We start from the raw sequence: 72,089 nt of genomic DNA, 5'->3' as shown, positions 1-72,089 counted from the left end.
GCTTTTGTTTCTTGTCCCGAGTGTTTCAGTAGAGAGATCCGGGTCGCCGAGATTCCTCCCAACTTCAGGTTGGCGACGGGCGTGAGCAAGTTCACTGGTGAGTCGAAGCCCGACACATGGCTCGAATATTACCAAGTGGAAGTGCAGATTGGTGGGGGCAACGATGATGTAGCCATGAAGCACCTCCCCCTGATGCTTGAGGGTTTGACCAGAGCTCCTGGAAGAATTTTCTGTTGGGAAGAGTTAGCCCGAGTGTTTATCAAAACATTCGAGGACACCTGCAAGCGACCCACTGGGCTGACTGAATTGCAGCATTGTGTTCAGAAGCCGAATGAGACTTTGAGAGATTTCATCCAAAGATGGACTACCCTTCATCATAAGGTAGAAAATGTGTCAAAGCATCAGGCAATTTGCGCCTTTAAAGAGGGCATTCGATATAGAGAGCTCAACCTAAAATTTGGTCAGTTCGGAGACATGTCTCTGGCCCGAATGATGGAAATAGCCACTTGGTATGCTAACGGCGAAGAGGAAGACCGACTCCGCAGTGGAAAAGGAAAAACCAATTGCCCAAGACACCGGAGGAGGATATTCTGGTCGGAAGCAGAAACGTAAAGCTGAAGTGGCAGGTCCTGCTGAAGCCGCGGTTCTAAATCAAGGGAAGTTCAAAGGAAAGCCTAAGGGGCCGTGGGTGCCCAAAAAGGTGAAAGATTAGTCCGGCAACGACGTACTGGATTTACCGTGTCACATACACACCAAGAAAGATGAGAAAGGTAACCTGATTTTACCCAAGCACACCACTCGGCAGTGTCGACTCCTAATTCAGCAGTTCTGAGAGGGCCCGCCCCCAGAGAAGGACTCTGATAAGGAGGAAGAGACAGAAGAAGATGATGGTTACCCCAATGTCAATGCTACTTTGGTGATTTTTGCTGACATCGAGAGCAAAAGTCGACTGAAGGTTATCAACAGAGAAGTGAATTTTGCTGAGATGATGCCGCAGGATGAGGATTGGATGACCATCAATGGCAATCCACACCCGGTTCCTGGGGTTCCTTTCCCTGAAATGCCACCATTTATCTTGCTCCCATATCCAACTTTGGGATGGAATGATGTCCCCCCTCCTCCTCCAGAGCCTGCTGTCAATGAAGTGGAGGATGACAATTGGGGTAACTGGAATGCGCCAATGGACCAGCCTACACCGCAAGATCAAGAGTCTATGGTGTTGGACGCTTCTGCGCAACCTAGTTCTGAAGCTATTCAGCAGGTACCCGTTGTCCCAGTTATTTCGCCTGATGAGGAATTTCCTGAGGCTCCAGATGAGATTGAGGCTCGCTGTATAAATGATGCCAACAATTGGGCAATTGTGGTTTATCAGCCTCCTTTGATAGTGCCTGATGTTGAGCTGCCAGTCGTCGTTCCTTTTGGGCTTCCTCTGCCGGCTGATGTGGTGTGGAGGAGATCTTTTGAAAATCTCCTGCAAGCTCCTATTGTCTTTAATGTTCCAAAGCCCATTGAATTGCAGCCTCTTGCTCTAGTGGTTTTATCAAAGAGGAGTTGTGATTTTGCTTTCAGAGACATGGATTTACCTTTGGTCACTTGGAAGGACCAGGAGCCATTTAGGCCGGTTGCTAGGGCTTTGTTCTCTGCACATGTTGAAGAATCTGTTCAGAAGTCACCCACACTTGCCGCTGCACTCCCTAAAGCTAGGAGGCATCGCAAGACGTTGGCGCCTACTCCCATTGTGGACACTTCTGTTTGAAGATGTACCAGGAGCTCGGCCCAACGTGATGGGTTCAAGCCCACTTTTCAGGAGCTAACTTTGCATCCCAAGAGGAAGAAGCCCAGAGCAAAGCCCTTCACGCAGAGATGCCAGATGATCCAGCTCAGGAGGAGATCCCACCTGCTACACCTGTCAGTCGCCTGCAAGCAATTGGGAGGGAGCTGGAAATTGATGCTACACTTCTGTTTGTGGATGCACTTATGGTGGACCCACCTAATGCTGCTGCCACTAATTCAAATGAATAGTGTAGCCATGTCTTATTGGGTCTGGCAAGCCCCTGAATTTGCTTTTTATCTTTCCTTTTGTTGGTTGCTCTGTCATGCAAACATCCATGTAATAATGCTGGGTCAGACTTTCATGTGCTCTTTTGAACATATGGCATTGTGTGCTGTGTGGTTTGTGGACCTTATTATCTTATGTTTTAATGAGTAGCCATTGTAGAAACTGGAATGTTATGTGTTGGAATGTCAGAGGTTTAAATTTTGCAGCTAGGCAAAGAGCTGTCAGGCAAAAAAATGATGAAAGTCAGTGTGCTATTGCCTGTTTGCAGGAAACCAAATGCCACTCCTTTGATTCCAGATCAATTAAGAGTTTTTGTCCTAAAAGATTTGATAGCTTTGCCTGCTCTCCTTCCATGGGAGCTTCTGGTGGCATTCCTGTGGTCTGGAACTCCTCTGTTTTTATTGGAACTTTAATTGAGATTCAGCAATTTGCTGTGGTTGTTGAGTTTGTGTCCAGACAGAACAATGATAAATGGACTTCGGTTGTAGTATATGGGCCTTATCCGGGTGAAGCCAGAGATAATTTTGTCACTTGGCTTTATAATCTGAGTATTCCTATTGAAGATAATTGGTTGCTCCTAGGGATTTTAACTTCATTAGGGCCATAGATAATAGGAATTTACCTGGTGGGGACCTAAATGACATGTTCATCTTTAATGAGATAATTGGGCACTTGGGCCTTCTTGAATTGACCATCAAGGGCAGAGCTTTTACATGGTCAAATATGCAAGACAACCCACCTCTTGAGCAATTAGACTGGGTTTACACCTCAGTGGACTGGATCTCTAACTATCCTTTGACTTAGGTGCTCCCCCTTGCAAGGACTACATCTGATCATGTCCCCTGTCTTGTCTCAATCAAGACAACCATTCCAAAATCAAATCTCTTTAGGTTTGAGAATTATTGGTTGGAGTTGGAGGGCTTTATGGACTGTGTTGATATGTCTTGGAAAAAACCTTCTGGGAAGGGGCACATCATTGCTAGGATAGTTGATAAATTTAAGTCTGTGAGAATGTGTCTCAAGAGATGGCAAATGAATGTCTCTAAGTTGAAGCTTCTGATTGATAAATGTAATCATGTTATTTTTCTTTTGGATGAATTAGAGGAGTGGAGGCCTCTGTTTAGACAAGAATTTAACTTCAGAAGAATTGTCAAGATGCACATGGAGAAACTGTTACATTTGCAATTCCTTTACTGGAAGAAAAGGTGCACTATCAGATACATTAAGGTGGGAGGAGAAAATACAAAGTTCTTCCATGCCATGGCCACTGAAAGGCACATGAGGAATTCCATTGCAAGTCTCAAATTACCTGATGGTACTGTGGTAAATGACCATTCCCAAATGGAAGGAATCATCTGGAATTGTTTTAAAAATAGGATGGGTACCTCAAGAGACATTGTGATGGGCATTGACCTCTCTTCTATCCTCACTCCCGTGGAGGGCCTTGACATTCTCACCAAGCCTTTTGAAAAGGATGAAATGGATAAAGTGGTTAAGCTCCTGCCTGTGGATAAAGCTCCAGGGCCTGATGGTTTTAATGGCCCATTCTTCAAAAAATGCTAGCATATAATCTCTCAGGATTTCTATGAGTTAGATCAGGCTTTGTTTGAGGGTTCTACTGTTTTAGAGAATATTAATGAATCATACATCACTCTAGTACCCAAAAAGCACACACCTGAGGAGGTGGGAGATTATAGGCCTATTTCTCTTACTAGCATGGGTCTAAAGTTTCTCTCTAAAATGGCAGCAAACAGGTTTCAAGAGGTGATTTTGTAGTGCATTCACAAGAACCAATATGGTTTTATTAAGAGGAGAACAATTCAGGATTGTATAGGTTGGACCTTTGAATACCTGCATCAGTGTCATCAATCAAAGAGGCCAATTGTAATTTTCAAGCTGGACTTTGAGAAGGCCATTGACTCTTTGGAACATGAAGCTTTTTTTTCAAATCCTAAGGCACAAAGGTTTTAATGAGAAATGGATTCTTTGGATGAAGCAACTTTTGGCCACTGGTACATCTTCAGTTCTTCTTAATGGTGTCCCTGGGAGGAGATTTGTTTGTAAAAAGGGAGTCAGACAGGGTGATCCTGTCTCCCCTCTTTTATTTGTTATAGCTGCTAACCTATTGCAATCAATTTTAATGATATGTTTAGAAGAGGAATTCTACACCTGCCTATCCCTTGTCATGATCAAGATTACCCGGTGGTCCAATATGCAGATGATACCTTAATCATCTTGCCTGTTGATAGGACACAACTCCTTGCTTTGAAAGATATGCTCCAAGTGTTTTCTCAGTCCACTGGCCTTGATGTGAACTATCATAAATCTTTCCTCATCCCTATAAATGTTGATCCTATAGTGATGAGTGATTTAGCTATTGCCTTTGGTTGCCAAACTGGGAAAATGCCCTTCACTTATCTTGGATTGCCAGTGGGAACCACAAGGCCCAAAATGGTGGACTTTATGCCACTTGTGGACTATATGGAAAGAAGAATGACTGCCAACTCTTCTTTCCTCAATCAAGAGGAAAGGCTGCAATTTTTGAACTCTGCTTTGTCTTCCATGCCCATCTTCTTTATGTGCAATCTGGCTGTTCCTGCTGGAATCCTTAAGCAGTTGGAAAGAATTCAGAGGCAGTGTCTTTGGAGAAAACATAGAGATGAGCCAGCCCCCTCTCTTGATTCTTGGGAGCTCATTTGCAGGACAAAAAACAGGGGAGGACTTGGTATTCTAAACCTGGGGGTGCCGAATGTTACCCTGCTCCTCCAGCATGCTAGTAATTTCCTCAATAGGAAGGATATTCCTTGGGTGTCTCTCATTTGGGACTCTTATTACCATGGCAAGGTGCCTCAAGGAACATTTGATTGTGGCTCTTTTTGGTGGAAGGACATTTGCAAGGTAATGCTCAATTTTAGAGAATGTTCTTGAGTTCAGATTAATGAGGGTGACACTGCACTCTTCTGGTCTGACAACAGGAATATTGGTGCTGAGGCTTCTCCTCTCCAGACAAAGATATCCTAGGTTATTTTCTTTTGTTAAAGACCCATGGATTTCAATCAAGGAGTTTTTCAGTTCTCAGGATATTCTATAGCTTTTCCATCTCCCTTTGTCTACCCAGGCTTTTGGGGAGTTGGGTATGATCCAATGTTTGATGGGTTCTCACAGCAGAACACCTGGCACTAAGGATGTGTGGTTTTGGAAGAACTCTTCTAAGCAGTATAGGCCCAGGATGTTTTACTCCCACACATTTCAGTATGAAACTTTTAATCCTCTCACTTGTTGGATATGGAAATCATCTTGTACTCTGAAGATTAAGGTGTTTGCTTGGATGCTCATTATGGACATACTGAATACAAAGGGTATGGTGGAAAGAAGGCACTGGCACATGGAGGATGGAGTCTAAGGGAGTCCTGGATTAGGGGGTGTTCGGATAGCCGGACTATACTTTCGGCCGGACTCCTGGACTATGAAGATACAAGATTGAACACTTCGTCCCGTGTCCGGAAGGGACTTTCCTTGGCGTGGAAGGCAAGCTTGGCGATATGGATATGCAGATCTCCTACCATTGTAACCGACTTTGTGTAACCCTAACCCTCTCCGGTGTCTATATAAACCGGAGGGTTTTAGTCCGTAGGACAACATACACAACAACAATCATACCATAGGCTAGCTTCTAGGGTTTAGCCTCTTCGATCTCATGGTAGATCTACTCTTGTACTACCCATATCATCAATATTAATCAAGAAGGACGTAGGGTTTTACCTCCATCGAGAGGGCCCGAACCTGGGTAAAACTTCGTGTCCCTTGCCTCCTGTTACCATCCGGCCTAGACGCACAGTTCGGGACCCCCTACCCGAGATCCGCCGGTTTTGACACTGACATTGGTGCTTTCATTGAGAGTTCCTCTGTGTCGTCGCCGTCAGGCTCGATGGCTCCTACGATCATCAATAGTGATGCAGTCCAGGGTGAGACATTCCTCCCCGGACAGATCTTCGTCTTCGGCGGCTTCGCACTACGGGCCAATTCACTTGGTCGTCTGGAGCAGATCGAAAGCTACGCCCTTGGCCGTCAGGTCAGATTTGGAAGTTTAAACTACATGGCTGACATCCGCGGGGACTTGATCTTCGATGGATTCGAGTCACTGCCGAGCGCGCCGCACTGTCCCGATGAGCATGATCTAGCTCTGCCGCCGAACAGTGCCCTGGAGGCCGCACCTGCATCAGCTTCGACCCTTAATTCGGAACCAACTGCGCCGATTGAGGATGGGCGGTTGGACGCCACCTCGGGGGCTGCGATTCCAACGGTGATTGAGCCGAACACCAGCCCCGTACTCTGCGAGACTCGTGACTCCAAGGAGCCGGACTCCTCTCCGGACTCCGAACCCTCCGCGCCCCTGCCGATCGAATCCGTTTGGGCGCCGATCATGGAGTTTACTGCCACGGACATCTTTCAGCACTCGCCTTTTGGCGATATCCTGAAGACACCGAAGTCTCTCTCTTTATCAGGAGAGCCCTGGCCGGACTACGGTCAGCAAGGTTGGGGTACAGACGATGAAGAAATTCAAAGCCCACCCACCACCCACTTTGTAGCCACTGTCGACGACTTAACCGACATGCTCGACTTGGACCCCGAAGACATCGACGGTATGGACGCCGATGAAGGAGATGATGAAGAACCAGTGCCTACTAGGCCCTGGAAAGCCACCTCATCATATGACATATACATGGTGGACACCCCAAAAGAAGGAGATGGCGATGGAACAGCGGAGGACGACCCCTCCAAGAAACAGCCTAAGCGCCGGCGTCAGCGGCGCCGCTCAAAATCCCGCCAAAACAAATACGGCGATTCCAGCACGGGAGATAATAATACTCCGGAAAGTGCCGAAGAAAATCCCCTCCAGCAAGATTTAGCACAGGAGGATGGAGAAACCAGCCCTCATGAGAGAGCGGCAGACAGAGAGGTCGAGGACGATAATTATATGCCTCCCTCTGAAGACGAGGCAAGCCTCGACGACGACAATTTCGTCGTGCCAGAGGATCCCGTCGAGCAAGACCGTTTTCAACGCAGGCTTATGGCCACGGCAAGAAGCCTCAAGAAAAAACAGCAACAACTTAGAGCTGATCAAGATTTGCTAGTCGATAGATGGACTGAAGTCCTTGCGGCCGAAGAGCATAAAATCGAACGCCCCTCCAAGAGCTACCCAAAGCGTAGGTTGCTACCCCGATTAGAGGAGGAAGCACCTGATGCGGCCGATCGGCCACCTCGTGGCCGCGACAGATAGGCCTTTAGGCCCTCCACTCAAGCCGCACCCCGTACCAAGGCACGGGAATATGCGCCGGACTTACGAGATATGTTGGAGGACAAGGCAAGGCAAACAAGATCGATCTACGGATCGCGGGGCGCCCCATGGATCGAGACGGTAACCGTCATGCCGGCCACAAATTCGGCAGGGCTGAACACAGTAGACAAAGCTCATTGGAGCTACGTCATGATATAGCCCAGTACAGAGGCGCCGCACACCCACTATGCTTCACAGACGAAATAATGGATCATCAAATCCCCGAGGGTTTCAAACCCGTAAACATCGAATCATATGATGGCACAACAGATCCTGCGGTATGGATCAAGGATTATCTTCTTCATATCCACATGGCCCGCGGCGATGATTTCCACGCCATCAAATACCTCCCACTCAAGTTTAAAGGACCAGCTCGGCATTGGCTTAACAGCTTGCCAACAGGATCAATCAGTTGTTGGGAGGACCTGGAAGCCGCATTCCTCGACAATTTCCAGGGCACTTATGTGCGACCCCCAGACGCCGATGACCTAAGTCACGTAATTCAGTAGCCAGAGGAATCGGCGAGGCAATTCTGGACACGGTTCCTAACAAGGAAAAATCAAATAGTCGACTGTCCGGACGCTGAGGCTCTAGCAGCCTTCAAGCACAATATCCGTGACGAGTGGCTGGCCCGGCACCTTGGACAGGAAAAGCCGAAATCTATGGCAGCACTCATGACACTCATGGCCCGCTTTTGTGCAGGAGAAGACAGCTGGCTTGCTCGTAGCAACAATATGACCAAGAACCCTGGTAATTCGGACACTAGGGACAGTAGTGGTAGGTCGCGTCGCAACAAGCAGAAGCGCCGCATTAACGGTGACAATGCTGAGGATACGGCAGTTAATGCCGGATTCAGAGGCTCTAAATCCAGTCAGCGGAAAAATCCATTCAAAAGGAATCCTAGGGGGCCATCCAGTTTGGACCGAATACTCGACCGCTTGTGCCAGATACATGGCACCCCCGAAAAGCCGGCCAATCACACCAACTAGGATTGTTGGGTGTTCAAGCAAGCAGGCAAGTTAAACGCCGAAAATGAAGACAAGGGGCTGCATAGCGATGACGACGAGGAGCCCCGGCCGCCGAACAACAGTGGACAGAAGGGTTTTCCCCCACATGTGCGGACGGTGAACATGATATACGCAACCCACGTCCCCAAAGGGGAGCGGAAGCGCGCGTTAAGGGACGTATACGCGGTAGAGCCAGTCGCCCTAAAATTCAACCCATGGTCCTCCTGCCCGATCACCTTTGATCGAAGGGACCATCCCACTAGCATCCGTCATGGCGGATTCGCCACATTGGTTCTAGTCCCAATTATTGACGGATTTCATCTCACTAGAGTCCTTATGGATGGCGGCAGCAGCCTGAACCTGCTTTAACAGGATACAGTGCGGAAGATGGGCATAGATCCCTCGAGGATTAAGCCCATCAAAACGACCTTTAAAGGCGTAATACCAGGTGTAGAGGCCAACTGTACAGGCTCAATCACACTTGAAGTGGTCTTCGGATCTCCGAATAATTTCCAAAGTGAGGAGTTAATCTTCGACATAGTCCCGTTCCGCAGTAGTTATCACGCACTGCTCGGGCGAACCGCATTCGCCAAGTTCAATGCGGTACCGCACTACGCATACCTTAAGCTCAAGATGCCAGGCCCTCGAGGAGTAATTACAGTCAATGGAAACACCGAACGCTCCCTCCGAACGGAGGAGCACACGGCGGCCCTTGCAGCAGAAGTACAAAGCAGCCTCTCCAGGCAGTTCTCCAGTTCGGCCACTAAACGACCGGACACCGTCAAGCGCGCCTGGAGTAACCTACAACAAGACCGCCTGGCACGATCCGAGCAGGCGTAGCAATGTGGCCCCAACCCCAACCCTCGCAAAAAGGCGACGCCATTACTTCACGTACATAACTACGCTCTAGAGATACCATGGGTACAGGGGGAGGGGCACCATCACGGCACGCCCGAAACATGGCTTAAACCGTACCAGGGGCTGCCGATTTTTTAATTTTCTCTTACTTTCAGGACTCCATCCTTCGGAAGGCCTGTTTGGAAGTTCAATTGCCGCACAAACGATGCAAGAACCAGGGAAACAGACAAGCCACGCCGCATTACGGAACTCCCAGGTGGTCTCTATCACGAGCAGTATACCTGTTCCGCACACTATTCCGCAGCTTGCCCCTGGAACAGACATGTTAACTAGTCCAACCTTTCACTTATCGCATTATTTGTATCGTTCTGCTTTGATCGCAGCCCCTTTTACTAAACAATGCATAGCTTTCGTCTATTTTTGCATTACCTTTTTTCTTTATATATGTTCCTTAACGACATGTTGCACCCGTACACGTTGGTACGGCCAAAATACGCCAGGGGCTTTAGTACCCCTCAATATGGTGTGAGAAGTCCGAACACTTTAACAAGTGCGGCACCCTGAACTTATAGCATTATATGCATCGGCTCCGAATCATGTCTTGGGTCAATAGTTGGGTTTGCCCGGCTCCTATGTTTTGGTGCCTTATGTTCCACTATATCGGCTAAGGTAGCACTAGGAGAACCACTGTGATTGTGCCCCGGTTGAGCTGGGTCGAGCACCTCAGTGGAGAAAGCTAAAACTGACTGTCATGATGAAGCGAGAGCTGGTGCTGTTCGAGAGGTTTTTCGAGTCCCTAAAGACTTATGCCGCTTAGGGCGAGGAGCCGGCTCTGTCCGGCCAAGGCGTGGATAGCGCCCCGAACTCGGTCTTCCGAATACCAGGGGCTTCACCGAAATTCAAAATTATAGAATTCTATGGCTAAGTGAGAGTGTTCACGCATTATAGTCCGATTGCCTTGTTCGTTGGGCTGAGCGCCTCCCTCGAAGGACCCAAACATGGGAAAAAGAGCGCTCAGGTTTATCCCCGAACACCCCAGCACTAGCGGCACGGGGGCGGAAGCCGACGACTCGCCATCTCTCAGAATTGATAAACAGCCGCACAAAAGGTAATATTTTAAATTCCAACAGCATTGCTTAGCGCATATGAACAAGTTTTCAGCGCACAGGACAAAACGAGCAGGTTTCACTCAAAAATTACATCCCTAGAACATTCATCCGCCACAAGGCAGGCACCCTTCAGAACATCCTTATAGTAATTCTCGGGCTTGCGATGCTTTTTCCCCGGCGGTGGCCCGTCCTTCACAAGCTTCTCAGCATCCAGCTTGCCCCAGTGCACCTTAGCACGGGCAAGGGCCCTACGGGCACCTTCAATGCAGACGGAGCGCTTGATGACTTCGAGCCTTGGACAGGCCTCCACCAGCCGCCGCACCAGCCCAAAATAGCTCCCAGGCAGAGCCCCTCTAGGCCACAGCCGAACAATGAGGCCCTTCATGGCCTGTTCAGCCGCCTTGTGGAGCTCGACCAGTTGCTTCAGTTGGTCGCTCAGGGACACGGGGTGTTCGGCCTCAGCATACTGAGACCAGAACACCTTCTCTGTCGAGCTGCCCTCCTCGGCTCGATAGAATACGGCGGCATCGGACACACTCCGGGGAAGATCTGCGAATGCTCCTGGAGAGCTCCGGATTCGGGTAAGTAACAAGTAACTCACGTTTATGTGTTTGCTTTGCATAAAGAATGCCTTACCCGCCGCTATCTTCTTCAGCTCATCCAATTCCTGGAGGGTCTTCTGGGATTCGGCCTTGGCAGACTTGGCATTTTCAATAGCCACCGCGAGCTCGGACGCTCGCGTCTTTGAGTCAAGCTCCAAACTCTCATGTTTTTCCATGAGAGCCTGGAGCTCTTGCCGTACCTTGCCACCCTCGGCCTCATACTTCTCCCGCTCGGTGCGCTCCGAGGTCGCCCTCTTCTCGGCCTTGACCAGCGCTTGCTTAAGGGTCGCCACCTCAGACGTGGCCCCTACAATAGCCATGATAATCCTGTCATTCTTTGCAATTGCACCTTTTTATATATATTTAAAAACAAGGTATTTCTTACCTTCATTGTCCTCGAGCTGCTTCTTGGCATGCCCGAGCTCTTGCTCGGACTGCTCGAGGTTCTGCTTTAGCGTGTCCACTTCCGCAGTCAGTGCGGCGGACGCAAGCAGAGAAGCCTGCATACGCATATTGACTCATTTTGTTAGACTCCTGCGAATTTTATTTGATCCTCTATTCGGCTTTTCTTCCCGAACGCCAAACAGAGCATCAGGGGCTACTGTCTATGTGGTAATATTATTTACACATTCTTTACTTACCTCAAAGCCTGTTAAAAGGCTAGTACAAGCTTTAGTCAGTCTGCTCTTGGCGGACTGAACCTTCTGGACCACCACACTCATAATAGTGCGGTGCTCCTCATCGATGGAGGCGCCTTGGAGCGCCTCCAACATATTGTCCGGCGCCTCCGGTTGGATGGGGGCCACCGGCACGGTGGGCTTGCTGCTCTTGGAAGGAGGTCCCCCGCCAGACTCTGGAACCTTTGAAGGTTCCAGAGCGGAGCCCTGGGGGGTTTCATCCCCTTTACTCCTGGAGTCTGGGAGGTCGCCTTGCGGCGCCTCCAGGACCACCTCCTCCCGGCTTGGAACCTGTTGGGACAACACTTCGGTGTCGTCCGTAGGGCGGGGGGAGGAAGCCGTCGGAAGCGAGTTCACATCTGACGAGTCTAGTGAGCCGCTCGATGACGCGTCGAGCCGGTCTTTGGGTGGGCTGCATAAACATATTCAACGTAAGGGAAAGCTGTGCAATAAACGAATACTATGAATTACTCTGGTATCCGGATACTTATGATTTTTCCATGGGCTTGGCCCTGGGCTGCCACTCCTCTCCACCGTCGTCGGCGTCGGTGGAGTAGTCCGGAGGAAGGGTTTTCCCCTTCTTGGACCCTCCGGCCTCCCCAGAGAGGGCGGCCTTCCTTTTCTTCTCTCCTCCCGCTGGAGGGGGAGAGGTCCCTTCTTCTTCCTCCTCGTCTTCACGGGAGGAATGCGCCTCGGAACCGTCGGATGATGGATCCGACACCTCCTGGCACCGGGCACTCTTTCGAGTCCCCGTGGCCTTTTTCGCGGCCTTCTTCTCCGGCACCACATAGGGTGCTGGAACCAGCAGCTTCGCCAAGCGAGCGTCCGCTGGGCCTTCGGGCAAAGGAGCCGGACAGTTGATCTGTCCGGATGTCACCTGCCAATCCTGTCAAAGGCAAGGGAGCTTAGATCCCGCATGGAGTCAAACTATGAACAACTGATACCCTATAAAAGGAAAAAATAGCTTATCGGATGAGCGTGACGCTGCGTACTGAATCCGCGATCCTCGGTAGCGGATGCGGGGGCCTTGGCGCCCTTGAAAAGCACCTTCCAGGCATCTTCGTACGTCGTGTCAAAGAGCCTGCTCAGAGTTTGGTGCCGCGCTGGGTCGAACTCCCACAGGTTGAAAGCCCGTTATTGACATGGGAGGATCAGGCGGATCAGCATAACCTGGACTATGTTGACAAGTTTGAGCTTCTTTTCCACCAGGGTTTGGATGCATGTTTGTAGTCCGGTCAGCTCTCCTTTCTTACCCCACGACAGGCCCATCTCCTTCCAGGAGGTGAGCCGCATAGGGGGTCCGGATCGAAACTCAAGGGGTGCGACCCATTCGGCGTCGCGCGGCTCGGTGATGTAAAACCACCCCGATTGCCACCCCTTCAGGGACTCCACAAAGGAGCCCTCGAGCCATAGGACGTTGGCCATCTTGCCCACCATGTCGCCTCCGCACTCCGCCTGGTTTCCGCGCACCACCTTCGGCTTGACATTGAAAGTCTTGAGCCATAGGCCGAAATGGGGGCGGATGCGGAGGAAAGCCTCGCACACGACGATAAATGCCGAGATGTTGAGGACAAAGTTCAGGGCCAGATCGTGGAAATCCAGGACGTAGTAAAACATGAGCCCCCGGAGAAATGGGTGGAGAGGGAAGCCCAGTCCGCGGAGGAAATGGGGGAGGAACACCACCCTCTCATGGGGCCTAGGGGTGGGGATGAGCTGCCCCTTTTTGGGAAGCCGGTACGTGATGTCGTTAGACAGGTATCCGGCCTTCCTCAGCTTTTTGACGTGTCCCTCCGTGACGGAGGAGACCATCCACTTGCCTCCCACTCCGGACATGGCTGGAGAAGGTTGAGGTGGGGAGTGCGGACTTGGGCGCTGGAGCTCGAGTGCGCAAGAATGGATAGGCGAAGGAGGAAGAAGGCGTAGGTGAAAAGGTGGATCCTTATCCCCTTATATGGGTGGACGCAACTACATGTCCCCACCAGCCTGGTAAAACTCGCTTATCTCCAAGCGCCGTAATCAATGGCGCGGTTGGGTTACCCACGCCCGTATTGATGAGAATCCCGGGATAAGGGGACACGATCTCTGCTTTAACAAGACGTGCCAAGGAAACCGCCTCGCATGATGCGCTGAGGTGGGATAATGAAACGACTCGGATAAAGGCTTGGCCGTGGTGTGTCACACTACGGAATACGTCAACAGATTAGATTTGTGTAAATATTATTCTCTCTATGGCAATATGTGGAAACTTATTTTGCAGAGCCAGACACTATCTTCGTATTCAAAATCTTCTATGAAATACTTGGAGGAGGAACCCGCCTTGCAATGCCGAAGACACTCTGCGCGCCGGACTCGTCGTCATTGAAGCCTGGTTCAGGGGCTACTGAGGGAGTCCTGGATTAGGGGGTGTTCGGATAGCCGGACTATACTTTCGGCCGGACTCCTGGACTATGAAGATACAAGATTGAAGACTTCGTCCCGTGTCCGAAAGGGACTTTCCTTGGCGTGGAAGGCAATCTTGGCGATACGGATATGCAGATCTCCTACCATTGTAACCGACTTTGTGTAACCCTAACCCTCTCCGGTGTCTATATAAACCGGAGGGTTTTAGTCCGTAGGACAACATACACAACAACAATCATACCATAGGCTAGCTTCTAGGGTTTAGCCTCTTCGATCTCGTGGTAGATCTACTCTTGTACTACCCATATCATCAATATTAATCAAGCAGGACGTAGGGTTTTACCTCCATCGAGAGGGCCCGAACCCGGGTAAAACTTCGTGTCCCTTGCCTCCTGTTACCATCCGGCCTAGACGCACAGTTTGGAACCCCTACCCGAGATCCGCCGGTTTTGACACCGACAGAGTCCATTGTAGACTCTGCCCTTATAGGCTCGAGAGACCAGAGATCATATCTTCTTCAACTGCAACTTTAGTGTATGAGTATGGAATTATCTGCAGATTGATTGGGCTTCTGGGGACTCAATGTCTGATTTGGTTATTCAGTCTAGGAAACATTTTGATAAACCCTTTTTCTCTGAAGTGGTGTTCACTGCATGCTAATATTTGGATCATCAGGAATGCCAAAGTTTTCAGAAATGAGAGGGCCAGCTTTAACAAATGGAGAGGAGCTTTTAGCCATGATATTTCTTTGTTGCAATATAGGATCAAATCTGCCTACAAGGATGATCTTCTCAAGTGGATTTCCTTTCTTCCCCCTTAAGGCTTAGTGTAGTAAGGCATTTCTGCCCCTTTCTTAGTTTATTTTCTTTTCTAGATTACCCCTTGTAATCAGCTTGTTGTATCTGTTTCTTTGATTAATAAAGTTTTACCATGCTGTGGGGGTGTTGCCCCACAGTTCACAATAAAAAAAACCTAGAGAAGTGAATATGGTTGCTCTAGCAACTACGACGTATTTGAAGTGGTCGAAAAGTACCATTACATTCGACTAGTACGATCACCCAGCGCACGTTGCAACCCCCGGGCGGCAAGCGTTGGTGGTCGACCCAGTCGTTGGGGGCACTCGACTGACCAAGGTTCTCATGGATGGTGGCAGTGGATTGAACATTCTGCATGCTGAGACCCTCCCAGGGATGGGCATTCCGATGTCCAAGCTCAATGAGAGCAACATGCGATTCCACGGTGTCATCCTAGGAAAGAAAGCAGATTCACTTGGTCAGATCACCCTTGATGTGGTTTTTGGTGATTCAAAAAATTACCGCAAGAAAAAGTTGACATTTGAAGTAGTGGATTTCATAGTGCCTATCATGCTATTCTGGGCAGACCCGCATATGCTCGTTTCATGGCCCGCCCATGTTACGTGTATCTTAAGTTGAAGATGCCTAGACCTAGAGGTGTGATCACAGTCATAGGGAATCGACAAAGGGTGGAGGAATGCCTCCAGAAGGGCTCCAAGATTGCTGATGAACATATGGCAGTAGTGGAGTTGGAAGAATACCAGAAAAACGCCGATCCGAGTGATTTGTTGCGAGCCAAGAAGCCCACTTCAGAGTCAGCATTCCAGTCGGCCGGAGAAACAAAGCCAATACAAATTCACCCAGAGGACCCCTTTGCTACTCTGACTCACATTTCAACAACACTCGACAACAAATAGGAAGATGCGCTCATCCAGTTCCTCTGTGAGAATTGGGACATCTTTGCATGGAAACCATCTGACATGCCAGGTGTACCCAGGGGACTAGCTGAGCACCGTTTGCGTGTCGGCCCAAAAACAAAACTCGTTAAGGAACATATCTGTCGATCCGCTATGGAGAAAAGAAAGGCAATTGGCGAGGAAGTGGCTCAGCTCCTGTCCGTTAAGTTCATTCGCGATATATACCACTCCGAGTGGCTCGCCAATGTTGTCATGGTCCCCAAGAAAGACGATTCACTTTGCATGTGCATTGACTTCAAGCATATCAATCGGGCTTGCCCAAAAGATCATTTCCCTCTGCCCCGCATTGATCAGATTGTCGACTCGACTGCGGGGTGTGAGTGTCTATCCTTTTTGGATGCCTATCCCGGCTACCATTAGATCCGTCTGTATGGGCCCGATGAAATAAAAACTGCTTTCATCACCCCTTTTGGGTGTTTTTGTTATATCGCCATGCCATTTGGTCTCAAGAATGCTGGTGCCACATTCATGCGCATTATTCAAAAGTGCCAGCTCACTCAAATCAGTCAGAACATGGAAGCTTACATGGACGACATCGTGGTCAAGTCACGCAAGAGTTCCGACCTGCTGACTGACCTCGCTGAAACCTTGGCAAACCTAAGAAGATATGACATCAAGCTCAATCCATCCAAGTGTACATTCGGAGTCCCAGGAGGAAAGTTACTCGGTTTTCTCATTTCCGAACGAGGGATCAATGCAAACCCAGAAAAGATTGGAGCAATTCTCCGAATGGAACGCGCTATGTGTGTGCATGATGTTCAGAAGCTTACATGTTGTTTGGCTGCATTGAGTCGATTCATCTCTCGTCTCGGTGAAAAGGCATTGCCTCTTTACCGGCTGATGAAAAAGTCTGATACATTCGAGTGGACTCCTGAAGCTGAAGCAGCGTTTGTAGAGCTCAAAGCCCTGCTTTCCACCCAGTAGGTGCTCGCGGCCCCAGTCAGCAAAGAGCCTGTATTGTTGTATATCGCTGCCACTTGACAAGTTGTCAGCACAGTGCTCACAGTCGAGCGGGAAGAAGAAGGCAAAGCCTACAAAGTGCAACACCTAGTGTATTACATTTCTGAAGTCTAGACTCCGTCCAAGCAAAGGTACCCACATTACCAAAAGCTTGTCTATGGAATCTACTTGAATACGAAAAAGTGGCACACTACTTCCAAGACCACTCAATTTTAGTCGTCAGCGACGCTCCATTGTCTGAAATTTTGAACAATCGACATGCAACTGGTCGAGTGGAGAAGTGGGCAATTGAACTTCTCCCTCTTGATATCAAGTTTGAAGCAAAAAAGGCAATTAAGTCTCAGGCAATTGCAGATTTCTTAGCCTAGTGGATTGAGCAACAACAACCGACTCAAGTTCACTCAGAACATTGGACTATGTTCTTTGATGGGTCTAAGATGTTGAATGGTTCTGGTGCTGGAGTGGTCCTGGTATCCCCAAGAGGTGACAAGCTCAGTTATGTCCTCCAGATTCACTTTGATTCCTCCAACAATGAAGTTGACTACGAAGCACTTCTATATGGGTTGGGTATGGCCATCTCACTCGGTGTCTGATGTCGCTTGAAGCTACGTTGGTATTTCCCCAAAGAGGAAGGGATGATGTAGCACAGCGGCGGTAGGTATTTCCCTTAGATGTGAAACCAAGGTTATCGAACAAGTAGGAGAACCAAGCAACACAACATAAACAGCACCTGCACACAAATAAAAACTACTCACAACCCGACGTGTAAAGGGGTTGTCAATCCCTTTTGGGTAACGGTGCCACAAATTGGCAAACAGACGTGAGATAAAATTGTAGATATTGATAGATCGAACCCCAAATAAAATAAATTGCAGCAAGGTATTTGTTTTATTTTTTGGTTTAGTATATCTGAAAATAAAAGGCAAATAAAATAGATTGCGAAGGCAAATAATATGAGAAAGAGACCCGAGGGCCGTAGGTTTCACTAGTGGCTTCTCTCGAGAAAAATAGCAAATGGTGGGTAAACAAATTACTGTTGGTCAATTGATAGAACTTCAAATACCCATGACGATATCCAGACAATGATCATTATATAGGCATCACGTCCAAGATTAGTAGACCGACTCCTACCTGCATCTACTACTATTACTCCACACATCAACCGCTATCCAGCATGCATCTAGTGTATTAAGTTCAGGGAGAAACGGAGTAATGCAATAAGAACGATGATATGATGTAGACAAGATCTATCTACGTAGAGATAGACCCCATCGTTTTATCCTTAGTAGCAATGATACATATGTGTCGGTTCCCCTTCTGTCACTAGGATCAAGCACCTTAAGATCGAACCCACTACAAAGCACCTCTTCCCATTGCAAGATAAATAGATCAAGTTGGCCAAACAAAACCCAAATATCAGAGAAGAAATACGAGGATATAAGCAATCATGCATATAGGAGATCAAAGAAACTCAAATTACATTCATGGATATAAAAAGATAGATCTGATCATAAACTCAAAGTTCATCGGATCCCAACAAACACACCGCAAAAGAGTTACATCATATGGATCTCCAAGAGACCATTGTATTGAGAATCAAACGAGAGAGAGGAAGCCATCTAGCTACTAACTACGGACCCGAAGGTCTACAAAGAACTACTCACGCATCATCGAAGAGGCACCAATGGAAGTGGTGAACCCCTCCGTGATGGTGTCTAGTTGGATCTGGTGGTTCTGGACTCTGCGGGGGCTGGATGAATATTTCATTGACTCCCCTAGGGTTTTGGGAACATTGGGGTATTTATAGAGAAAGGATGCGGTCCGGGGGGCACCCGAGGTTGGCAAAGAGGCACTCGAGGACGTATCAGCATCCCCAAGCTTAACTCCTACTCGTCCTCGAGTGCCTCTTTGCTATATAAATACTCCGGGTTCCCGCCGGATCGCCTCTTTGCTCTAGAAATACCCCAATATTCCGAAAACCCTAGGGGAGTCAACAAAATATTCATCCAGCCGCTGTTGAGTCCAGAACCACCAGATCCAATCTAGACACCATCTCGGATGGGGTTCACCACCTCCATTGGTGCCTCTCCGATGATGCGTGAGTAGTTCTTTGTAGACCTTCGGGTCCGTAGTTAGTAGCTAGATGGCTTCCTCTCCATCTCTTGATTCTCAATACAATAGTCTCTTGGAGATCCATATGATGTACCTCTTTTGCGGTGTGTTTGTTGGGATCCGATGAACTTTGAGTTTATGATCAGATATGTCTTTTTATATCCATGAAAGTATTTGAGTTTCTTTGATCTCTTTTATGCATGATTGCTTATAGCCTCGTATTTCTTCTCTGATATTTGGGTTTTGTTTGACCAATTTGATCTATTTTATCTTGCAATGGGAAGAGGTCCTTTGTAGTGGGTTCGATCTTACGGTGCTTGATCCCAGTGACAGAAGGGGAACCGACACGTATGTCTCGTTGCTACTAAGGATAAAATGATGGGGTCTATCTCTACATAGATAGATCTTGTCTACAACATGTCAACGTTCTTATTGCATTACTCTGTTTCTCCATGAACTTAATACACTAGATGCATGCTGGATAGCGGCCGATGTGTGGAGTAATAGTAGTAGATGCAGGCAGGAGTGAGTCTACTAATCTTGGACGTGATGCCTATGTAATGATCATTGCCTGGATATCTTCATGAGTATTTGAAGTTCTATCAATTGCCCAACAGTAATTCGTTCACCCACTGTTTGCTATTTTTCTTGTGAGAAGCCACTAGTGAAACCTATGGCTCCCGGGTCTCTTTCTCATATTATTTGCCTTTGCAATCTATTTTCTTTTGCATTTATTTTTAGATCTATTAAACCAAAAACCCAAAAATACCAGGCTGCAATTTATTCTTATTCATTTTATTTGGTGTTCGATCTATCAATCTACTACAAATTTACCTCACACCCATTTGCCTATCTTCAGGCGTCGTACCTCGGAAGGTATTGACAACCCCTTTAACACGTCGGGTTGCGAGAAGTTGTTATTTGTGTCCAGGTGTTGTTTATGTTGTGTTGCTTGGTTCTCCTACTGGTTCGATAACCTTGTTTTCATATCTGAGGGAAATACCTACCGCCGCTGTGCTGCATCATCCCTTCCTCTTTGGGGAAATACCGACATAGCTTCAAGCGACATCAAAGGGAATTTCTAGCACCGTTGCCGGGGAGGGGCTTCAACATATACCAGGTTCCTAATCATAAATCTCATCTCCTCACAATTTACATTATTTGCCATTTTCCTCTCGTTTTCCTCTCCCCCACTTCACAAAAATTGCCGTTTTATTCGCCCCTCCTTTTCTTTCGCAGTTTTCTTGCCAGATCTGTTTCTAGTGCAATCTTGTTGGGTAGTCATCATGACTCAAGAGAACACCAAATTGTGTGATTTCTCAAATACCAACAACAATGATTTTATTAGCACTCCGCTTGCTCCTCTCATCACTAGCGCGGAGTCTTGTGATATTAATACTGCTTTGCTGAATCTCGTTATGAAAGATCATTTTCCGGTACTCCTAATGAGGATGCCGCATACCATCTTAATACCTTCGTGGAATTATGCAATATGCAAAAGAAAAAAGATGTGGACAATTATGTTGTGAAGATGAAATTATTTCCATTTTCTTTGCGTGATTCTGCAAAAAAATGGTTCTCTTCTTTGCCTCACAATAGTATCGATTCTTGGAATCAATGCAAAGATACTTTTATAACTAAGTATTTTCCGCTCGCAAAAAATATTTCCCTTAGAACCCAGATCATGAATTTCAAGAAACTTGAACATGAACATGTTGCACAATCTTGGGAAAGGATTAAAATGATGCTAAGGAATTTCCCAACTCATGGGTTAAATCTTTGGATGAACGTATAATTTTTTTATGCGGGGTTGAATTTTGTTTCTCGTATTCTTTTAGATTCCGCCGCGAGTGGTACTTTTATGGAAATTACTTTGGGTGAAGCCATCAAATTTCTTGATAATATTATGGCAAATTATTCGCAAAGGCATACCGAAAGAGCTCCTACTAGTAAAAAGGTTAATTTGGTTGAAGAAATTTCTTCTTTGAATGGAAAAGTTGATGCTCTTGTGAAATTGGTTGCTAGTAGAAGTGATCCTATTGATTTCAATGATATGCCTTTCTCTACTTTGATTGAACAAAATAGTGATGCCATAGATGTGAATTTTATCTCTCGAAGTAATTTCAACAATAGTGCTTATAGAGGTGATTTCAATCGTAGGCCTTTTCCTAGTAATTCCTCTAATAATTATGGTAATTCCCATGGAAATCAATCTTATAATAATAATAGAAACACCTCTGATCTTGAGAACAACATTAAAGAATTTATCAATATGCAAAAAGTTTTCAACACTTCCATAGAAGAAAAGTTGAGTAAGATTGATGATTTGTCTAGAAGTGTTGATAGAATTTGTAACATCCCAAATTTTCAATTTGGAATGTTATACACTAGATCATCATGCATATCATATTTTATTGCATTTTGCCCGATCCTAGAAATTTCACGCAACTCAAGGACCTTCGGAGAGAGTTGGAGATTTCGTTATTTCCATATTTGAGAGTTTTCTCAAATTTGAAAAGAGGATCATTTGATTTATTTATTTCATCTTCAATTATTTTTCCAATATCAAAAACATAAGAGAGGGAATAATATGACTTTCCCAAATTTAGGAAAAATGAAGATTTAATAAATAGATCAAGTTTTGGTTTTTCCGGAGTTTATTTGCATTTTATTTGGATAGGGAAAAATTGCGCGTTTTCGAAAATTGCATTTTAGGTCCGGAGTAAAGTTCATTTTGTTCGGCTCATTTTTAGGAGTCGGGGAAAATTTACTTTAGAATTTTTGGAGTTCATTTAGTTTTCTTTTTCTTTGTTTTTCTGCGCGCGAAACTATTTTTTTTTAAAAAAAGAAGCAGCGCCCCGCCTGGGCCAAAGGCCCAGCCGGCCGGCCACCCCAGCCCCGCGCGCACGCCAGCTCCAGGCGCCAGCCAGGCCGCCGCCTCGCTCTAAGCCGAGTCCGGCTTGGACGCTTATTGTAATGTTGTTGGGTTAAATTGTTCACTTAATTGGGATCGGAATGCTGTCAACCATTCTCGATGTTTCACAACCACCATGATAGTTAAATAAATTTATTCCTTTGCAGTAGAGAAAAACTGGCTTTACGCAAAAGCTGTAACCATAGAGCTTTCCACCAGCCATATATGCATATAGTATAGCTGTTTCATTCCATTACTCTCTATGTGTTACATTGCCAGCATATTCCATGTGCTGACCCGTTTTCGGGCTGCAACTTCTCATGTTGCAGACTTTTCAGACGACGAGTAAGGTGTTTTTAGGTCGTGGTTCTATACTCAGTGATGCCGTTGGAGTTGATGGACCCATTTATCTTCCGAGTCTTCCGCTGTTATCATTATTAGATGGCCTTAAGCCATATTTATTGTAATAAGTTCTCTTTGAGACAACGATGTAATAAGTGTGTGATTGCCACTCTGCTATAAATCCTTCGATGTACTGTGTGGTGTCAGCATTACTGATCCAGGGATGACACCTGAGCACAGAGCACTTGATCCATTCGGGTCGGGTCGCTACAGAGAATGGTATCAGAGCACACGCTGACTGTAGGACACGACCACTAAGTTAAAGCCATAGATCACCATTCTCTTCTCATTTTCTAACTCCTCATCTTTTCTACTCTTTTAGGATGACGAACGTGAAGATTAAGTACGCTCAACCGGATGAAGGCACACCATTTGGATTTCACCTGAAGGAAGTCACCAAGTACCTGAACATTGGATTACCAAGCTTCACGGGAACCTTCAACGCCACTCTGCCTGAAGAGGAGCGCTGGAAGATTCAAGCTCACGTTCCGGGAAGAACATTCGCGCCAATCACGAAACCCATAGATAGTGTTTTCAATGCACCAACCTGGAGTCTGGGAAAGAGCATGGCAGCTCATATCACCATAGGACGCATTGGAGAAGTTTATCAAGAAGACCTCAAGGACACTATCTACCAGATTTGCGGACGCCGAGATGAACAATGGGAGTTAGTCCGCACCAAGAAGGATAGATCCATTGCATCTTTCATCCAGGAGTTAAACCAGCACATTCGACGCCACGAGAACCAGATGTGCAATGATATGATAGAGTTGAAGAATGCGAAGGCAAGGATCATCGAGCTAGAAGGAGAACTGAAGTCTACACGCAAGGACTACATGGATGAGATCGTAGCTCTAGCAAGACACAATGGCGATCTTAAGCAGGAGATTGAAGAACTCAAGAGGAAGTTAGCATCCAAAGAGGAAGACGAGTACGTCGCATGTCCGGACAACTACATCATCATCGACGACACCGATTCGGATCCAAGTGAACCCGACTTTGAAGACGAAGCTGGAGCAGATATCATGGAGTCTTCCACCGGTTCAAATTTCTAGATGACCACCAAATAGTAGTAGTATTTTCCCCATGTAAACATTAGTTCGAGCACTCTTGCGATAGTTATAGACCGATTGTAAGCCCTTGTTTGATTGAATGAAGTGATTTTGTGTGCATTTGCTCATGTGCATATGGGTAGTGTTTTCTCTTTAGACCTCACTCTATTCTTATATCTCGTCTTTTCTAAACCCTCAGATGCCTCCGAGACGTGACAATGGATTTCCACCGGAGCTCACTCAGTTGATCCAGCAGCAGAATCAATTGATGCAGATGTTAGTCCAGAACCAGCAGAACAACAACAACAACCCACCACCACCACCACCACCTGTTGACCACTTAGCCCGTTTCCTTAGGTTGAATCCACCGGTGTTTTCTAGTAGCACCGATCCGATAGTAGCAGACGATTGGATCCGCAAGATAGGAAGGGAGTTGACCACTGCAGGATGCACGGATGGTGAGAAAGTGAAGTTTGCCGCACATCAGCTTGACGGACCCGCGGCAGCATGGTGGGAGAATTTCACAGCCACTTACCCAGTTGACACTGTCACATGGGATCAGTTTCAGCAAGCTTTCCGCACTGCCCATGTTTCAGCAGGAGCTATGGCCATAAAGAAGCGTGAGTTTTGCAACTTACGCTAAGGAGGAAGGACAGTTGGCCAGTACGTTGACGACTTCAGCAAGTTAGCACGTTATGCCCCAGATGACGTTGCTACGGATGCAGCTAAGCAGGAGAAGTTTCTGGAAGGACTGAATGATGAACTAAGCATGCAGTTGATGGTAGCAAGTTTCAACAACTACCAGGAGTTGGTAGATCGTGCCATCATGATTGAAGGGAAGCAACAGCAGATTGAGAACCGCAAGAGGAAATATGGACAGGGGAAGTATAACTCTGGAGCCCAGCAGAAGCCCCGTTTTGCCCCTAAACCGGGATTTCATTTTCAGCACACCCATGGAGGAGGTAGCTCGCACAACCATAATGGCCACAAGAATGGTAATGGGAATGGAGGAAGCAACGGCCAGAACCGGACCACCCCATCGACCCCAACCAAGAGAGACCTGAGTCAAGTCACCTGTTTCAAGTGTTCCAAGACCGGACATTATGCCAATGAATGTCGCGAAGGCCAGAATGGAAATGGCAATGGAAGCTCTGGGAAGAAGCCGAACCCTTTCAATAGGGGACAGGTGAACCACGTTAATGTGGAGGAGGTTGAAGATCAGCCCGACGCAGTAATAGGTAAGTTTTTGGTTAAGTCATTTACTGCACTCGTTCTTTTTGGTACTGGTGCATCGCATTCATACATATCAAGGGGATTTGTGGAAAAGTATAGCCTGCCCACTAGGATTCTTAAAACACCTATGCTAGTAAGCTCACCAGGAGCAGAGTACATGGCCAGACAAGGATGTTTTCAAGTGCCATTAAGTATAGGAAGGCATGTTTTCCCAACGGATTTAATTATTCTGGAATCCCAAGGTCTGGATGTGATTCTTGGTATGGATTGGCTGTCGATGTATGGAGGAAACATCGATTGTGCTAGTAAGACAATTTTTCTTACCACACCAGAAGGAAGAAGGATCAAGTATGTATCCCGGCATGTGCCAAACAGGACACAAGTAAATTCCTTATCAGGAGTTGTGCAGGAGGAAGTACCAGTGGTAAAGGATTTTCCTGAAGTATTTCCTGAGGAATTGCCAGGCATGCCACCGGATAGAGACATTGAGTTTTTGATTGAGTTATTGCCAGGTACAGGCCCAATATCGAAGCGACCGTACCGGATGCCAGCAAAGGATTTGTGAAATTAAGAATCAGATTAAGGAGTTATTGGATAAAGGTTACATTCGCCCAAGTTCTTCACCTTGGGGATCACCCGTACTTCTAGTGGAAAAGAAGGATGGATCATTAAGGATGGTTGTAGATTATCGAGGATTGAATGAAGTAACCATCAAGAATAAGTACCCACTGCCAATGATTAACGATCTATTTGATCGGTTGCAAGGAGCTAAAGTGTTTTCCAAGATTGATTTGCGATCAGGGTACCATCAATTGAAGATTCGGGAGCAGGACATACCTAAGACAGCATTCACCACAAGATATGGACTGTATGAGTATACCGTTATGTCATTTGGATTGACTAACGCACCTGCCTATTTTATGAACCTGATGAACAAAGTGTTTATGGAGTTTTTGGATAAGTTCGTCGTAGTGTTCATTGATGACATCCTGGTTTATTCAAAGAATGAAGAGGAGCATAAGGAACATTTGCGTTTGGTTTTGGAGAAACTAAGGGAACATCAGTTATACGCCAAATTCAGCAAATGTGTTTTTGGTTGAAGGAAGTTGGATTCCTCGGACACATTATATCCGGAGAAGTTATAGCAGTTGACCCCACAAAGGTTGAGACCGTAACCGAATGGGAAGCACCAACAACAGTTGGAGAGATCCGGAGTTTTCTTGGACTCACAGGATACTACCGGAGATTCATTGAGAATTTCTCAAAGATTGCAAAGCCTATGACGGAGTTGTTGAAGAAGGATATTGCAGCATATGTAGCAGTTTGTGACGTATGTCAGAGAGTAAAGGCAGAGCATCAGAAGCCAGCAGGATTGTTACAACCATTGCCGATACCCGAATGGAAGTGGGATAAGATAGGCATGGATTTTATCACAGGACTACCCAGGACGAAATCAGGCTATGACTCGATATGGGTAGTAGTTGATTGTTTGACGAAGGTAGCACATTTTATTCCAGTTAAGATCACTTACACCAGTGCTAAGTTGGCGAAGATATACATGACTAGGATCATTTGTTTGCATGGAGTTCTGAGGAGTATCGTATCAGATAGAGGAACCCAGTTTACCTCAAAGTTTTGGAATCAGTTGCATGAAACTTTAGGAACCAGACTGGAGTTCAACACAGCTTTTCACCCGCAGACAGATGGACAGACCGAGAGAGTCAATCAGATTTTGGAAGATATGCTGAGAGCTTGTGCACTAGATTATGGATCTAGTTGGGACGATAACTTGCCGTATGCGGAGTTTTCCTACAACAATAGTTATCAAACCAGTTTGAAGATGGCACTTTTTGAAGCTTTATACGGAAGGAGGTGCAGGACACCGTTGTCATGGGACGAAGTTGGAGACCGTCAATTCTTTGGACCAGATTTGATTAAGGAGTCTGAACGAAAAGTTAAGTTGATTCGAGATAGGCTCAAGGTAGCCCAGTCCAGGCAGAAGAGCTACGCAGATTCTAAACGCAAGGAGACAGTTTACGAAACCGGAGACAGAGTTTATCTTCGAGTATCCCCACTTCGAGGAGTTAAGCGCTTTGGAGTTAAGGGAAATTTAGCACCGCATTTCGTTGGACCGTATAAGATCTTGCAACGTATGGGAGAAGTCGCTTATAAGTTGGAATTACCAGAGGGACTGTCAGGAGTTCATGATGTATTCCATGTTTCTCAGCTGAAGAAATGTCACGCCGAAATGGCAGAGGTACCGCTAAGAGATACAGTGCCACTTGAAGCAATTCAGTTGAAGGACGACTTAACATATGAGGAGAAGCCAGTCAAGATTCTCGATTATGTCAGCAGAGTTACTCGCAGCAAGGTTATCAAGTTTTGCAAAGTTCAGTGGAACCACCACTCAGAGGATGAAGCCACCTGGGAGAGAGAAGAACATTTGCTCAAAGACCACCCTCGCCTATTTTCTAGCCAACCCGAATCTCGAGGGCGAGATTCATCTTAAGGGGGGTAGGTTTGTAACATCCCAAATTTTCAATTTGGAATGTTATACACTAGATCATCATGCATATCATATTTTCTTGCATTTTTCCCGATCCTAGAAATTTCACGCAACTCAAGGACCTTCGGAGAGAGTTGGAGATTTCGTTATTTCCATATTTGAGAGTTTTCTCAAATTTCAAAAGAGGATCATTTGATTTATTTATTTCATCTTCAATTATTTTTCCAATATCAAAAATATAAGACAGGGAATAATATGACTTTCCCAAATTTAGGAAAAATGAAGATTTAATAAATAGATCAAGTTTTGGTTTTTCCGGAGTTTATTTGCATTTTATTTGGATAGGGAAAAATTGCGAGTTTTCGAAAATTGCATTTTAGGTCCGGAGTAAAGTTCATTTTGTTCGGCTCATTTTTAGGAGTCGGGGAAAATTTACTTTAGAATTTTTGGAGTTCGTTTAGTTTTCTTTTTCTTTGTTTTTCTACGCGCGAAACTATTTTTTTTTAAAAGAAGCAGCGCCCCGCCTGGGCCAAAGGCCCAGCCGGCCGGCCACCCCAGCCCCGCGCGCGCGCCAACGCCAGGCGCCAGCCAGGCCGCCGCCTCGCTCTAAGCCGAGTCCGGCTTGGACTCTAGGCTAGCCCCCCCTTTCCTTTGTTTCGTTTTCCTTTTCCTACTCTTTTTCTTGTTCCCTACCCCAAGTCTCCTCTCCCCTCACCTATATAAATACCCCAACACCCCCCTCTAAACCCATCAAACCAAACCCCAAGCCCTCCACCGCACCCCACCCCACGCCCTACACCGCCGCCGCGCCACCCCACACCCACGCCGCCGCCCTTGTGCCCTAGACCCGCCGCCGCCCTTAGCCCGCGCCGCCGCCGCCTTACATCATTGCCGCCGCCACCCTAGCACGTCGCCGCCGGAGCCCCGCTCGCCGGAACCTCGCCGAGGTTGCCCCGCGTCTCTTTTCCTTGGATCGTTTTCTTCTAATCGTTCCGATTCTTTTCTTCTCTTCTGATTCGTTTTCTAGATCGGTTTTTTGTTTTGGTTTTCTTCTCCGAAACCCTAGATCGGATTCGCTTTCTTTTCCGATTTAGTTGCCTTTGGACCGTTCGCCGGACCGTTCGTCCTAACGAACGTGATCACCAGATTCTTCTAGGTTAACGAACGTCCGTTCGTTTAACCGTTCTTCTTTTTCTTCTCGTCGGATTTATTCCGCGATCGCGATCTCAGATCCGATCTTCGTTCTAGTTTATCTTCTCGCTCGTTTATCGGAATCAGGTGATTCAAGCGCCTGGAGTTTCGTTTCGAAACCGCCGTTCCGTCTAATCAACTTAAACAAGTTTTGCCCCGGTAAAATTTGACCTAGTTTCAACTTGCTAGATCCGAGTTGTTTTCTTCCGCCGTTTGTTTTCCGTTTCTTTGTTCGGTTTGTTCTTTCTTTGCAACCGGAGTTCTTAAGTTGAACTTTCTGGTTCGATCTTTTGTTCGAGTTTTACCTATGCATTAGATGAGTACTTATTGTATGCTTGTTGTTTGTCTGCGATAGATCACCCGGATTGCGCCGCTTGTTACTTCGAAACCCTAGGACTAGCGGATCATCAGCAAGGCAAGTAACACTTTGATCATACCTTTTCTACAACCCATGTTTTATTGCATTAGTTCAATCCTCTCACATTGCATGATTAGTATCTAATTAAATTGTGGGATGGGAAGTAGATGAGGTAGTACCTATCACCTGTATTATTATGAAACCTTTGGGAGTTACTTCTACGTTTGCTTATTATGCCATGCTATGCTAGTAGACGTGGATTGGGTGAGTGATATCCATGACAGATGTGAGTTGATAATTTTAATGGTTTATCTAAGGTGGCAACTTAAACACACATCTGGGTGGATTGAGGCACCTGATGTCTATCAGGACTTGCCTGTTTTTATTTTGGACCGCCACCTAGGCTCAAAGGGATCATAAGATCTTTCATCCTAGAAACTTCCATGTGCAGCCACAAGCCATTATGGGCTCTGGCATAGTTGACTAAGTTGTGCGAACTCTTACAGTGGTAGACTAGCAGATGTAGGGGATGTAGGTGTACCGGTCTACCCGATTGTAAGGTGCTAGCGCTTCTGAAAGGCTATGTCTCGGTCATCCGTTTCTCAAACACCATGTAGTGCGAGAAATCCAACGGAGGCGATCGAGTCTTGTGGGGAAAAGTGCACAAACCTCTGCAGAGTGTACAAACTAATCATGATTAGCCGTGTCCCCGGTTATGGACAACTTGAGTATCTAGTACTTGAATATCATGTGAATCTCATCATGTTACTTCTAATTAATGTTGTTGGGTTAAATTGTTCACTTAATTGGGATCGGAATGCTGTCAACCATTCTCGATGTTTCACAACGACCATGATAGTTAAATAAATTTATTCCTTTGCAGTAGGGAAAAATTGGCTTTAAGCAAAAACTGTAACCATAGAGCTTTCCACCAGCCATATATGCATATAGTATAGCTGTTTCATTCCATTACTCTCTATGTGTTACATTGCCAGCATATTCCATGTGCTGACCCGTTTTCGGGCTGCAACTTCTCATGTTGCAGACTTTTCAGACGACGAGTAAGGTGTTTTTAGGTCGTGGTTCTATACTCAGTGATGCCGTTGGAGTTGATGGACCCATTTATCTTCCGAGTCTTCCGCTGTTATCATTATTAGATGGCCTTAAGCCATATTTATTGTAATAAGTTCTCTTTGAGACAACGATGTAATAAGTGTGTGATTGCCACTCTGCTATAAATCCTTCGATGTACTGTGTGGTGTCAGCATTACTGATCCAGGGATGACACCTGAGCACAGAGCACTTGATCCATTCGGGTCGGGTCGCTACAGAATTGCTCATGATGTGGGAAATATCAAGATAAAATTTTTTGTGCCTAAGGTTGATGAATCAATTAAATCTCTTTATGTTTCTATGGATGAAAGTAAGAAAAGAACCGCTATGCTTAGAGCTAAAAGAGAATTTTTAGAAAAGCGTTTTCTAGTGATTTCTTTCACAAAAGTGATGAAGATCTTAAAATGTTTGGTGTTTCTTCTATTGATTCCTTATTTAGTAAAGTTAAGATTGATGAAAAAGGGACTGGAGAACAGTCAACTTTGGCTAGAAGGCGTCCCAATATTTCGGAGGGTGAAAATCTTGTTGAGAAAATTGATAAAAGTGGGTTTGAAGAGGTCAAAACTTTAGCTAGTGATGTGCCCACTCCTTTGGATTACAAAGACTTTAATTATGATAGTTGCTCTTTGATTGATTGTATTTCTTTGTTTTAATCCATGATAAATTCACCCCATGCTCATGAACACAATAAAGCTTTTATTAAACATATTGTTGATGCTATGATGAAAGCTTTTGAAGAAAAGTTGGAATTATAAGTTTCAATTACTAGAAAATTGCATGATGAATGGGAACCTACTATCAAAGTCAAGATTAAAATTATGAGTGTTTTGCTTTGTGTGATTTGGGTGCTAGTGTTTCTACTATTCTGAAATCTTTATGTGATGTGCTTGGTCTTACCGATCTTGAAGAATGTTCTTTAAATTTGCACTTGGCGGATTCCACTATTAAAAAGCATATGGAAACAATTAATGATGTTCTTATTCTTGAAAACAGTAATTATGTGCCCATAGATTTTATTGTTCTTGATATTGATTGTAGCCCGTCGTGTCCAATTAATCTTGGTAGACCGTTTTTACGCACTATTGGTGCCGTGATTGATATGAAAGAAGGCAGTATTAAACTCCAGTTTACTTTGAGAAAGGGTATGGAACACTTTCTTAGAACATAATTAGGCCACCATATGAATCAATCATGAGGGCATCTTATGGATCTCGAACCAAAGATGACAAAACATAGATCCTTGCTTTATGCCTAGCTAAGGGCGTAAGACTATAGCGCTTCTTGGGAGGCAACCATTGAATACAATTTTTTTGCTTTTTGCTTCCTGTTTTTAAGTGTTAGAACAATTATGCTACTGTTATGATTGTGTTTTTTATGTTTTAATTAGTCTTTGTGCCAAGTAAAGCCTTTAGGATCTTCTTGGGTGATGTTTGATCTTGCTGAAAAACATAAACTTTTGCGCTCATGAAAATAATTCTATTTTTTACCAGAGAGCGATAAATACCCATTCCAATTGCAATAGATCAATATACAAATTGCTCAGGTCATCCTAATTTTTCAGAATTTTTGGAGTTACAGATGTTTTCGAAATAGTCAGATTGCTACAGACTGTTCTGTTTTGACAGATTCTGTTTTCTTTCCATTGTGTGCTTATTTTGATGGCTCTATGGTTTTCTTTGATGAGTTTTTGCCATAGAAAAGTTGGAATATAGTAGATATAATGCAATAACAAAATATGAATTGGTTTGATACACCCCTTATTGTAACGATTTATTATTTTCTTATACTAACGGATCTCACGAAGGTTTTGTTGAGTTTTGTGTGATTGAAGTTTTCAAGTTTTGGGTTATCTTACGATGGATGAAGGAATAAGGAGTAGAAGAGCCTAAGCTTGGGAATGCCCCGGCATCCCAAGCTATTATCCAAAAAATGAGCAACCTTCTAAGCTTGGGGATGCCCCCGAGTGGCATCCCCTCTTTCTTCTAACGACAATTGGTATTTTACTCGAAGCTATTTTTTTATTCGTCACATACTATGTGTTTTGCTTGGAGCGTCTTGTAAGATATGAGTCTTTGCTTGTTTTATTTTGTGTTTTAAGTCTTGATCCCCTGCTGGACACACCTATTTGGGAGAGCCAAAATTATGTCATGACTTGTTAGAATTGCTCTCTTTGCTTCACTTAAATCTTTCATGAGCTATGGACTTGCTCTAGTGCTTCACTTATATATTTTTGAGCACGGTGTGCTTTAGTATTTTTGAAGAAATGCTCTCTTGCTTCATTTAGTTTTATTTGAGAGTTAGTAAAATTTTCAAGAAATTCTCTCTTGCTTCACTTAAATTAATTTGAGAGAAAGAAATATTATGCTCATGATCTTCACTTATATTTGTTTGAGCTTATGAAAAGCAACACATGAAAATTAGTCCCGAAGTGATAGATATCCAAGAAGGATATAATAAAAACTTCCATGAAGATCATTGGACAAAATAAACTTGATTCCTAGTAATAGTTTTGAGATATGATGATGTGATATGTGAGTCATCTTGATGGGTAATTATACTTTTGTAAGAATATTGGTGTTAAGGTTTGTGATTCTCTATGCAAGCACGAAAGTCAATAGTCATGCAATGAAATTATATCCTACTTGTGGTGCATTATTCGGTGTTAGTTATGCTTAATGCTTGCTTATGAGATTATCTGTTTCTTGGTTGGTCACCTCTCAGTCTTTTGCTAGCCTTCATTTTGCACTAAGTATGATCTCTACTTGTGGATCCAAAATCCTTTAACCCAGTTTTGCCACATGAGTCCACTATATCTACCTATATGCGGTATTCTTTTGCCGTTCTAAGAAAATTTGCATGTGCCATCTCTAATTTTCAAAATAAACTTCTCTTTTGTGTGTTCGTTTCGCTTGCGGAGCGGTGAGGGGTGGCTAATATTTTCCATGCTAGATGTGTTATTCTCAAGATGAGTGTTTATTCACTTGTCATTGCTGAAGGAAATATGCCCTAGAGGCAATAATAAAGTTGTTATTTTTATTTCCTTATATCATGATAAATGTTTATTATTCATGGTAGAATTGTATTAACCGGAAACTTAGTACATGTGCGAATACATAGACAAAACAGAGTGTCCCTAGTATGCCTCTACTTGACTAGCTCGTTAATCAAAGATGGTTAAGTTTCCTAACCATAGACATGTGTTGTCATTTGATGAACGGGATCACATCATTAGAGAATGATGTGATGGACAAGACCCATTCTTTAGCTTAGCACTATGATCATTTAGTTTATTGCTATTGCTTTCTTCATGACTTATACATGTTCCTATGACTATGAGATTATGCAACTCCCGAATACCAGAGGAACACTTAGTGTGCTATCAAACATCACAACGTAACTGGGTGACTATAAAGATGCTCTACAGGTGTCTCCAATGGTGTTTGTTGAGTTGGCATAGATCGAGATTAGGATTTGTCACTCCCTGTATCGGAGAGGTATCTCTGGGCCCTTCTCGGTAATGCACATCACTATAAGCCTTGAAAGCAATGTGACTAATGAGTTAGTTCCGTGATGTTGCATTATGGAACGAGTAAAGAGACTTGCCGGTAACGAGATTGAACTCGGTATTGAGATACCGACGATCGAATCTCGGGCAAGTAACATACCGATGACAAAGGGAACAACGTATGTTGTTATGCGGTTTGACTGATAAAGATCTTCATATAATATGTAGGAACCAATATGAGCATCTAGCTTCCGCTATTGGTTATTGACCGGAAGTGAGTCTCGGTCATGTCTACATAGTTCTCGAACCCGTAGGGTCCGCACGATTAACGTTCGAGGATGATCGGTATTATGAGTTTTTGTGTTTTGATGTACCGAAGGTGGTTCGAAGTCCCGGATGTGATCACGGACATGACAAGGAGTCTCGAAATGGTTGAGACATAAATATTGATATATTGGAAGGCTATGTTTGGACACCGGAATGGTTTCAGATAAGTTCGGGCAATTACTGGAGTACCGGGGGGTTACCGGAACCCCCCGGGGAGTCAATGGGCCTCAATGGGCCATGATGGGAGAGAGAAGGAGGCGGCCAATTGGGGGGCATGCCCCCCAAGCCCAATCCGAATTGGAGAGGGGGCCGTCCCCCTTTCCTTCTCTCCTTCTCCCTCTTCCTTCTCCTACTCCAACTAGGGAAGGGGGGGGGGGGGGAAACCTACTCCTACTAGGAGTAGGAATCCCCCTTGGGGCGCGCCATAGAGAGGGCCGGCCCTCCCCTCCTCCACTCCTTTATATATGAGGGAGGAGGGCACCCCATAGACACACAAGTTGACAGTTGTCTTAGCCGTGTGCGGTGCCCCCTCCACAGATTTCCACCTCAGTCATATCATTGTAGTGCTTAGGCGAAGCCCTACGTCAGTAACTTCATCATCACCGTCATCATGTCGTCATGCTGACGAAACTCTCCCTCGGCCTCAACTGGATCAAGAGTACGAGGGACGTCACCGAGCTGAACATGTGCAGATCACGGAGGTGCCGTGCGTTCGGTACTTGATCGGTTGGATCACGAAGACGTTTGACTACATCAACCGCGTTACTTAACGCTTCCACTTTCGGTCTACGAGGGTACGTGAACACACTCTCCCCTCTCATTGCTATGCATCTCCTAGATAGATCTTGCGCGATCATAGGATTTTTTTTTGAAATACTGCGTTCCCCAATAGTGGCATCTGAGCCAGGTCTATGCGTAGATGTTATATGCACGAGTAGAACACAAAGAAGTTGTGGGCGTGGGTATATACATATTGCTTGCCGTCACTAGTTGATTCTTGATTCAGCGGTATTGTTGGATGAAGCGGTTCAGACCGACATTACGCGTACGCTTACGCGAGACTGGTTCTACCGATGTGCTTCGCACACAGGTGGCTAGTGGGTGTCTGTTTCTCCAACTTTAGTTGAATCGGTTTCAATGAACATGGTTCTTTCTGAAGATAAAAAAGAAATCACTATACTACATTGTGGTTTTGATGTGTAGGTAAGAACGGTTCTTGCTAGAAGCCCGTAGCAGCCACGTAAAACTTGCAACAACAAAGTAGAGGACGTCTAACTTGTTTTTGCAGGGCATGTTGTGATGTGATATGGTCAAGACGTGATTATATAAATTGTTGTATGAGATGATCATGTTTTGTAACACGGTTATCGGCAACTGGCAGGAGCCATATGGTTGTCGCTTTATTGTATGAAATGCAATCGCCATGTAATTGCTTTACTTTATCACTAAGTGGTAGCGATAGTCGTGGGAGTAATAGTTGGCGAGACGACAACGATGCTACGATGGAGATCAAGGTGTCAAGCTGGTGACGATGGTGATCATGACGGTGCTTTGGAGATGGAGATCAAAGGCACAAGATGATGATGGCCATATCATATCACTTATATTGATTGCATGTGATGTTTATCTTTTATGCATCCTATTTTGCTTAGTACGATGGTAGCATTATGAGACGACCCCTTACTAAAATTTCAAGGTATAAGTGTTCTCCCTGAGTATGCACTGTTGTGACAGTTCGTCGTGCCGAGACACCAGGTGATGATCGGGTGTGATAAGCTCTATGTTCACATACGAGGGGTGCAAGCCAGTTTTGCACACGCAGAATACTCGGGTTAAACTTGATGAGCCTAGCATATGCAGATATGGCCTCGAAACACTGAGACCGAAAGGTCGAGTGTGAATCATATAGTAGATATGATCAACATAGTTATGTTCACCATTGAAAACTACTCCATCTCACGTGATGATCGGACATGGTTTAGTTGATATGGATCACGTGATCACTTAGATGATTAGAAGGATGTCTATCTAAGTGGGAGTTCTTAAGTAATATAATTAAATTGAACTTTAATTTATCATGAACTTAGTACATGATAGTATTTTGCATGTCTATGTTGTTGTAGATAAATGGCCCGTGCTGTTGTTCCATTGAATTTTAATGTGTTCCTAGAGAAAGCTAAGTGGAAAGATGATGGTAGCAATTACACGGAATGGGTCTGTAACTTGAGGATTATCCTCATTGCTGCATAGAAGAATTACGTCCTGGATGCACCGCTAGGTGATAGACCTATTGCAGGAGCAGAGGCCGACATTATGAACGTTTGGCAAGCTCGGTATGATGACTACTTGATAGTTTAGTGCGCCATGCTTTACGGCTTAGAACCAGGACTTCAAAAACATTTTGAACGCCATGGAGCATATAAGATGTTCCAAGAGTTGAAATTAGTATTTCAGACTCATGCCAGTGTCGAGAGGTATGATACCTCTGACAGTACTTTGCCTACAAGATGGAGGATAATAGCTCAACCAGTGAGCATGTGCTCAGATTGTCTGGGTACTACAATTGCTTGAATCAAGTGGGAGTTAATCGTCCAGATAAGATAGTGATTGAAAAAGTTCTCTAGTCACTATGCCCAAGTTATTGGAACTTAGTGATGAACTATAATATGCAAGGGATGACGTAAAACGATTCCCGAGCTCTTCGCGATGCTGAAATCGGCAAAGGTAGAAATCAAGAAAAGCATCAAGTGTTGACGGTTGACAAGACCACTAGTTTCAAGTAAAAGGGCAAGGGAAAGAAAGGGAACTTCAAGAAGAATGGCAAGCAAGTTGCCACTCCCATGAAGAAGCCCAAAGCTAGACCCAAGCCTGAAACTGAGTGCTTCTACTGCAAAAGAAATGGTCACTGGAAACAGAACTGCCCTAAATACTTGGCGGATAAGAAGGATGGCGAAGTGAACCAAAGTATATATGATATACATGTTATTGATGTGTACTTTACTAGTGTTCATAGTAGCACCTGGGTATTTGATACTGATTCAGTTGCTATGATTAGTAACTTGAAACAGGAGTTACAAAATGAACAGAGACTAGTTGAGGGCGAGGTGACGATGTGTGTTGGAAATAATTCCAAGGTTGATAAGATCACCATCGCACACTCCCTTTACCTTCGGGATTAGTGTTGAACCTAAAATAAATGTTATTTGGTGTTTGCGTTGAGCATAATATGATTGTATCATGTTTATTGCAATATGGTTATTCATGTAAGTCAAAGAATAATTGTTATTCTATTTACATGAATAAAACCTTCTGTGGTCATACACCCAAGGTGAATGGTTTACTGAATCTCATTCATAATGATACACATATTATTAATATTGATGCCAAAAGATGCAACATTGATAATGATAGTGCAACATACTTGTGGCACTGCCGTTTAGGTCATATTGGTGTAAAGCGCATGAAGAAACTCCATGCGGATGGACTTTTGGAATCACTTGATTATGAATCATTTGATGCTTGCGAACCATGCCTCATGGGTAAGATGACTAATACTCCGTTCTCCGGAACAATGGAGCGAGCCACTGGCTTATTGGAAATAATACATACCGATGTATGCAGTCCGATGAGTGTTAAGGCTCGCGGCGGGTATCGTTATTTTCTCACCTTCATAGATGATTTGAGCAGATATGCGTATATCTACTTAATGAAACACAAGTCTAAAACGTTTGAAAAATTCAAAGAATTTCAGAGTGGAGTGGAGAATTATCGTAACAAGAAAATAAAGTTTCTACGATCTGATCACGGAGACGAAATATTTGAGTTACGAGTTTGTCCTTCAGTTGAAACAATGTCAAATAGTTTCGCAACTCACGCCACCTAGAACACCACAACGTAATGGTGTGTCCGAACGTCATAACCATACTTTATTAGATATGGTGCGATCTATGATGTCTCTTACCGATTTACCACTATCGTTTTGGGGTTATGCATTAGAGACAACTGCATTCACATTAAATAGGGCACTGTCTAAAAAATCCGTTGAGATGGCACCGTATGAACTGTGGTTTAGCAAGAAACCTAAGCTGTCGTTTCTTAAAGTTAGGGGTTGCGATGCTCATGTGAAAAAGTTTCTTCCTGATAAGCTCAAACCCGAATCGGAGAAGTGCGTCTTCATAGGATACCCAAAAGAAACTGTTGAGTATACCTTCTATCACAGATCCGAAGGCAAGAACTTTGTTGCTAAGAGTGGATCCTTTCTAGAGAAGTAGTTTCTCTCGAAAGAAGTGAGTGGGAGGAAATTAGAACTTGATGAGGTAATTGTACCTACTCCCTTATTGGAAAGTAGTCCATCACAGCAATCAGTTCCTGTGATTCCTACACCAATTAGTGAGGATGCTAATGATGATGATCATGAAACTTTTGATCAAGTTACTACCGAACCTCGTAGGTCAACCAGAGTAAGATCCGCACCAGAGTGGTATGGTAATCCTGTTATGGAAGTCATGTTACTTGACCATGATGAACCTACAAACTATGAGGAAGCGATGATGAGGCCAGATTCCGCAAAATGGCTTGAGGCCATGAAATCTGAGATGGGATCCATGTATGAGAACAAAGTATGGACTTTGGTTGACTTGCCCGATGATCGGCAAGCCATAGAGAATAAATGGATCTTTAAGATGAAGACGGACGCTGATAGTAGTGTTACTATCTACAAAGCTCGAATTGTCACAAAAGGTTTTCGACAAGTTCAAGGTGTTGACTACGATGAGATTTTCTCACTCGTATCGATGCTTAAAAGTCTGTCCGAATCATGTTAGCAGTTGCCGCATTTTATGAAATCTGGAAAATGGATATCAAAACTACATTCCTTAATGGATTTATTAAAGAAGAATTGCATATGATGCAACCAGAAGGTTTTGTCAATCCTAAAGGTGCTAACAAAGTGTGCAAGCTCCAGCGATCAATCTATGTACTGGTGCAAGCATCTCGGAGTTGGAATATACGCTTTGATGAGTTGATCAAAGCATATAGTTTTATATAGAGTTTTGGAGAAGCCTGTATTTACAAGAAAGTGAGTGGGAGCTCTGTAGCATTTCTGATATTATATGTGGATGACTTATTGTTGATCAGAAATGATACTGAATTTCTAGATAGCATAAAAGGATACTTGAATAAGAATTTTTCATTGAAAGACCTCGGAGAAGCTGCTTACATATTGGGCATTAAGATCTATAGAGATAGATCATAATGCTTGATAAATTTTTCAATATGTACATACCTTGAAAAGTTTTTGAAGTAGTTCAAAATGGAACAGTCAAAGAAGGAGTTCTTGCCTGTGTTGCAAGGTGTGAAGTTGAGTAAAGACTCAAAACCCGACCACAACAGAAAATAGAAAGAGAATGAAAAGTCATTCCCTTTGCCTTAGTCATAGGTTCTATAAAGAATGCTATGTTGTGTACCAGACCTATTGTATACCTTAGAATGATTTTGGCAAGGAAGTACAATAGTGATCTAGGAGTAGATCACTGGACAACGGTCAAAATTATCCTTAGAGGACTAAGGAAACATTTCTCGGTTATGGAGGTGATAAAAGAGTTCATCGTAAAGTGTTATGTTGATGCAAGCTTTTGACAGCGATCTAGATGACTCTAAGTCCCGATCTAGATAAATATTGAAAGTGGGAGCAATTAGCTAGAGTAGCTCCGTGCAGAGTATTGTAGACATATAAATTTGCAAAATACATACGGATCTGAATGTAGCAGACCTGTAGACTAAACTTCTCTCACAAGCAAAACATGATCACCCTTTGGGTCTTAATCACATAACGACGTGAACTAGATTATTCACTCTAGTAAACCCTTTGGGTATTAGTCACATGAAGATGTGAACTAATCACATAAAGATGTGAACTGTTCACATGACGATGTGAACTAGATTATTGACTCTAGTACAAGTGGGAGACTAAAGGAAATATTCCCTAGAGGCAATAATAAAGTTGTTATTTATATTTCCTTATATCATGATAAATGTTTATTATTCGTGCTAGAATTGTATTAACTAGAAACTTAGTACATGTGTGAATACATAGACAAAACAGAGTGTCCACAGTATGCCTCTACTTGACTAGCTCGTTAATCAAAGATGACTAAGTTTCCTAACCATAGACATGTGTTGTCATTTGACGAACGGGATCACATCATTAGAGAATGATGTGATGGACAAGACCCATTCGTTAGCTTAGCACTATGATCGTTTAGTTTATTGCTATTGCTTTCTTCATGACTTATACACGTTCCTATGACTATGAGATTATGCAACTCCCAAATACCGGAGGAACACATAGTGTTCTATCAAACGTCACAACGTAACTGGGTGACTATAAAGATGCTCTACAGGTGTCTCCAATGGTGTTTGTTGAGTTGGCATAGATCGAGATTAGGATTTGTCACTCCTTGTATCGGAGAGGTATCTCTGGGCCCTTCTCAGCAATGCACATCACTATAAGCCTTGCAATCAATGTGAATAATGAGTTAGTTACGGGATGTTGCATGACGGAATGAGTAAAGAGACTTGCCGGTAACGAGATTAAACTAGGTATTGAGATACCGATGATCGAATCTCGGGCAAGTAACATACTTATGACAAAGGGAACAACGTATGTTGTTATGCGGTTTGACCGATAAAGATCTTTGTAGAATATGTAGGAACCAATATGAGCATCCAGGTTCCACTATTGGTTATTGACCGGAAGTGAGTCTCGGTCATGTCTACATAGTTCTCGAATCCGTAGGGTCCGCATGCTTAACGTTCGACGACGATCGATATTATGAGTTTATGTGTTTTGATGTATCGAAGGTAGTTCAGAGTCCCGGATGTGATCACGGACATGACTAGCAGTCTCGAAATGGTCGAGACATAAATATTGATATACTAGAAGGCTATGTTTGGACACCGAAATGGTTTCAGATAAGTTCGGGCAATTACCGGAGTACTGGGGGGTTACCGGAACCCCCCGGGGAGTCAATGGGCCTTAATGGGCCATGATGTGAGAGAGAAGGAGGCGGCCAAGTGGGGGGCGCACCCCCAAGCCCAATCCGAATTGGGGAGGGGGCCGCCCCCCTTTCCTTCTCTCCTTCTCCCTCTTCCTTCTTCTCCTACTCCAACTAGGGAAAGGGGGGAAACCTACTCTTACTAGGAGTAGGAATCCCCCTTGGGGTGCGCCATAGAGAGGGCCGGCCCTCCCCTCCTCCAGTCCTTTATATATAGGGGAGGGGGGCACCCCATAGACACACAAGTTGACAGTTGTCTTAGCCGTGTGTGGTGCCCCCTCCATAGATTTCCACCTCGGTCATATCGTTGTAGTGCTTAGGCGAAGCCCTGCGTCGGTAAGTTCATCATCATCGTCATCATGCCATCGTGCTAACGAAACTCTCCCTCGGCCTCAACTGGATCAAGAGTACGAGGGACGTCACTGAGCTGAACGTGTGCAGATCGCGGAGGCGCTGTGTGTTCGGTACTTGATCGGTTGGATCGCGAAGACGTTCGACTACATCAACAACGTTACTTAATGCTTCCGCTTTCGGTCTACGAGGGTACGTGGACACACTATCCCCTCTCGTTGCTATGCATCTCCTAGATAGATCTTGCGTGATCGTAGGAATTTTTTGAAATACTGCGTTCCCCAACAATTGCACAAGAGTAAGGCAAAGGTATTAGGGATGCCTAGTCCCGAAATGAAAAATGAATTTACTTTATGTTGTCAAATAATAAATTCCTTGGAAAGTGTTGGTATGGAGGGCAACCATGGATACGGCTAGCCATGGAAAGTGGAAGTATGGTGGAAAAAGGAATAAACTTTATTTTCTATTTGGGAACCGCCTATGATATATCTAAGCATGGAAAGTATTGGGAACTCTAAGTCGTTTTTGTTGGTGGGTTGGATACACCTCCCAAAATTTTTTATCTCTAAGTTTTTCGCTTTGAGCTCTGGCACCTCTACAAATCCCTATTTCCCTCTACGAAGGGCCTTTATTTTACTTTATGCAATTTTTATTTTTGAATTTGAGTCTCCGTATTCTCTTATAAAAGCACCAACTAGGAGGCAATATGATCGTACTTGAGTATCGGGTGTAGCTAATATGCGAGTGTGTTTCATGAATGGATCAATGGTTGATCAAGATGGGCTAAGGATAACTTATTTCAGCGCTGATATTTTGAAAGACATGGTTGCTTGTTGATATGCTTGAGTATTTAAATTATCATGTCAAAACTAGACTATTGCTTTGAATGATATAAAAGTCCAAATGTCCATGCAATGAAGAAAATAAATATGATATGCCATGTTAGGCAGCGTTCCACATAAAAAATTATGTTTTTATCACTTCCCTACTCGAGGAAGAGTAGGAGTTAAGCTTGGGTATGCTGATATGTCTCCAATGTATCTATAATTTTAAATTGTTCCGTCCTGTTATATTATCTATCTTGGATGTTTTATAATCATTTTATATCATTTTTGGTACTAACCTATTGACATAGTGCCAAGTGCCAGTTGCTGTTTTTCCCATGTTTTTTACATCGCAGAAAATCAATATCAAACGAAGTCCAAATGCCATGCAACTTTATAGAATTTTTTATGGACCAGAAGGAACATAATGGGTCCTGGCTACGCCTGGGGGGTGCTCCGAGGGGAGCACAACCCACCACAACGCGCCAGGAGGCCCAGGTGCACCCTGGTGGGCTGTGCCCACGTTGGGTGCCCCCGGACCGCCTCTTTGCTCTATAAATACCCCAATATTCCCCAAACTCTAGGGGAGTCGACGAAATATTGATCCAGCCGCCGCAGAGTCCAGAACCACCAGATCCAATCTAGAAACCATCTCGGATGGGGTTCACCACCTCCATTGGTGCCTCTACGGTGATGCGTGAGTAATTCTTTGTAGACCTTCAGGTCCATAGTTAGTAGCTAGATGGCTTCCTCTCTCTCTCTCTTGATTCTCAATACAATGGTCTCTTGGAGATCCATATGTGTAACTCTTTTGCGGTGTGTTTGTGGGATCCAATGAACTTTGAGTCTATGATCAGATCTATCTTTTTATATCCACGAAAGTATTTGAGTTTCTTTAATCTCTTTTATGCATGATTTCTTATAGCCTCATATTTCTTCTCCGATATTTGGTTTTTGTTTGGCCAACTTGATCAATTTTTCTTCCAATGGGAAGAGGTGCTTTGTAGTGGGTTCGATCTTATGGTGCTTGATCCTAGTGACAGAAGGGGAACCGACACGTATGTATCATTGCTACTAAGGATAAAACGATGGGGTCTATCTCTATATAGATAGATCTTGTCTACATCATGTCATCATTCCTATTGCATTACTCCGTTTCTCCATGAACTTAATACACTAGATGCATGTTGGATAGCGGTCGATGTGTGGAGTAATAGTAGTAGATGCAGGCAGGAGTCGGTCTACTAATCTTGGACGTGATGCCTATGCAATGATCATTGCCTGGATATCGTCATGAGTATTTGAAGCTCTATCAATTTCCCAACAGTAATTTGTTCACCCACTGTTTGCTATTTTTCTCGAGAGTAGCCACTAGTGAAACCTACGCCCGGTTCTCTTTCTCATATTATTTGCCTTTGCGATATATTTTCTTTTGCATTTATTTTCACATCTATTAAACCCAAAACCGAAAAATACCTTCCTGCAAATTATTCTTATTTTTTCTTTGGCGTTCGATCTATCAATCTACTACAAATTTACCACATGTTCGTTTGCGTATCTTGAGGCGCCGTACCCCGGAAGGGATTGACAACCCCTTTAACACGTCGGGTTGCGATAAATTGTTATTTGTGTGCAGGTGCTGTTTATGTTGTGTTGCTTGGTTCTCCTACTAGTTCGATAACCTTGGTTTCATATCTGAGGGAAATACCTACCGCCGGTGTGCTGCATCATCCCTTCCTCTTTGGGGAAATACCAATGTAGCTTCAAGCGACATCAGGCATCCCTAATACATTTGCCTTACCCTCGTGCAATGACAAGTGAATAAACACACATCGTGAGAATAACACATCTATCATGGAAAATATTAGCCACCCCTCACTGCTCCACGAGCGGAACAAACACACAAAAGAGAAGTTTATTTTCAAAATTAGAGATGGCAGATACAAATTTTCTTAGAAGGGCAAAATAATACCGCATATAGGTAGATATAGTGGACTCATGTGGCAAAACTAGTTTAAAGGTTTTTGGATGCACAAGTAGTGATCATACTTAGTGCAAAATGAGTGCTAGCAAAAGATTGAGAAGCGACCAACCAAGAAATGAGTAATCTCATAAGCGAGCATTAAGCACAACTAACACCGAATAATGCACCACAAGTAGGATATAATTTCATTGCATAACTATTGACTTTCGTGCTTGCATTGTTAATCACAAACCTTAACACCAATATTCTTACTAGAGCATAATTACTCATCAACATAACTCACATATCACATCATCATATCTCAAAACTATTACTAAGAATCAAGTTTATTTTGTCCAATGATCTTCATGAAAGTTTTTAATATATCCTTCTTGGATATCTATCACTTCGGGACTAATTTTCATGTGTTGCTTTTGATAAGCTCAAACAAATATAAGTGAAGATCATGAACATAATATTTCTTTCTCTCAAATTAATTTAAGTGAAGCAAGAGAGAATTTCTTAAAAAATTTACTAACTCTCAAATAAATCTAAGTGAAGCAAGAGAGCATTTCTTCAAAAATACTAAAGCACACTGTGCTCAAGAAGATATAAGTGAAGCACTAGAGCAAGTCCATAGCTCATAAAAATTTAAGTGAGGCATAGAGAGCAATTCTAATAAGTCATGACATAATTTTGGCTCTCTCAAATAGGTGTGTCCAGCAAGGAATCAAGATAAAATAAAACAAGAAAATACGCATATCATACAAGACACTCCAAGAAAAACACATAGTATGTGACGAATAAAAATATAGCTTCGAGTAAAATACCGTTGGTCGTTAGAAGAAAGAGGGGATGCCACTCGGGGGCATCCCCAAGATTAGTTTCTTGCTCTCTTTTGTATATTAGCTTGGGATTCCGGGGAATCCCCAAGCTTAGGCTCTTCTTACTCCTTATTCCTTCATCCATCGTAAGATAACCCAAAACTTGAAAACTTCAATCACACAAAACTGAACAAAAGCCTTCGTGAGATCCGTTGGTATAAGGAAACAAATCACTACTATAAGTGTTGTAGTAAACCAATTCATATTTTGTTCTTGCATTATATATACTTTATTACAACTTTTATATGGCAAAAAGTCATCAAAGAAAATCGTAGAGCCATCAAAACAAGCACACAACGCAAAGAAAACAGAATCTGTCAAAACAGAACAGTCTGTAGCAATCTGGGTATTTCGAATACTTCTATAACTCCAAAAACTCTGAAAAATTAGGACGACCTGAGAAATTTGTATATTGATCTACTGCAAAAAGAATGGGTATTTTATCGCTCTCTAGTTAAAAATCTGAATTATTTTCGCGAGAGCAAAAGTTTCTCTTTTTTCCAGCAAGATCAAACAACTATCACCCAAGAAGATCGTAAAGGCTTTACTTGGCACAAAGACTAATTAAAACATAAAGTACACAGTCAGAACAGTAGCATAATTTTGCTAACACTCAAAATAGGAAGCAAAAAGCCAAATAAATTTTATTCATTGGGTTGCCTCCCAACATGCGCTATAGTTTCACGCCCTTAGCTAGGCATAAAGCAATGATCTAAGTTTTTTCATCTTTGTTTGGAGATCCATAAGATGCCCTCATGATTCATTCATATGGTGGCCTAATTCTTGTTCTAGGGAAGTGTCCCATACCCTTCCTCAAAGGAAATTGGAACTGAGTATTGCCTTCTTTCATATCAATCGCGGCACCAATAGTGCGTAAAAGCGGTCTACCAAGTACAATTGGACAAGACAGATTGCAATCAATATGAAGAATAATAAAATCTATGGGCACATGATTCCTATTTGCAAGAATAAGAACATCATTAATATAATTCTTCCCATTGGCTTTTTAATAGTAGTATCCGCCAAGTGAAAATTCAAAGAACACGATTCAATATCGGTAAGACCAAGCACATCACACAAAGATTTCGGAATTGTAGAAACACTAGCACCCAAGTCACACAAAGCAAAACACTAATAATTTTTAATCTTGACTTTGATAGTAGGTTCCCATTCATCATGCAATTTTCTAGGAACTGAAACTTCTAATTCCAACTTTTCTTCTAAAGCTTTCATCATAGCATCAACAATATGTTTAGTAAACGCTTTATTTTGTTCATAAGCATGGGGTGAATTTATCATGGATTGCAACAAATAAATAGAATCAATAAAAGAGCAACTATCATAATTAAAGTCTTTATAATCCAAAAGAGTGGGCACATCACTAGCTAAAGTTTTGACCTCTTCAAACCCACTTTAATCAATTTTCTCAACAAGATTTTCACCCTCCAAAATATTGGGATGCCTTCTAACTAAAGTTGACTCTTCTCCAGTCCCCTTTTCATCAATCTTAACTTTACTAAACAAGGAATCAATATAAGAAACACGAATCATTTTAAGATCTTCATCACTTTTGCCAAAGTAATCACTAGAAAACACTTTGTCTAAAAATTCTCTCTTAGCTCTAAGCATAGCGGTTCTTTTATTACTTTCATCCATAGAAACATAGAGAGCTTTAATTGATTCATATACTTTAGGCACAAAAATTTTAATCTTGAGATTTTCCATATCATGAGAAATTCTATCAACACTTCTAGACAAATCATCAATATTATTCAACTTTTCTTCTATGGTAGTGTTGAAAACTTTTCGTGTGTTGATAAATTCTTTAATATTATTCTCAAGATCAGAGCTGTTCCTATTATTAGTATAAGACGGATTTCCATAGGAATTACCATAATTATTAGAGGAATTACTAGGAAAAGGCCTAGGATTAAAATTACCTCTATAAGCATTGTCGTTGAAATTATTTCGAGAGATAAAATTCACATCTACAGCATCACTAGTTTGCTCAATCAAAGTCGACAAAGGCATATCATTAAAATAAATAGGAGCACTTTTACTAGCAACCATTTTCATAAGAGCATCAACTTTTTCACTCAAAGAGGAAATTTCTTCAACCGAATTAACTTTTTTACTAGTAGGAGCTCTTTGGGTATGCCATTGTGAATAATTTTCCATAATATTATCAAGAAATTTGGTGGCTTCACCCAAAGTAATTTCCATAAAAGTACCACCGACGGTGGAATCTAAAAGATTACGAGAAACAAAATTTAATCCCACATAATTTTTTTTCATGATCATCCAAAGATTTAACCCATGAGTTGGGCAATTCCTTAGCATCATTTTTATCCTTTCCCAAGATTGTGCAACATGCTCATGTTCAAGTTGCTTGAAATTCATGATCTGGGTTCTAAGGGAAATAATTTTTGCGGGCGGAAAATACTTCGTGATAAAAGCATCTTTGCATTTATTCCAAGAATCGATACTATTGCGAGGCAAAGAAGAGAACCAAAATTTTGCAGAATCACGCAAAGAAAACGGAAATAATTTCATCTTCACCACATCATTATCCATATCTTTTTTCTTTTGCATATCGCATAATTCCACGAAGGTATTAAGATGGGACGTGACATCCTCATTATGAGTACCAGAAAATTGACCTTTCATAACAAGATTCAACAAAGTAGTATTAATATCACAAGACTCCGCACTAGTGGTGGGAGGAGCAAGCGGAGTGCCAATAAAATCATTGTTGTTGGTATTTGAGAAATCACACAACTTATTCTCTTGAGTCATGATGACTATGCAACAAGATTGCCGTCAAAAACAGATCCGACAAGAAAACGGCGAACGAAAAAGAGGGGCGAATAAAACACCATTTTTTTGTGAAGCGCGGGAGAGGAAAACGAGATGCAAATGAAAATAATTCAAATTGCGAGGAGACAAGATTTGTGATTAGGAACCTCGTATATGTTGAATATCCTCCCCGGCAACGACGCCGAAAATTCCTTTTGATGTCACTTGAAGCTACGTCGGTATTTCCCCAAAGAGGAAGGCATGATGCAGCACAGCGGCGGTAGGTATTTCCCTCAGATGTGAAACCAAGGTTATTGAACCAGTAGGAGAACCAAGAAACACAACGTAAACAACACCTGCACACAAATAACAACTACTTGCAACCCGACGTGTAAAAGGGGTTGTCAATCCCTTTCGGGTAACGGTGCCACAAATTGGCAAACATACGTGAGATAAAATTGTAGATATTGATAGATCGAACGCCAAATAAAATAAATTGCAACAAGGTATTTTTGTATTTTTTTGGTTTAGTAGATCTGAAAAATAAAATAGATCGCGAAGGCAAATAATACGGGGAAGAGACTCGGGGGCTGTAGGTTTCACTAGTGGCTTCTCTCGAGAAAAATAGCAAACGATGGGTAAAAAAATTACTATTGGGAAATTGATCAAACTTCAAATACTCATGACGATATCTAGGCAATGATCATTATATAGGCATCATGTCCAAGATTAGTAGACCGTCTCCTTCCTGCATCTACTACTATTACTCCACACATCGACCGCTATCCTGCATGCATCTAGTGTATTAATTTCATGGAGAAACAGAGTAATGCAATAAGAACCATGCCATGCTGTAGACAAGATCTAGCTATGTAGAGATAGACCCCATCGTTTTATCCTTAGTAGCAACGATACATACGTGTCGGTTCCCCTTCTGTCACTGGAATCAGGCACCCTAAGATTGAACCCACTACAAAGCACCTCTACCCATTGCAAGATAAATGGATCAAGTTGGCTAAACAAAACCCAAATATCAGAGAAGAAATACGAGGCTATAAGCAATCATGCATATAAGAGACCAAAGAAACTCAAATAACTTTCATGGATATAAAAAGACATATCTGATCATAAACTCAAAGTTCATCGAATCCCAACAAACACACCGCAAAAAGAGTTACATCATATGGATCTCCAAGAGACCATTGTATGTAGAATCAAACGAGAGAGAGAGGAAGCCATCTAGCTACTAACTATGAACCCAAAGCTCTACAAAGAACTACGCACACATAATCGGAGAGGCACCAATGGAAGTGGTGAACCCCTCCGTCATGGTGTCTAGATTGGATCTAGTGGTTTTGGACTCTCTGGCGGCTGGAATTGATTTTCATCGACTCCCCTAGGGTTTCTGGAATATTGGGGTATTTATAGAGCAAAGAGGCGGTCTGAGGGGCACCCCAGGTGGGCACAACCCACCAGGCCGTGCCTGGGCCTCCTTGCGCGCCCTGGTGGGTTGTGTTCTCCTCGGAGCACCCCCCAGACGCAGCCTTGGCCCATTAGGTGTCTTATGGTCCACAAAAAATCTCTATAAAGTTTTGTTGTATTTGGACCTCATTTGGTATTGATTTTCTGCGATGTAAAAGACATGCAAAAAATAGCAACTGGCATTTGGCACTATGTCATAGGTTAGTACCCAAAAATGATGTAAAATGACTATAAAATGATTATAGAACACCCAAGATTGATAATATAACAGCATGGAACAATAAAAAAAATTATAGATACATTGGAGACGTATCAGCATCCGCCGCCTGATGGTTTACGACGACTCAGATTTAGTCGTCAATCAGGTAATGAAGGAATGGGATATTAGGTGCCCTGCTATCGGTGTCAAAACCGGCCAATCTCGGGTAGGGGGTCTCAAACAATGCGTCTGAGGCTCGAAGGTAACAGGAGGCAGGGGACACAATGTTTACCCAGGTTCGAGCCCTCTTGATGGAGGTAATACCCTACTTCCTGCTTGATTGACTTTGATGAGTATAGGGGTTGCAAGAGTTGATATACCTCGAGATCGTAATGGCTAAACCCTAGATGTCTAGCCTATATGATGATTATGATTGCCTATACAGACTAAACTCTCCAGTTTATATAGACACCGGAGGGGCCTAGGGTTGTATAGAGTCGGTTTACAGAGAAAGGAATCTTCACATCCGAACGCCAAGCTTGCCATCCACGTAAGGAGAGTCCCATCCGGACACGGGGGAAGGCCTTCGATCTTGTATCTTCTTGTCCCATCAGTCAATCCCATATCACATAGCTTGGATGCCCGAGGAACCCCTAATCCAAGACTCCCTCAGTAGCCCCTGAACCAGGCTTCAATGACGATGTGTCCGGCGTGCAGATTGTCTTCGGCATTGCAAAGCGGGTTCCTCCTCCAAATAATCCAAAGCAGTTGGTCAAAAGAACTATGTTCGGCTCTGTATAACTGTCGCAACTCTGAACCACAAGGAAAAAAATACTTAAACAAAATAAGTCACGTCTACTGACAGCTTTTTCGGCGAGACGTTATGTTTTGGCCTTATTATTATTTGAAACCGTCTTTCAGCTTCCCGCTTCATATTTCGGGGCGTGGTCCTCATTGACACGTCTTGTCAAAGCAGAAATTGTGTCCCCTTATTATGGGATTCTCATCAATACGGGTTTGGGTAATCCAACCGTGCTGTTTTGCACGACCCCTTGGGAATAGGCGAGTTTTAAGGCTTGGGGGGGGCGTGATATTCACGGCCTTTATAAGTGGATAAGAACACATCTCTTCCCCCACGCCTTCACCTACCTCAGCCCATCTATCCTCGAGCTCCAGCGCCCAAGTCCCAATCTTTCCCATCGCCACCAAATACTCCGGCCATGTCTGGATCCAGCTCGCAAGGCAAGTGGATGGCCTCCTCCGTGACGGAGAAGGACATCAAGGAGCTCCGGGAGGCACGATACTTGACAGCGGAAGTCAAACACAGACTCCCGAACAAGGAGCAAGTCATCCCTGTGGGAGTCCTGGACTAAGGGGTCCTCGGGCGTCCGGGCTACGTGACGTGGGCCAGCCTGATGGGCCATGAAGATATGAGACAGAAGGCTTCCCCCCGTGTCCGGATGGGGGTTTCCTTTGCGTGGGTGGTAAGCTTGGCGTTCAAATATGAAGATTCCTTCCTCTGTAAACCGACTCTGTACAATCCTAGGCCCCTCCGGTGTCTATATAAACCGGAGGGTTTAGTCCGTAGAGGTAATCACAATCATACAGGCTAGACATCTAGGGTTTAGCCATTACGATCTCATGGTAGATCAACTCTTGTAATCCTCATATTCATCAAGATCAATCAAGCAGGAAGTAGGGTATTACCTCCATTAAGAGGGCCCAGACCTGGGTAAACATCGTTTCCCCCGTCTCCTGTTACCATCGACCTTAAACGCACAGTTCGGGACTCCCTACCTGAGATCCACCAGTTTTGACACCAACATTGGTGCTTTCATTGAGAGTCCCGCTGTGTCGTCGTCAGAAGGTTCGATGGCTACATCAGTCATCTACAATAATACCGCCCTGGGGGAGGTTTTTCTCCCCGGCCAGATCTTCGTATTCGGCGGCTTCACACTGCGGGCCAACTCGCTTGGCCATCTAGAGCAGATCGACAACTATGCCCCAGGTCACCAGATTAGTTTTGGAAATCTAGACTATGTCACTGATATCCGAGGAGACTTGATCCTCCAAGTGTTCGCGACCCCAACCCCCGCTGTGGCCTTAGATCCGGAGCACATCACCAGGTCCAAAGACGGGATTCTCGAGCCCGCCGGACTCTTTGCGGCCATTGAGCCTAGCATGGGAGAGCCAGAGGAAGTAGTATCAACGGAAATCACCATGGAGCCGTACAATTCTCCGAACACTGGCCCCGAACCCTCGGAGTCCGCATTATGCGAGCCCTGCCAAGGGATTCTCTTCCCGCCGTACTCTACGGACTTTCTTTCCCCTGGCCGAACCTCGCCTTTAAAGTGAGGCTCTGGACCTAATGCGATCACTCGTCATTACAAAGGAGCAACGTCCGAATTACGCCCAGCCCAGACTAGGGGCTGAGGGCGTGAAATTTTACATCCCACCCACCACCCCACTTCATAGCCACTATTGAGGACCTTACCGACATGCTTGACCGTAACTCCGAAGACATCTACGGTATGGACATTGATGCTGGACACGAACAAAGCCAAAACCCGCCGCATACCACACGCTGGGAGGCCACCTCCACATTTGAAGTATGCATGGTGGATATGCCAAGAGAGGATGGTGGTGAGGGCAGTAAGGATCCAATCAAGGACAACAACACTGATAAACTACCAAGGAAGCGGCATCAGCGACACCGTTCAAAATCACGCTATGGCAAGGAAAGCAATACCGGCAATGGAGGCAACAACAATCCGGAGAACACCAAAGACCCAGATGCCCCCATCGAACCAACACCCGAACATGATGATAGGGAGGAGGGGCAGGGTAACCCTGACGAGCTAGTCAGAAACGAGGACTCGGAGGACAGCAATTACGTGCCACCCTCTGAAGGCAACATATGCCCCGGTGACGAAGATTTCATCGTGCCAGAGGAGCCCCTCGAGCAAGAATGCTTTAGGAAACAGCTCATCGCAACCGCGAGGAGCCTGGAAAGGAAGCAGCAATGGCTTCAAGCCAAACGTGATATGCTCAATGACAGATGGACTAATGTCTTGGCAGCCGAGGAATACGGCCTTGCACGACCAACCAAAAGCTACCTGATGCGTAAGCTGCTACCTCAATTCGACGATGAGGTACTAGAGCCCGTACCATCAGCGCGTAATGCGGCAGACCAACCACCACATGGCCGGGACAAAATGGAAACTCAAGCCGAACACCAGGCCATACTACCTCGTCATAAAGATAGAGACACAACAGCTCAGGGATATACATAAGACCCGCGGCAGGACCTGGAACATAGAGCAAGTCAGACTAGATCAATCTACGGATCGTGGGGGCGTGCCCCAGCGCACGATGACGGCTATCTAGCCAGAAGTGACAAGCATAACCACATCCAGGCCGAAAACCGCAGACGGACTCCATCCGAGCTACGTCGCGACTTGGCCCGATATAGAGGCGCCGCACACCCCCTCTGCTTCACTGATGAAGTAATGGAGCATGAATTCCCAGAGGGGTTCAAACCCATGAATATTGAATCATATGATGGAAGAACTGACCCCGCAGTATGGACTGATGATTTTCTTCTCCATATCCACATGGCCCCCAGTGATGATCTCCACGCCATTAAATACCTCCCACTAAAATTAAAGGGACCAGCCCGGCACTGGCTAAATAGCCTCCCAGAGAACTCCATTGGCAGATGGGAAGACTTGGAAGACGCCTTTCGCAACAATTTCCAAGGTACATATGTCCGGCCTCCGGACACTGATGACCTCAATCACATCATCCAGCAGCCCGAAGAATCAGCCAGGAAACTCTGGACCAGGTTCCTAATTTAAAAGAACCAAATTGTCGACTGTCCGGATGCCGAAGCACTCGCAGCCTTTAAACGCAGCGTCCATGATGAGTGGCTCGCCTGCCACCTCGGCCAAGAAAATACAAAATCCATGGCAGCTCTTACCGCACTAATGACCCGCTTTTACGCGGGACAAGATAGCTGTCTCGCTCATAGAAGCAATAGCGCGAGCGACCCTGGCACCTCCAAAGTCAGGGACGGCAATGGAAAGACACGACGCAATAAAGACAAGTGTCGCAAAAATAATGAAGGAACCCAAGACACAATGGTCAACGCCGGATTTAGTGGCTCCATCATCGGTCAACTGAAGAAGCCATTTAAGGCAAACAGAGATGGTCCATCCGGACTAGACAAGATACTGGATCGACCCTGTCAAATCCATGGCAGCCTCGACAAACCCGCCAACCATACCAACAGAAATTGTTGGGTTTTCAAACAAGCCGACAAGCTCAATGCCGAACACAAAGGGAAGGGGCCGCCCAGTGACAGTGAAGAAGATGAGGCTCGCCTACCGAGCACCGGGGGACAGAAGCAATTTCCCCCCGAAGTAAAAACAGTAAACGTGATATACGTGATGCATACCTCTGAAAGGGAGCATAAGCACGAACTACGAGACGACCACGCAATAAAACCGGATGCCCCAAAATTCAACCCATGGGCGGCTTGCTTGATCACTTTTGATCACAAGGACCACCCAACCAGTATCCATCACGGAGGTTCGACATCTCTGGTCCTCGATCCAATTATCGGCGGATTCCATCTCACGCGAGTCCTCATGGACGGCAACAGTAGCCTCAGTTTACTCTATCAAGACACTGTCCGCAAAATGGGCATTGACCCTTCAAGGATCAAGCCCACCACAACTACCTTCAAGGGAGTAATACCCCATGCAGAAGCTCACGGCACAAGCTCAATCTCACTGGAAGTCATCTTCGGTTCACCGGAAAACTTCCGAAGCGACGACTTGATCTTCGATATTGTCCCATTCCGCATTGGCTACCACGCATTGCTCGGGTGGACCGCTTTTGGTCGTTTCAATGCGGTCCCCAACTACGTCTATCTAAAGCTTAAGATGCCCGGTCCACGCGGCACCTTAACGGTAAGCGGAAACATGGAATGGTCCCTCCGCACCGAGGGGCACACTGTGGCAATCACATCCGAAGTAAAAAGCGGCCTCCTCAAGCTGCATATCTGATCGGTCATTAAACCGCTGGCCTCTGCTACACAGGACCGGTCAATTTTAGAGCTGGATTAGCAGCTCCGCCTCCGTTGTTCGCCTCTTATACCCGCGGAGTTTGCACCACGCATACATAATTATGCACTCAAAATACCTTGGTCATCGGCGGAGTCACAATACGGACAGGCCTACAAAGTGGTTCATCCAGACTTTAGCCTTTTATCTTTTTACTAACTATTTTCTTATCTTTTTACCACATGTCAATGAATACCTATCCGTACTATGAACCTGAAAGGACTCTTTATGATCCTGGTTTCCCTACAAATAACCGGGGATTGCTCCCTTTAAGGAAGCCTTTTCGCGGAAGCACATGCAACGCAAACATGCAATAGGAGGTCCAAAAGATTTTTTGTAGACCACAAACCCTATTTGAAACCTATACAGAGCCTTTTCCCTCAGCCCTCGACACCTCGGCACAAAATCACCAGGGGCTTGATAAGGCAACATATGGGTTGCCGAAAAAGTCCAAACAGCTCTATAACATACTTCCGCGTCACGAGTTTGGCATTATATGCATCAGCTCCGAATCATGTCTTCGATCAATAGTTGGGTTGCCCGGCTCCTGTGCTTGCTACCCTACGTTATGTCTTATCGGCTAGGGTAGTAAAGGGAGAACTACTGTGATTGTGTTTCTGGTTCACCTGGTCAAACACCTCAGTAGAGAAAGCCGAAAACTGACTGTCATGATGCGGCAAGAGCTGGTAAACCACTTGGTGACTTATCAAAATCTTTTGCGATTTCTTCCGTATTACATGAAGGACCGTTTTTTGGTCACCTACATAACATAACTGTATTCAGATAACTGCGTGCATACCAGGGGCTACATAGTAGACCCGCCATAAAACTCCTATGGCAAAGTGAAGGTGTTAAAGCCCTATAGTCTGATTGCCTAGTTCGCCGCACTGACACCTCTGTTCCAGACCAAGACGTTGGCTCAAGAGTGATTAGGTGCTATTTCGAACACCCCCGCATTATACGCGAGGGGGACGAAGCTGACGACTGGCAAACTTCCAGGTTATAAGAAATGGCCGCATAGGAGGAAATAGTGGCAAAGGTATATAACACAGCTTTAACGTATCATAATATTGTTTTCACAATTCTGGTACATTTATTCAAATATAATATCCTTCGAGCACCGACCCTCTATCAAGCAGGCGCCCTCTAGGACGTCCTTCAAATAATGCTCCGGTGTGTGATGGTCCTCGCCTCCAGGCGGAACCTTGGTTGCAACATCGGTGGCCTTCATCTTTGCCCAGTACATCTTGACGCGGGAAAAGGCCATCCGGAAACCTTCTATGCACACCGACCACTTGACGGCGTCAATACGCGGCACTGCATCGACAAGCCGCTGCACCAAACCGAAATAGCTACTCGGAATGGGTTCGGCCGGCCATAGTGGAACCACGACGTCCTTCATGGCAGCTCCGGACATCTTGTGTAGCTTGGCCCACTGGGCCGTCTGTTCTTTCAGCAACGTCGGGCGCCTTGCCACGTTAAATTGCAACCAGAAAAGCCTCTCCACAACACGTCCTTCCTGTACTTGGAAGAGCTGCGCCGTGTCGGAAGCACTCTTCGACAGATCCAAGAACGCATCTGGAGAACTCCACAGGTGGTTAAGCAGAGCATACTTTGGGTCGCCGAACTTAGTCTGTAAAAGAAAGGGCTTACCAGCCACTATCTCCCCAGCCCGTCGGATCTCCTCCCGAGCCGCTCTATATTTGGATCGCGCTTCTTTCGCCTCTAGTAAGGCCTTGTCGAGTTTGGCTGCCTTGGCTTTATTATCCTCCTCGAGAGATTTGCACCTCCTTGCGGCATCCTTCAGCTCCTGCTCAATGGTAGATATTCTCTCCTGGCACTAGCGCCAAGTGGCCTGTTCGGCCTTTAAATCCGCAGCCGCCTTCTTGGCAGCCGCGTCGCTCACTCTGGCCTGCTCCTTGGCCCGGGCAAGTTCAGCCCGAAGGGTCTCAACCGCGGTAGCACTATCTACAGTTATGCATGTCACAATATATGATTTTCAGCCTCGTGCTCATACTAGTATACATGCATAAACAAGCTGCCCCAACACATACCTTGTGCCTCGTCAATCCGCCTGTTAATAAGAGTGACGTCCTCATCCGCTAACTCAAGTTTCTGCTTTAGAACTGCAACTCCCGTAGCCTGGGCAGTCGCCATCGACGTAATGGCCTGTGTTTGAATTAATTAGGTTACTTCCTGAGCATATCTTTTTGATCCTCTGATCACCTCCTTGTGAAAGCCGACCAGAGTTTCAGGGGCTACTATCTGTACACGGCCGCATTATGCATATAAAAATAGTTAAGCTATTACATTGCATACCTCGAAGCCTCTCAACAGGCCCAGGAAAGCTTCATTCAATCTGCTTCTCATGGACAGAACCCTTTCAACTACCGTACCCATCAAGGTACGATGTTCCTCTGAGATGGACACTCTTTGTAATGTTCCCATCAGAGTATCCGACACCACCGGATTCCTGGAGGATGCTGCAGGAACATGCATTCCCTTCAAAGGGGTGCATCGGCTCGACCCTAGAGTCGTCTTCGGCTGTAAGCTGAATAGTTCAGGGTCTTCATTGCGGGCCCCCATAGGGGCTGCGCCCCTGGACCCTTGATGATTGAAGTACCACCCTCAGGCGTTGGTTTCATTGTCCCCCACACTGCTTGATGGTCAGGGGAGATTCTCCGAGATGACACCTCGAAGTTGTATGCCCTAAGAGGCGAGGAAGCATGAGAAGGTGTCTCGCTTTCCATCATCCCAGGAGATAAGTCCCCTGATGAGGAGGACTGTTGGGGTGGACTGTGGGCCGAACTGCAAGCATATAGCTTAAATGTTACCCCTGCAACCCGAAAAAAACGGGGTATGTATAGAGCATCCTTGTTCACTTATGATTCGACAATGGGCTTGTCCCTAGAGAGGTGCCTTGCAATGACATCGGCTTCGGAACCTGAACCATATGGTAGGGATACCTTCCCTCTCTTGGGTGCTTCCACCTCCAAGTCTTTGGATGCAGTCCTTTTCCTCCCATGAGGGGAAGGGTGATAACCCACAAGTATAGGGGATCGCAACAGTTTTCGAGGGTAGAGTATTCAACCCAAATTTATTGATCCGACACAAGGGGAGCCAAAGAATATTCTCAAGTATTAGCAGCTGAGTTATCAATTCAACCACACCTGGATAACTTAATATCTGCACCAAGGTATTTAGTAGCAAAGTAATAAGATAGTAGTGGTAACGGTGGCAAAAGGTAACGGTAGCAAAAGTAATATTTTTGGTGTTTTATTGTGATTGTCACAATAGCAACAAAAAAGTAAATAAGCGAAGAACAATATATGGAAAGCTCATAGGCATTGGATCGGTGATGGAGAATTATGCCAGATGCAATCGATCATGTAACAATCATAACATAGGGTGACACAGAACTAGCTCCAATTCATCAATGTAATGTAGGCATGTATTCCGAATATAGTCATACATGCTTATGGAAAAGAACTTGCATGACATCTTTTGTCCTACCCTCCCGTGGCAGCGGGGTCCTATTGGAAACTAAGGGATATTAAGGCCTCCTTTTAATAGAGTACCGGACCAAAGCATTAACACATAGTGAATACATGAACTCCTCAAACTACGGTCATCACCGGGAGTGGTCCCGATTATTGTCACTTCAGGGTTGCCGGATCATAACACGTAGTAGGTGACTATAGACTTGCAATATAGGATCAAGAACTCACATATATTCATGAAAACATAATAGGTTCAGATCTGAAATCATGGCACTCGGGCCCTAGTGACAAGCATTAAGCATAGCAAAGTCATAGCAACATCAATCTCAGAACAAAGTGGATACTAGGGATCAAACCCTAACAAAATTAACTCGATTACATGATAAATCTCATCCAACCCATCACCGTCCAGCAAGCCTACGATGGAATTACTCACGCACGGCGTTGAGCATCATGAAATTGGTGATGGAGGATGGTTGATGATGACGACGACGACGACGACGACGGATTCCCCTCTCCAGAGCCCCAAACGGACTCCAGATCAGCCCTCCCGAGAGAGTTTAGGGCTTGGCGGCGGCTCCATATCATAAAACGCGATGAATCCTTCTCCCTTATTTTTTTCTCCCCGAACACGAATATATGGAGTTCGAGTTAAGGTCGGTGGAGCTCCAGGGGGCCCACGAGGCAGGGGGGCGCGCCCACGGGGGCAGGCGCGCCCCCACCCTTGTGGCTAGGGTGTGGGCCCCCTGGCCTTGATTCTTTCGCCAGTATTTTTTATTATTTCCAAAAATAATCTCCAAGAAGTTTCAGGTCATTCCGAGAACTTTTGTTTCTGCACATAAATAACACCATGGCAATTCTGCTGAAAACAGCGCCAGTCCGGGTTAGTTCCATTCAAATCATGCAAGTTAGAGTCCAAAACAAGGGCAGAAGTGTTTGGAAAAGTAGATACGACGAAGACGTATCAACTCCCCCAAGCTTAAACCTTTGCTTGTCCTCAAGCAATTCAGTTGACAAACTGAAGGTGATAAAGAAAAACTTTTACAAACTCTGTTTGCTCTTGTTGTTGTAAATATATAAAGCTAGCATTCAAGTTTTCAGCAAAGATTATGAACTAACCATATTCACAATAATTCTTAGGTCTCATGTTTACTCATATCAATGGCATAATCAACTAAGGAGCAATAATAATAAATCTCGGATGACAACACTTTCTCAAAACAATCATCATATGATATAACAAGATGGTATCTCGCTAGCCCTTTCTGAGACCGCAAAACATAAATGCAGAGCACATTTAAAGATCAAGGACTGACTGGACATTGTAATTCATGGTAAAAGAGATCCAACCATGGTCATAACCAATATAAATTAATAGTAATGGATGCAAACGACAGCAGTGCTCTCCAGCTAGTGATTTTTAATAAGAGGGTGATGACTCAACATAAAAGTAAATAGATAGGCCCTTCGCAGAGGGGAGAAGGGAATTGTAGAGGTGCCAGAGCTCGGTTTCAAAGCAGAGATAAATAATCTTTTGAGCGGCATACTTTCATTGTCAACATAACAACCGAGAGATGGCGATATCTTCCATGCTACACACATTATAGGCGGTTCGCAAACAGAATGGTAAAGTTTATACCCCCCCTCCACCAACAAGCATCAATCCATGGCTTACTTGAAACAATGAGTGCCTTGCTACCTCTTGAGCACTATGTTGGTTTTCCCTTGAAGACGAAAGGCTGATGCAGCAAAGTAGCGTAAGTATTTACCTCAGTTTTTGAGAACCAAGGTATCAATCCAGTAGGAGGCCACGCGCGAGTCCCTCGCACCTACACAAACAAATAAAAATCCTTGCAACCAACGCAATAAAGGGGTTGTCAATCCTTTCATGGTCACTTATGAAAGTGAGATCTGATAGATATGATAATATAATAATTTTGGTATTTTTATGATAAAGATGCAAAGTAAAGAAAGCAAAATAAACGGAAAAGTAAATAGCTTGTTGAAGGAAGATTAATGTGATGGAAAATAGACCCGGGGGCCATAGGTTTCACTAGTGGCTTCTCTCGAGAGCATAAGTATTATGGTGGGTAAACAAATTACTGTTGAGAAATTGACAGAATTGAGCATAGTTATGAGAATATCTAGGTATGATCATGTATATAGGCATCCGAGACAAGTAGACCGACTCCTGCCTGCATCTACTACTATTACTCCACACATCGACCGCTATCCAGCATGCATCTAGAATATTAAGTTCAAAAGAACAGAGTAACACTTTAAGCAAGATGACATGATGTAGAGGGATAAACTCATGAAATATAATATAAACCCCATCTTGTTATCCTCAATGGCAACAATACTATACGTGCCTTGCTGCCCCTACTGTCACTGGGAAAGGACACCACAAGATTGAACCCGAAGCTAAGCACTTATCCCATTGCAAGAAACATCAATCTAGTAGGCCAAACCAAACTGATAATTCAAAGAGACTTGCAAAGATAACCAATCATACATAAAAGAATTCAGAGAAGATTCAGATATTTTTCATAGATAAACTTGATCATAAACCCACAATTCATCGGTCTCAACAAACACACCGCAAAAGAAGATTACATCGAATAGATCTCCACAAGAGAGGGGGAGAACTTTGTATTGAGATCCAAAAAGAGAGAAGAAGCCATCTATCTAATAACTATGGACCCGAACGTCTGAAGTAAACTACTCACACTTCATCGGAGAGGCTATGGTGTTGATGTAGAAGCCCTCCGTAATCGATGCCCCCTCCGGCGGAGTTTCGGAGAAGGCCCCAAGATGGGATCTCACGGGTACAAAAAGTTACGGCGATGGAATTAGGGTTTTGGCTCCGTATCTAGTAGTTTGGGGGGTACATAGGTATATATAGGAGGAAGAAGTACGTCGGAGGAGCAACGTGGGCCCCATGGGGGTGGAGGGCGCGCCTGGGGAGGGGGGGGGTAGGCACGCCCCCTACCTCGTGCCCTCCTGGTTGCTTTCTTGATGTAGGGTCCAAGTCCTCTAGATCATGTTCATTCCGAAAATCACGTTCCCGAAGGTTTCATTCCTCCTGGACTCCGTTTGATATTCTTTTTCTGCGAAACTCTGAAATAGGCAAAAAACAACAATTCTGGGCTTGGCCTCCGGTTAATAGGTTAGTCCCAAAAATAATATAAAAGTGTATAATAAAGCCCAATAATGTCCAAAACAGGATATAATATATCATGGAACAATAAAAAATTATAGATACGTTGGAGACGTATCAAGCATCCCCAAGCTTAATTCTTGCTCGTCCTCGAGTAGGTAAATGATAAAAACAGATTTTTTGATGTGGAATGCTACTTGGCATAATTTCAATGTAATTCTCTTAATTGTGGTATGAATATTAGATCCGAAAGATTCAAGACAAAAGTTCAATATTGACATAGAAATAATAATACTTCAAGCATACTAACTAAGCAATTATGTCTCTTCAAAATAACATGGCCAAAGAAAGTTATCCCTACAAAATCATATAGTCTGGCTATGCTCCATATTCACCACACAAAGTATTTAAACAATGCACAACCCGATGACAAGCCAAGCAATTGTTTCATACTTTTGGTGTTCTCAAACTTTTTCAATCTTCACGCAATACATGGGCGTGAGCCATGGACATAGCACTATATGTGGAATAGAATGGTGGTTGTGGAGAAGACAAAAAGGGAGAAGATAGTCTCACATCAACTAGGCGTATCAACGGGCTATGGAGATTCCCATTAATAGATATCAATGTGAGTGAGTAGGGATTGCCATGCAATGGATGCACTAGAGCTATAAGTATATGAAAGCTCAACAAACGGAACTAAGTGGGTGTGCATCCAACTTGCTTGCTCACGAAGACCTAGGGCATTTTGAGGAAGCCCATTATTGGAATATACAAGCCAAGTTCTATAATGAAAAATTCCCACTAGTATATGAAAGTGATAACATAGGAGACTCTCTATCAGGAAGATCATGGTGCTACTTTGAAACACAAGTGTGGAAAAAGGATAGTAGTATTGTGCCTTTTTATATTTTTGGGAGTTTTTATATTTGGCCACTTTTTATTTGGGACAATACTCTATGCATGATGATCATCACACTTCTATTTATTTACAACTCAATGATTACAACTCGATGCTAGAACAAAATATGACTCTATATGAATGCCTCCGGCGGTATACCGGGATAGAAATGATGCATGAGTGACTTGTACGAAAGAATTATGAACAGTGGCTTTGCCATAACTACAATGTCAACTACATGATCATGCAAAGCAATATGACAATGATGGAGCGTTTCATAGTAAACGGAACGGTGGAAAGTTGCATGACAATATATCTCGGAGTGGCTATGGAAATGCCATGATAGGTAGGTATGGTGGCTGTTTTCAGGAAGGTATATGGTGGGTGTATGATACCGGCGAAAGGTGCGCGATATTAGAGAGGCTAGCAATGGTGGAAGGGTGAGAGTGCATATAATACATGGACTCAACATTAGTCATAAAGAACTCACATACTTATTGAAATTTTTTATTAATTATCAAAGCAAAGTACTACACACATGCTCCTAGGGGGATAGATTGGTAGGAAAAGACCATTGCTCGTCCCCGACCGCCACTCATAAGGACGACAATCAATAAATAATTCATGCTCCAACTTCTTCACATAAAGGTTCACCATACGTGCATGCTACGGGAATCACAAACTTCAACACAAGCATTTCTCAAATTCACAACTACTCAACTAGTATGACTCTAATATCACCATCTCCATATCTCAATACAATTATCAAGTATCAAACTTCTCATAGTATTCAACACACTCATAAGATTTTTTTATTAATCTTGAATGCCTAACATAATTAAAGCAAATTACCATGCTGTTTTGTAGGACTCTCAAAATAATCTAAGTGAAGCATGAGTGAGGGAGTCCTGGATTAGGGGGTCTTCGGACAGCCGGACTATATCCTTTGGCCGGACTGTTGGACTATGAAGATACAAGATTGAAGACTTCGTCTTGTGTCCGGATGGGACTCTACTTGGCGTGGAAGGCAAACTAGGCAATACGGATATGGATATCTCCTCCTTTATAACCGACCTTGTGTAACCCTAACCCTCTCCGGTGTCTATATAAGCCGAAGGGTTTTAGTCCGTAGGACAACAACCACAACATACAATCATACCATAGGCTAGCTTCTAGGGTTTAGCCTCTCCGATCTCGTGGTAGATCTACTCTTGTACTACCCATATCATCAATATTAATCAAGCAGGACGTAGGGTTTTACCTCCATCAAGAGGGCCCGAACCTGGGTAAAACATCATGTCCCCTGCCTCCTGTTTCCATCCGACCTAGACACACAGTTCGGGACCCCCTACCCGAGATCCGCCGGTTTTGACACCGACATTGGTGCTTTCATTGAGAGTTCCTCCGTGTCGTCGCCGTTAGGCTTGATGGCTCCTACTATCATCGATAGCGATGCGGTCCAGGATTGAAAGCTATGCCCCTGGCCATCAGGTCAGATTTGGAAGTTTGAACTACACGACCGACATCCGCGGAGACTTGATCTTCGATGGATTCAAGCCGCAGCTGGGCGCGCCACACTGTCACGATGGGTATGACCTAGCTCTGCCGCCGAACAGTACCCCAGAGGCCGCGCCCACATCAGCTCCGACCCTTAAGTCGGAGCCAACTGCGCCAATCGGGGACGGGTGGCTAGACACCACCTCAGGGGCTGCAGTCTCAACGGTGATCAAGCCGAACACCAGCCTAATCCTCCACGAAGCCCGTGACTCCAAGGTGCCGGACTCTTTTTCGGACTCCGAACCGCCGGCGCCCCTGCCAATCGAATCCGATTGGGCGCCGATCATGGAATTCACCGCCGTGGATATCTTTCAACACTCGCCCTTCGGCGACATTCTGAATTCACTAAGGTCTCTCTCTTTGTCGGGAGAGCCCTGGCCGGATTATGGCCAACAGGATTGGGATGCGGACGATGAAGAAATTTGATGCCCACCCACCACCCACTTCGTAGCCACTGTCGATGATTTAACCGACATGCTCGACTTCGACTCCGAAGACATCGACGGTATGGACGACGATGTAGGAGACGAACATGAACCAGCGCCTATAGGGCACTGGAAAGCCACCTCATCATACGACATATACATGGTGGATACACCGAAAGAAGGCAATGTCGATAAGATAGCGGAGGATGACCCCTCCAAGAAGCAACCCAAGCGCCGACATCAGCGGCGCCGCTCTAGGTCCCGCCAAAGCAAAAGTGGTGATACCGGCACATGAGATAATAACAATCCGGATCGTGCCAAAGACAACAACATTCCCCTCCAGCAAGATTCATAACAAGAGGATGGAGGAGCCAGCTCTCCTGAGAGAGTGACAGATGGAGAGGAGGAGGATGACAATTACATGCCCCCTCCGAAGATGAGGCAAGCCTCGACGACGATGAATTCGCCGTACCAGAGGATCCCGACGAACAAGAGCGCTTCAAGCACCGGGGAGATACGCCTGACCTGCGAGACATATTGGAGGACAGAGCAAAGCATGCAAGATTGATCTACGGATCACGAGGGCACACTACTCTGCGAGACGATAAACGTCACACCGGATACAGTAAAAGCAAATCCGGCCGGGCCGAACACAGCGGGCGAGACCCATTCGAGCCGCGTCGCGATATAGCCCAATACAGAGGCGCCGCACACCCCTTATGCTTCACAGACGAAGTAATGGAACATCAATTCCCAGAAGGTTTCAAACGTGTAAATATTGAATCATACGACGGGACAACAGATCCCGCAGTATGGATCGAGGATTTCCTCCTCCACATCCACATGGCCCGTGGTGATGACTTACACGCCATCAAACACCTCCCACTAAAGGTCAAAGGACCAGCGCGGCATTGGCTTAACAGCTTGCCAGCGGACTCCATTAGCTGTTGGGAAGATCTGGAAGCCACATTCCTCGACAACTTTCAGGGCACTTATGTGCGACCACCAGACGCCGATGACTTGAGCCACATAATTCAGCAACCAGAAGAGTCAGCCAGGCAATTCTGGACTCGGTTCCATACAAAGAAAAATCATATCGTCGATTGCCCGGATGCAGAGGCCTTAGCGGCTTTCAAACACAACATCTGAGACGAGTGGCTAGAGCGGCACCTTGGTCAGGAAAAGATGAAATCTATGGCAGCTCTCACGACGCTCATGACCCGCTTTTGTGCGGGAGAAGACAGCTGGCTGGCTCGCAGTAATAACATCTCAAAGAACCATGGTACCCCGGATACCAAGGACGGCAATAGCAGGTCACGTCGCAACAAACATAAGCGCCGCATTAACAACGAAAATACTGAGGATACGACAGTCAATGCCGGATTCAAAGGCTCTAAACCCGGTCAGTGGAAAAAGCCATTTAGACAAAGTACACCGGGTCCATCCAGCTTGGACCGTATACTCGATCGCTCGTGTCAAATACACGGCACCCCAGACAAGCCAGCCAATCACACCAACAGGGATTGTTGGGTGTTCAAGCAGGCCGGTAAGTTAATTGCCGAAAAGAAGGACAAGGGGCCACATAGCGATGACGAGAAGGAGCCCCGATAGCCGCACACTAGAGGACAGAAGAGGTTTCCCCGGCAACTGCGGACCGTGAACATGATATATGCAACCCACATCCCCAAGAGGGAGCGGAAGCGTGCGCTTAGGGACGTTTATGTGTTGGAGCCAGTCGCCCCAAAGTTCAACCCTTGGTCCTCCTGTCTGATCACCTTCGATCGCAGGGACCACCCCACTAGTATCCGTCATGGCGGATTCGCCGCACTGGTCCTAGCCCCAATCATTGACGGATTTCACCTCACTCGAGTCCTTATGGATGGCGGCAGCAGGCTGAACCTGCTTTATCAGGACACAATTCGCAAAATGGGTATAGACCCCTCAAGGATCAAACCCACAAAAACGACCTTTAAAGGCGTCATTCCAGGTGTGGTCTTTGGATCCACAAACCCACTGCACAGGCTCAATTACACTGGAAGTGGTCTTTGGATCCCCGGATAATTTCCGAAGCGAAGAGTTAATATTCGATATAGTACCGTTCCACAGTGGTTATCACGCGCTGCTCGGGCGAACTGCATTTGCTAGATTCAATGCGGTACCGCATTATGCATACCTCAAGCTCAAGATGCCAGGACCTCGCGGAGTTACTACAGTCAATGGAAACACAGAGCGCTCTCTCCGAACAGAGGAGCACACCGTGGCCCTCGCAGCAGAAGCGCAAAGCAGCCTCTCAAGGCAATCAACCAGTTCGGCGCTTCAAAGCCCGGGCACCTTCAAGCGCGCTTGGGGCAATCGGCAAATAGACCACCTGGCGCGATCTGAGCTCGCGTAGCAATACGGCGGCCACCCCAATCCCAGCCCAACGGCGAAACTCGTGCCGCGCGTACATAATTACGCATTAAAAATACCATGGGCACAGGTGGGGAGGGGGGCACAACTGCGGCATGCCCCAAGACGCGGCCTAAACCACACTAGGGGCTTCCCATTTGGTTATTTTTGTTTTTTTCTTCAGGACCTTAATCTCTGGAAACATTGTCCGGCAGCACTATTGCCGAACACATGATGTAGCAACCAAGGAGGCAGACAACTACGTCATACCACGGAATTCCCAGGTGGATTACAGTAACGAGCAAAATATTTGATTTAATATCATTCCTCAGCTTGCCCTTGGAAGGGACATAGTCCTACTCTTTGCTTATCGCACTATCTGTATCACTCTGCTTTAACGCAATTTTTAAATAAACAATGCATGACATTACGACTATTGTTGCATTCCTGTTATATATATATATATATATATGTATATGTATATATATATATATATATATATCTATGTGTTCATTAATGACGCCTTGCAACCGTACACCTTGGTACGGCCAATACACCAGGGGCTTACGTACCCCACAATGCGGTGTGAAAAGTCCAAACACTTTCACAAGTGTGGCACCCCAAACTTATAGCATTATATGCATCAGCTCCGAATCATGTCTTTGGTCGAATGTTGGGTTTGCCCGGCTCATATGTTTTGGTACCTTACGTTCCGCTCTATCGGCTAAGGTAGCGCTAGGAGAACTACTGCGATTGTGCCCCAGTTCTGCTGGGTTCAGCACCTCAGTAGAGAAAGCTAAAACTGACTGTCATGATAAGGCGAGAGACTGGTCGCTGTTCGGCGAGGTTTTCGAGTCCCTAAAGACTTATGCCGCTTAGAGTGAGGGGCCGGCCCTATCCGGCTTAACAGCATGTATCGCGCCCCAAATTCGGCCCTCCGAATACCAGGGGCTTCGCCGAAATTTATAATTATAGAATTCTATGGCTAAGTGAGAGTGATAAAGCATTATTAGTCTGGTTGCCTTGTTCGTTGTGCTGAGCACCTCCCTCGAAGGACCCAAACATGGGAACAAGAGTGCTCAGGTTTATCCCGAACACCCCAGCACTCGTGGCATGGGGGGCAAAAGCCGAGGACTAGCCATCTCTCAGATTGGATAAACAGCCAAACAGAAGGTAATATTTTAAATTCAAACAAGCGTTGCATAGCGCATATGAAACAAGTTTTCATAAATACAGGATACAACGAGCAAGTCTCATTCAAATATTACATCTTTTGAACACTCATCCGCGATGAGACGGGCACCCGGCAGAACACCCTCGTAGTACATCTCGGGGTGGCGGTGCTCCTTGCCCTCCGGCGGCCCCTCCTTGATCAGCTTCACGGCGTCCAGCTTGACCCACTGCAATTTCACACGGGCAAAAGCCCGACGTGCACCTTCAATGCAGACAGATCGCTTGACGACCTCCAGCCACGGGCAGGCATCCACAAGCTGCCTCACCAGGCCGAAGAAGCTGTTCGAAAGGGCGTCGCCAGGCCACAGCTGGACTATAAAGCTCCTCATGGCCAGATCGGCCGCCTTATGTAGCTCGACCATCTGCTTCAGCTGGTCGCTCATTGGCACCGGGTGTTCGGCCTCAGCATACTGAGACCAGAACAGCTTCTCTGTTGAGCTTTCATCCTCGGCCTGGTAAAATTGTGCGGCATCGGACACGCTGCGGGGCAAATCTGCGAATGCTCCTGGAGAGCTCCGGATTCGGGTAAGTAATCGGTAATTTACTTTTACATGCTTGCTTTGCATATAGAAAGCCTTACCCGCCGCTATCTTCTTCATCGCGTCGATCTCTTGGAGGGCCTTTTGGGCTTCGGCCTTGGCACTTTTTGCACTCTCGAGGGCCGCGGCAAGCTTGGACTCCCGCATCTTTGAGTCAAGCTCCAACGCCTCGTGCTTCGCCACGAGAGCCTGGAGCTCTTGCTGCACCTCGCCCACCCGAGCCTCGTGCTTCTCTCGCTCGGTGCGCTCCTTGGTCGCTATATCCTCGGCCTTGGTTAGCGTTTGCTTCAGGGTTGCCACCTCAGTCGTGGCCCCTGGCAAATATACGTTGATCCTGTCATTTTGCAATCGCGTCTTCTTTTATATATACATATCTATAGACAGGGTATTACTTACCCTTGTTCTCCTCGAGCTGCCTCTTGGCAAGGCCGAGCTCTTTCTTGGACCCCTCGAGGTCCTGCTTTAGTACGGCGACCTCCGCAGTCAGTGCGGCGGACGCCAGCAGCGAAGCCTGCATATGCATATTGACATACTTATATTAGACTCATGCGATATTATTTGATCCTCTATTCGGCTTTTCTTTGTGAACAACGAACAAAGCATCAGGGCTACTGTCTATGCGGTAATATTTCTACTACATTTTAAAACACTTACCTCAAATCCTGTTAGAAGGCTGGCACATGCTTCAGTCAATCCGCTCTTGGCGGACTGAACCTTCTGGATCACCGCACTCATGATAGTGCGGTGCTCCTCGTCGATGGAAGCGCTGCGAAGCGCTTCCAGCAGATTGTCCGGCGCCTTTGGATGGACAGAGGTCAACGGCACAAGCGTCTTGCCCCTCTTAGAAGGAGGCCGCCTGCCTGAGCCCGGAACCGCTGGAGGGTCCGGCGAGGTGTTCGGCTGAGGGCCAAACTCGTAGCTCTCAGGGGCCTCGTCCCCTCGGCTCCCGGAGTCCGGAAGGTCGCCTTGAGGCACCTCCAGGACTGTCTCCCCTCGACCCGATGCCTCTTGAGACAGCACCTCGGCGTCGTCAGTAGGATGAGGGGAGGTGGCGGTCGGGACTAGATCGCTATCCATGTCCGACGAGCCCAGGGAGCCGTCCGATGATACATCGATGCTGGTTCGCGATGGCTTGCATAATCATGCTCGGCTTTAGGGAAAGTAGTGCAACAAAGGAATGCTACGAGTTACTCTGGTATCCGAGTACTTACGATCTCCCCATTGGCTTGGCCCTGGGCAACCACTCGTCTTCGTCTTCGTCGGCGGCGGTGGAGCTGTCCGGAAGGAGAGTCCTTCCCTTCTTGGATCATTTGCCCCCCCCCCAGTTAGGACGGCCTTCCTTTTCTTATCTCCCCCTGTAGGAGGGGGAGCATCTTCTTCTTCTTCCTCGTCTTCGGGGGAGGAGTGCGCCACAGAATCATCAGACGGTGAGTCCGACGACGCCTGGCGTCGGGAACTCTTTCGGGTTCCCTTGGCCTTCTTGGTCTTCTCCGGAACCGTATAAGGAGCCGGAGTCAGCATCTTCGCCAGAAGAGCGTCTGCTGGGCCTTCGGGCAAAGGAGCCGGACAATCGATCTATCCGGCCGTCTCCTGCCAGTCCTGTCAAAGGTACGGGAGTTTAGATCCCGCATGGAGTCAACCTATAAAAAATAAGTATCCTGTGAGAGGTAAAGCAGCTTACCACTTTGGCTTGGCGCTTCGCGCTGAATCCGCGATCCTCAATAATAGGAGGGGGGACCTCGGCACTTTTGAACAGCACCCTCCAGGCATCTTCGTGAGTTGTGTCGAAGAGCCTGCTCAGAGTTCGGTGTTGCGCCGGGTCAAACTCCCACAAATTGAACTCCTGTTGTTGGCACGGGAGGATCCGGTGGTGGAGCATGACCTGGACCATGTTGACAAGTTTGAGCTTCTTGTTCACCATGTTTTGAATACATGTCTGGAGTCCGGTCAGCTCTCCCAAACTACCCCAGGATAGGCCCTTCTCTTTCCAGGAAGTGAGCCGCGTGGGGATGCCAGATCGGAACTTGGGGGCCACTGCCCATGCAGGGTCGCGCGGCTCGGTGATGTAGAACCACCCCGATTGCCACCCCTTTATGGTTTCCACAAAGGAGCCCTCGAGCCATGTTACGTTGGGCATCTTGCCCACCATGGCGCCTCCGCACTCCGCTTGGCGCCCGCCCACAACCTTCGGCTTGACATTGAAGGTCTTCAACCATAAGCCAAAGTGGGGCTTGATGCGGAGGAAGGCCTCGCACACGACGATAAATGCTGAGATGTTGAGGATGAAGTTCGGGGCCAGATCATGGAAATCCAGGCCGTAATAGAACATGAGCCCTTGGACGAATGGATGGAGAGGGAATCCCAGTCCGCGGAGGAAATGGGTGAGGAACACTACCCTCTCATGGGGCCTGGGGGTGGGGATGAGCTGCCCATCATCTCGGAGCCGGTGCATGATGTCGTCGGGCAGGTATCCGGCTCTCCTCAGTTTCTTGATGTCTCCCTCCGTGACGGAGGAGACCATCCACCTGCCTCCCGCTCCGGACATGGCTGGAGAAGGTTGAGGTGGGAAGTGCGGACTTGGGCGCTAGAGCTCGAGTGTGCGAAAACGGATGAGCAAATGAGGAAGAAGGCATGGATAGAAAGGTGAATCCTTATCCCTTTATATGGGCGGACAAAGCTAAGCGTCCCCACTTGCCTGGTAAAAATCGCTTATCCCCCAAGCGCCGTAATTGATGGCGCGGTTGGGTTACCCACGCCCGTATTGATGAGAATCCCGTAATAAGGGGACATGATCTCTGCTTTAATGAGACGTTTCGAAATACTACCTCGCGTTATGTGCGGGGCTGGTTAAAGGAAACAGTTCGAGTAATCACCGGGCCATGACATAACGTCATGCTGCCAAAACAAGCCTGCAAATTAGATCTGCGAAAATATTATTCTCTCTACGGTGGAATGTGGAACTTATTTTGCAGGGTCGGACACTATCCTCGTATTCCAATTCTTCTGTGATGTATTCGGAGAAGGAACCCGCCTTGCAATGCTGACGACAATACTGCGCGCCAGACTCATCATCATTGAAGCCTGGTTCAGGGGCTACTGAGGGAGTCCTGGATTAGGGGGTCTCCGGACAGCCGGACTATATCCTTTGGCTGGACTGTTGGACTATGAAGATACAAGATTGAAGACTTCGTCTCGTGTCCGGATGAGACTCTACTTGGTGTGGAAGGCAAGCTAGGCAATACGGATATGGATATCTCCTCCTTTGTAACCGACCTTGTGTAACCCTAACCCTCTCTGGTGTCTATATAAACCGAAGGGTTTTAGTCCGTAGGACAACAACCACAACATACAATCATACCATAGGCTAGCTTCTAGGGTTTAGCCTCTCCAAGCTCGTGGTAGATCTACTCTTGTACTACCCATATCATCAATATTAATCAAGCAGGACGTAGGGTTTTACCTCCATCAAGAGGGCCCGAACCTGGGTAAAACATTGTGTCCCCTGCCTCCTGTTACCATCCGGCCTAGACGCACAGTTCGGGACCCCCTACCCGAGATCCACCATTTTTGACACCGATAATGAGAGAACAATAGTTTCTATAAAACAAATCGACCACCATGCCCTAAAAGATATAAGTGAAGCACTAGAGCAAAAACTATATAACTCAAAAGATATAAGTGAAGCACATAGAGTATTCTAACAATTTCCAAATCATGTGTGTCTCTCTCAGAAGGTGTGTACAACAAGGATGATTAAGGAAAACTAACAAATAATGACTTCAAATAATACAATAGTCTCCAAGCAAAACACATATCATGTGGTAAATAAAAATATAGCCCCAAATAAAGTTACCGATGGAAATAGACGAAAGAGGGGATGCCTTCCGGGGCATCCCTAAGCTTGGGCTTTTAGGTGTCCTTAGATTATCTTGGGGTGCCATGGGCATCCCCAAGCCTAGGTTCTTGCCACCCCTTGTTCCATAATCCATCAAATCTTTTACCCAAAACTTGAAAACTTCACAACACAAAACTTAAAGTAGAAAATCTCGTGAGCTCTGTTAGCGAAAGAAAACAAAACATCACTTCAAGGTACTGTAATGAACTCATTCTTTATTTATATTGGTATTAAAACTACTTTATTCAAACTTCTCTGTGGTTTATAAACTATTTTACTAGCCATAGATTCATTAAAATAAGCAAACAACACACGAA

This window comes from Triticum urartu, chromosome 5A (genome assembly GCF_056163025.1).
Source record: "Triticum urartu cultivar PI428250 chromosome 5A, HENAU_Tu73, whole genome shotgun sequence".
Lineage (NCBI taxonomy): Eukaryota > Viridiplantae > Streptophyta > Magnoliopsida > Poales > Poaceae > Triticum > Triticum urartu.
This window is presented reverse-complemented; position numbering follows the sequence as displayed.